Source organism: Polypterus senegalus, chromosome 17 (genome assembly GCF_016835505.1).
Source record: "Polypterus senegalus isolate Bchr_013 chromosome 17, ASM1683550v1, whole genome shotgun sequence".
NCBI classification, from domain to species: Eukaryota; Metazoa; Chordata; class Cladistia; order Polypteriformes; family Polypteridae; genus Polypterus; species Polypterus senegalus.
Window position 1 is genome coordinate 5991010 of NC_053170.1, and position 72089 is coordinate 6063098.

Sequence of the window (72089 nt, forward strand, 5' to 3'; positions counted from 1 at the left end):
TCTATCTATCTATCTATCTATCTATCTATCTATCTATCTATCTATCTATCTATTTAGATGGTGGTCTCATATCACAGAGCTTCAGCACCAAAGACAGTGTGGGCCTCTAATAATTCTATAATTGCTCTTTGGTCCTCTCTATCCTTGGCGTACTCCGCTATATCGCACCTTTTTTCTGTTTACTTTTTTTTAACCATGATATCGGCTGCTGCCTCGTTTTGCAGACGTCACTTTTGTCTCCATGTTACTTGGTATGAAGTTACATATTAGAACGGCCAGGAGGTCTTCAATGTGGCATCAATTCCATATGTTCCGAAGTTAATTAAACGATAAATAAATTGCATTCTGCAAAACTGGTCGTCATTGTCTCTGGTGGCACTGGGATACCTATCTATCTATCTATCTATCTATCTATCTATCTATCTATCTATCTATCTATCTATCTATCTATCTATCTATCTATCTGTCTATTATATAGTGCCTTTAACTCTATCTATCTATCTATCTATCTATCTATCTATCTATCTATCTATCTATGTATATAAAATCTGTGATTATCATATTGTAATAATGGCCAATAAAAGGGGTTTATATATATATATATATATATATATATATATATATATATATATATATATATATATATATATATATATATATATATATATATAAAATAATCATCTTTATGGCAAAGATATAGTATAATTAAACAAGACATTGCATTAACATTGCATTGTTTTCATTGTAAAGGACTTTATATTCTGTCATAATGAAGCTATATTATGATTGTGGCTACAAAAGGGGAAACTAAATAAAGTTCCTTTTGTTTGCTGCAAAAAGCCGTCTTATTGCAGTCGTGGAGTAATTTATAGAATGATAATAACTTTATTTATAGCGCACCTTCTTGTACATTTACATGCAACTCAAGGTGCTTTCCGCTGATTGATTAAAGATACTCCACATTTACTTGGATTATTGCCATTTATTAATACTATGATAATTTCTAATAGATAGATAGATAGATAGATATTTAATTAATTCCAAGAGGAAATTCACATAATAATAAGTCTAAGTATACTAAATATGAACTCAACCAGACACTTGAATGCTCAGTGAGATATGAGGTTTATGGACAGCACGGTGGCACATGTGCTTAATGTGAAGGATTCTCTGCTCCGGGTCACTGACGATGTGGGGTCTCGGAGTCTGTCCTGTCTGTCTTTACGTGACGTTTTATTCGGGTACTCAAAACCCCCATCCACTCAACAAACCAAAAAAAAAAAAATCCCCCCACTCAAATTATTGGGTTAGTTTGCCAAATCTGAATTGGCTCATCGTGGGTAGAATATAAGAAATGGGACAAGCGTGTTGTAAAACCAGTCACATGACAAAGTTATTTTCTGTAAGGCCAGGAGCGACTCGGCTCAACTGCGTCTGGTCAGAATTAAAATGCGGCTTTCGGGTTTGTAAGGCGATTAGCGAACAATTCAGCGGTGCAGACAGAATGCAGCCCGGGGGTCTCGACGCTGGCACAGACCTCGACCCAAATCACTTGGTTTTCAACGTAGCATACTACGGCAACCCCACCTGGTTTGAAGCAAAATCCCGATGGAGACCTGAGAGAAGTGGGGAGCACGCAGGAATTTATGGAAATCCTGACTATTACACCATGAAAAAAAAAATGGCCCCAGTCCCAAACCGCGTGGTGAACACCAAGAGGAGGAACACACGCAGAGCTGAATTCAACCGGCTTCTGTGGCCAAGGCACTGGTATGAAGCCCACCTCGCCCTTACCTTATTAAAATGCCTTGCTTTGTGTTAAAAATGACACCCATTCCTAGAAAACCTCCATAAACCTACTGGCTAAGCATCTGTCTGACCACTTCACACCTAACAACTAAGACATGACGATCTATCTATCTATCTATCTATCTATCTATCTATCTATCTATCTATCTATCTATCTATTATATAATGCCTTTCACATATCTATCTATCTATCTATCTATCTATCTATCTATCTATCTATCTATCTATCTATCTATCTATCTATCTATCTATCTATTATATAATGCCTTTCACATATCTATCTATCTATCTATCTATCTATCTATCTATCTATCTATCTATCTATCTATCTATCTATCTATCTATCTATCTATCTATTATATAGTGCCTTTCATTTTCATCTGTCTCTCATTTGGACAGCAGACAGCAAGCAGTTCACCCCGAATTACACCAATGGCATCACTTATTGTCTGATTCCTGCTTGACTTTCATATTTTCAGGCTCATTAATTAATGAATTTGAATCTCTTTAAATCTCAGACTCTTTCAGTAAAACAGCTGAGCGCAGCCCCCTCTGTGACAGACACTATATAATCAAATGTCCCTTTCTTTCACTCTCCAAACATTATATCCTCTCACTTATCCCAACCATATGAGTGTCTCTTTGTGCCACTTTACACCTTGTAGTGGTCTTCACACTGGAAAGCGAACCCCCAAACGCTGCGGATGGACTGTTTGCGGCCTCTTTAAGGGCTGACCACGCTGACGCTGTTGTTTCTGAGTCACGCTGGGCTGCTGCTCCTGTTGCCACCCGAGCAGGTAGCTATTGTGTAAAGCTGCAGATTGCGACAACGGCGTGACTCATGTCTTTAACAAGCTAGGCACTCACTCAGATGCTTGTTCCCCCATCAGACCTCCTTTGTTTTTCCGATGCCTCGTATTCATTCGAGTTGTCAGGCTGTGCAACACCCAAGTGTCTGGAGAATGCGCCCCATCCAGCCTGCAGGTGGCAGCAGGTCTTTCCCTTTAATGCCACGCTGGCCACTTAGCAACATCAGCAGCCACCCAGGAAGTCCAGTCGGGCTTTGGTCAGAACAAACAGAGCTTTATTTTTAAGGTAAAGTGGATTATGCATATTTTTCATGTGATTTTATCTGTTGTTTGTTTGATTTATTTGACTTGTCTAACATTGTGTGATCCTCAAAAGAAAGAACTGAAGATGCCACTGCGTTGGCCTGTTCCTGTAAGGTCAAAATTAGCTGTGTGTATGTTGGGACACCAGAAACCACTAGGTGGCGCTCTAGCCAGGTATCCGTAGTGCTGATTCAATGACTCAAGAAACTTCAAAGGTCCTTCCAGACAGAGGACCACTAAACACAGACGTCAACACACAGACGAAGAACTGGGGCACCAGCCAGTGCCAGCCCTGCCATGCATGTGTGTCTCGGGACCTCCTCCTGGGCTTTCTTACTGTATGTAGTGACCCGCTGTACCAAAAGGGGACTGTGCCACTAAAAATAGCTTCTCCTTCTCTCCCTGCAGCACTGAGAACCCGCCCCCTGAGGGCACCTGACTCCGCCCCATGATTGCACTCGACTCCGCCCTATCCATACCTGGGATATAAAGTCGCTGGATTCCCAGAAGGTGGCGCCTTTTGATTGAAGGAAGCAGCCGCTGGGTTTGAACTCTGATTGGATTGTTTTACTTTTATTTTGCTGAGAGTCCAAAGCCAGAGCTAGTTTACCCACATCGACGGGCACCGCTCTGTTTGTTTAATCTCTGTGACCCTGTTGGCACCCCAAATTATCATATGACTGTCTGTCATTCCTTCACAGAGCCACACCCCATAAAAAGCAATATACTGTTTACATATATATATATATATATATATATAGTGGCAAAGGCGCTATATAGGTGTCGACCCGACACAGACTGACAGCAGAGGCACGTATAAAAATAAACCAAAAGGTTATTCGTTTTTCTTCAGCTGTGATGCATGTCTTCCCCGTGTCCCACAGGCCCAACACAGTCCCAAAACACCACCAAAGAAAACACCATAAACACCCTAAAATCACTCCTCTTTCTTCACTCCTCCCTGGCAGCTTCTTCTCCTCCCATCTCTGGCGCCCGGAGTGGTGACTGTCAGCACCTTTTATAGCCCACCCGGAAGTGCTGCAGGGGCTCGTTGACCTACTTCTGGCTGCACCTCCAGGTGTGGCTGCATTCCCGCCCAGCGGTGGCCACGGAGCACTGCAGGAATGAGCTCCGGAGTTCCAAAATACCCAGTGGGGCTGCCACCAAGTGTTCCTGGGAGACATAGTGTGCATCCTATGACTGCTCCCCCAGATCCAGTGTCAAAGGGGCGTCCCGACCAGGCATGGGTCCCGGCCATCTGCCACAATATATATATGTTACAAAATAGCCTATTTCAGATTTTTCTTGGGACCTGAAAAGGTGGGGAATAAAACACATAAACCCCAGAAGGAGGTGAATATTTCAAACAGTCCAGGCTGGGAACTGAACCCAGAACCCCCAATTTGTGAATAACTGTGCCACCCAACTCTCCATGACCCAGCAGTCAATGAAGTCTCGTCACTCAGACGCTAAAGCTCGTCTAATTGTAATTCCACACAAAGTCAACGGTGGGCGCTGTTGCCTGATGCTTCTCCTCATTTCTCCCCTACAGATCAGAGGACCGGTAGTCCCAATGACATCACTTCCGTGTTATGGCCTATTGGCCCCGCCCCTTCTAGCCTGGCTTCCTCTTACTACTGCCATTTTCTTCACTACTGTCAGTTATACAGGGTTCGACCTCAAGTTGCCCCAAATGTTAATCTTGTCTTGTTTCCTGTCTCACCGTCTCCATATTACATTTTACTCTGAAAGCTACTTAAAAAGCACATTGTGATTCAAATGTACTGCGTCAGGCATCTGTCAGGGAAAGCTCTCTTGTAAGGCGAATATTTTATAGCACTCTGAGCGCCAGTATCTGCATTGTTCTTCTATTGTTGACAGTGTGGATTACTGCAAAGGGCTTCACCAAATAATCTGCCTTTATAAAATAATAATCTCTAATCTGCGTAATCAAAGTCAAAGTCAGAGTCAAAAGTGTCCAAGCCAGCCCTGGCAACACTGGGTACAATGCAAGTGAAAACACTGGATGGAGTGCCAACCAATCACCAGAACCACTTGTACACCCACACACACACATCTACAATGACGATTTAGTCATTACAAGCACATCTTTGGAGATTTGGAGCAAACATCCACATTGATCTGGGGAGAACATGCAGACTCCACACCAACTACAACAAAATGCAAATGTAAACCCACAATGCCAGATCCATAGGGCAGCAATGCCATACTTTCCTAATACGCGAGTACATGCAGCTGTAAAAAAGAGATACATCCTCTTTCAATTATCTGGTTTAACAAACGACGTCCGCTTTAATAAAAGGTGTGTGTGTGTGTTTGTGCATATTTGTGTCCGTCTGGCTGTTATGTCTCTATCGCATGCCATTTGAAACGGGCAGGGCTGGTGCCACCATTAAAGCGGGTTAGTTATTGAACATTTGGTTGGCGCACTAATAAGCTTGGCCTAGGTTGCAAAATAACCTAACACTGGCGCTGGGTATGGGATTCATAAAAGCCATACAAATGTTTGTGATGCACCATCTGTTAGAATGCCAAATACAGTGCATTTTACTACTAAAAACATTTGTGATTCTCCATTCATTTTAATTACAAAAGCGATGCATTTTATTACTTACTACACATGTTTGTGACGTGTCATCTGCTGAAATGACAAATGCAGTGCATTTTACTACTACAGATATCAGTGATGCGCCAACTGTTGAAATGACAAATGCAATGCTGTCACACATGTGTTACATAGGGGACAGTGTAATGGTTCTGGTGACTTTAATCAGCCACCGCTACAGAGGTTGGCATTCTGTAAAGCTGTAACATATCTGATGTCAGTTCCAGTGTCCGTCTGCCTGGACCCACCTGTTCCTACCAGAAGAATATTTAACTAGAGGTTTGGCCGCTTTGAGATCAGTTCACTTTGGAACTCCTGTCTGAAAGGGTCACTGGGTGGTACTGCAGCCATGGTGGTACTGGTGATGCGCCATCTGTTGGAATGAGAAATGCAATGCATTTCATTACTTCATGAATTACAAAATACATTGCAATAGATAGTGAGCCCTAAATGTATTACTTACATTTCAACACATCTCTGGCAGGTAGCACAGGTAGAATAACATACTGTATTTTACTTCCAAAAATAAAGCTCTCTTTCATATCTATCTATCTATGTATCGATCTATCTATTATACACTGCCTTTCATATCTATCTATCTATCCTTTATTTAATGCCTTTCATATCTATCTATCTATCATATAGTGCCGTTCATATCCATCCATCCATTTTCCAACCTGTAGAATCTGAACACAGGGTCACAGGGGTCTGCTGGAGCCAATCCCAGCCAACACAGGGGTCAGCAGGAACCAATCCCAGGCAGGGCGCCAGCCCACCGCAGGACACACACACACACCAAACACACACTAGGGACAATTTAGGATCGCCAATCCACCTAACCTGCATGTCTTTGAACTGTGGGAGGAAACCCATGTAGACACGGGGAGAACATGCAAACTCCACACAGGGAGGACCTGGGAAGCTAACCCGGGTATCCTAACTGCGAGACAGCAGCGCTGCCACTGTGCCACCGTGCCGCCTCCTTTCATATCTATCTATCTATCTATCTATCTATCTATCTATCTATCTATCTATCTATCTATCTATCTATCTATTATATAGTGCCTTTCATATCTATCTATCTATCTATCTATCTATCTATCTATCTATCTATCTATCTATCTATCTATCTATCTATCTATTATATAGTGCCTTTCATATCTATCTATCTATCTATCTATCTATCTATCTATCTATCTATCTATTATATAGTGCCTTTCATATCTATCTATCTATCTATCTATCTATCTATCTATCTATCTATCTATCTATCTATCTATCTATCTATCTATTATATAGTGCCTTTCTCTATCTATCTATCTATCTATCTATCTATCTATCTATCTATCTATCTATCTATCTATCTATCTATCTATCTATTTAGATGGTGGTCTCATATCACAGAGCTACAGCACCAAAGACAGTGTGGGCCTCTAATAATTCTATAATTGCTCTTTGGTCCTCTCTATCCTTGGCGTACTCCGCTATATCGCACCTTTTTTCTGTTTACTTTTTTTTAACCATGATATCGGCTGCTGCCTCGTTTTGCAGACGTCACTTTTGTCTCCATGTTACTTGGTATGAAGTTACATATTAGAACGGCCAGGAGGTCTTCAATGTGGCATCAATTCCATATGTTCCGAAGTTAATTAAACGATAAATAAATTGCATTCTGCAAAACTGGTCGTCATTGTCTCTGGTGGCACTGGGATACCTAAACCCTCTGTCTTTGGGACATCCAGCCCGAAGTCTTTTGTTTACCTGTGTGCAGTGTCATTGTCACTTTTGTAGGAGATCCTGCCCATGTTCTCCAGATGGCTGGTCAGCAGGCACAGTGGCCTGGTGGTTGAGGCTTTGGCCCAAAGACCCTGAGGTGACGGGTTCCAATCCTGACACTGTGTGACGCAGGGCACATCACATCACCTACAATGAGGGAAAAACAAAGAAATTGAACCAGATGTTATCTGCAGTGTTGTAAGTCACCTTGGATGAAGGAGTCTTAACAAAGATGACCACAGTCACTTCTGGCAGAATTTTTCAGACGCTCATAATGTCCTTGTGATGTTTTTATTTTACACACGGTGTGCCTGCCAGTAGTTTCCAATTACCTGAATGTCTGAATAATTGAAAGTTCATTGCACCTCCATACCACTAGAGGGCAGAAGTAAATCTATCTATCTATCTATCTATCTATCTATCTATCTATCTATCTATCTATCTATCTATCTATCTATCTATCTATCTATTATATAGTGCCTTTCATATCTATCTATCTATCTATCTATCTATCTATCTATCTATCTATCTATCTATCTATCTATCTATCTATCACCATTTCTCCTTTACAGGGCCAGTTTGTGTCACACGGCAATCTGCTTAGCAGGTATGTTACACTTTTCCTCAAGTCAAGCAAACTGTTCTCATGGCCTCTGGCTGTTGTAGCTCACAATGCAATGGCCATGGCACTCCTTTAAGTTATCCTAGATACCACAACACCTGAAGGTCAGCGGCGCCTCCATGTAAAGTCTCTACTTATGGCTCCACAATGAACCCACAGCCCATATCTAAAGGTAGGAATGTGGCGGCTCTCCTCCAATACAACTCGAGTCATTCTCCCCCACCGCCCCCCTCAGCAGGTACTTTCAGGTGCTCCGGATTGCTCGCTTTTAACATTGTCAGGTTGTTATTAGAAAGGAAAAGGAAGACCGGTGTGTTAGTGTGTGTGGGTGTGGGTTGAGGGGTGGGGGGGCTATTTTTCCTTCTTCTTCTTCTTCTGAGGGCTTTGAGATGTTCCTGGAGACGTCGCTCGCTATAATCATGTATTGCTTTGTAGAGCGCTTTGTCATTTTCCCGGCAGACGGCCACTATATATCGCCAATCACGACCAGCTTACAGAGCACGTGACGTGAGGGCGCACGAGAAAATCAAGATGCCGCCCTTTTTATGAAACAGATCACCACATGCGTATTTGGGGTTGAAGGCGGGCGGTTGTTTCGGGTTTCGGGGCGTAACAAGCTGTACCGAAGTGGATGGACAAGAATTCAATTTACTTTATTTTAAATTTGGCACTGTAGCGACGCGACGCGACTCGGTCAGAGGAAAACCTACAGCTAAAGATCCCGGGGGTGCTGAGTGGTCCCTCTTTGATGATGGGGCGCTTTTGATTTCGTCCACCGCTAGGAGGACAGCGAGGCTGTTTAAGGCGCACGATGCCACGAACTCTCCGAACCCCGTGTATTGACTGCTAGGCAGAAAGGCGCTATATTAAAACAAGCACTGGATCCTGCAACATTTTAGGAGTCTTGCAAGGCACTGCACACAACTGTGATAACCGCATTTACATGTTATGATGTCTGCCATGATGGTTCTTTAGTAGCAATTGATGGTTCTTTACTGGGTTGTGTGGTAGAACCATTGCTTGACCGAGCACCATTTCCTTCTGGGTTCTTTGCATATGAAATTGGTTCTTTTCGACATTAAAAACTTTCTAATATGTAAAAATAAATCTTAATCTATGGCTGGTTACCTAGCAGGACATAAGAGATTAAGAAAACTTGAAATTAGCCTGTGTTATTGTGTGGAGCGAGAGTCTTTTAAAAATTATATGCCATTTATATTTTACTGATGTGTTATTCACTGCGGTGGTCTGGCGCCCTACCCGGGGAGTTGTTCCTGCCTTGCGTCCTTTGCTGGCTGGGATTGGCTCCAACAGACCCCGTGACCCTGTGTTCGGACATAGCGGGTTGAATAATGACTGACTGACCGACTGACTGATGTGTTATTCATAATTATTTACACTACGGAGCCTGTTACTTATCTAAATATGTAATAAAAAAAATCTTTCTGGAACCTTCATGTGGATGGGTGAAATGGTTCCCCTGATGACACTCTCGGGCACTTTTATTTTAAAGGGTGAAGGCATTCACAGCCATCACATTTCTCTTTATTATCGTATAGTAGGAACGCGATGAATGAACTAAACACCGAATCTGCCCGCTTTATAACATAAAATTACATTTTTCACGGGGGAGCGGGTCGCATAAAATATATGTGAATGTACGCGTCAGGCACGCGCACGCGCACCAGTACACAAGACGAGGCCGTTTGCTTGATCTCTTATCGTGTAAAACGAAGACCAACAGTTCACGTCGTGCTCTTTGCGCAAATTCTTGACGCGCACAGCGTGTGGCAGGAGCGCTCGCAATGCCTGACGGGCACACTGGCAGATCACTTGACGGATGGCTTGACGTTCCCTCGCGAAGCCGGCGTTGGCAGTGGCGCCCCTCGCTAGCACTCCCAGGCACCGGCGCTCCACGGCTAAGCGTTTGAAGTGAGCGCACCCAGCGTCTTTCTTGACAGGTAAGTTTAAAATGAAGGGGGTAGAGAGAAAGAAAGGCGGATTAAAGGCACATTTATCGTCGTTTTTGATGTTGCGGAAACCTGAGAGGCTTTGGCGCATTAGCGATTTAGGCGGCGCTGCAGCTCTCATGGCGCTGCATTTCGAGCGCCGTCACCCCGGGCACAACAGGCTGTTTTTTTTTTTTTTTTGGAGAGCGGAGTCTAAGGTTGCTTTTGCACGCTAGAATGGGGCTGTCCTTTAGGTGGGTGTCATTGATTGTCTCCAGGAGACACAGGGACCGGTGACATTTGCTCTACTGGCTCCCACACCCTGCGCCTCAGAGACTTAACCCGCTCCCTGCTGGGCGGCCACTCCGTTCTTTCCTATCGAGTCTCCTCGGAAATTGGCGGGTGGCCAAAAGTGACACCTTTTGTTAGAAGGTGACAGCATCGACAGGACTGATCTTTAGTCTTCTGCCAGTGACAGTTTTGGATGTGGCTCTTGACACCGAGAGCTGACGCAAAGTCAAGGAGGATTCATAAATGAATATAAATTGGGTTTTTTTAAGGTGCGGACGAAAAGGCGTCAGCGAAGAAATGGAATCAAGTAAGCGATAGAAAGAGCGCAGCCATTGAATATCACTATAATATAAGACTTATACACTTCAAAAAATAAAAATAAAGAAGACTGTAAGATAAGCCAACTACCTGCAGGTTTAGTCGACTGGCAAAGCCAAGCTGGCTACCTGTGAGTATCGAAGTGCCCGCCAGTTAACTAGTCAGGGTTGGTTCAGGCCGCACACACCCACTTGCTTAATGACAAGACACTTGATTATACAGAATGTTATTTGATTTTAATAAATTCATCCATCCATTATCCAACCCGCCAGGGTCACGGGGGTCTGCTGGAGCCAATCCCTGCCAACATAGGGTGCAAGGCAGGAAACAAACCCCGGGCAGGGTGCCAGCCCCACTGCAGGGCACACACACACACACACACACACCAGGGACAATTTAGAATCGCCAATGCACCCAACCCACGCAGACATGGAGAGAACATGCAAACTCCACGCAGGGAAAGATAATGAAAAGAAACCCCTGAACTGGATGAGAAATCAAGAAAAGTGAAATTAAACCAAAATTCTTGTAGAGGTTCCGATTTCAAGTGGCTTTGTGCTGATCTTTCTGAACATCATGCCATCTTATAATGCAGTTTGAGAAAACTCTTCAGTTGACCGCTCTGCCTGATGGAGGTGACACTGAAGCAGCACAATCAGTCAGTCATCAGTGGTTTTGACCAAGTCTGGGGGATCCTTCCGGGACGCAAACCCAGGGCTTGTAGAATCATTCATTTCAATTGTATCATCCCAAGAGGCACATTCGGTCCATTTGCAGGTTTAATGGAGAGACTGTGATGTAACATTAAATACGCACCAATAAAGACCACAGCCAGGAAACAGACATTTAGTGCAAACAAATAAAATATAGCGGTGAGTGAACAGCTGGTCAATCCATTTGGGAATGTAGGTGGGCACCTAAAGTTACTTAATGTGGGGGGCACCATCATCTGAGGGGACACCATTTATGATGGTTATGGGATGCACACTCCAGATACCAAGAGCTGGCACCACCATTAAGGTGAATTAGGCATTCACCAAGGGTGCAGATCATAAGGAGTGGGGGACCCGGCTGCACTGGTTAGCTACTAAACAGTCGGTTGGCACACTAATAAGCTTTGTCTATGACACAAAATAACCTAGCAGCGGCACTGGGTAGAAGTATGTTCTGTTATGTTCTGTGTACCTTGTGGGCGGAACCCTTAAGAGGCGGGGCCACCTGCCAATCACCATCAAGATGCTGCCCTCAGCAACAACCCACAGTCCCTTGCGTTTCATTGAGGGCACTGGTGTTGGTGAGTTTTCTGGGATTTCTGATTAACTTTGTACTTTTGTGAATTTCTGGATTTTTGACCACTGTGCTCTGTTTTGTCGACTAATCCAGCATCTATTTTGGAGTCAGACCTTTGCCCGGATAAATGGGGAGGTTGGATCCGGCTGTAAAAATCACAGCAAAACGTCTGCTGGAGAAGTAAAAAAAAAAATAGTGAACCCTATATAAAAAGGGGAATAGATACAAAAGAGGAAGAAGGAGAGGAAGAAGAAGAAGAAGATGATGATGATGAAGAAGGCGATGTCGATGAAGAAGAAAACGAAGATAATAATGATGAATAAGATGTTGATGAAGAAGATGATAATGAAAAAGAAGATGATGATGAAGAAGAGGAAGATGATAATGATGAAGAAGGCGATGTTGATGAAGAAGAAAAAGAAGATAATAATGATGAATAAGATGTTGATGAAGAAGAAGATGATGATGATGAAGATGATAATGAAAAAGAAGAAGATGATAATGAAAAAGATGATGATGATGATGATGATGGTGAAGAAGATGATAATGAAAAAGAAGAAGATGATGATGATGATGAAGAAGATGATAATGAAAAAGAAGATAATGATGATGATGATGATAATGATAATGTAAAAGAAGATGATGATGAAGAAGAGGAAGAAGATGAAGAACTCATCACCAGCATGTACATTAAAGGGTGCTGTTTGTGCTACTGAAGGTGCACATGTTTCAAACTACCAATAAATGGGAAGAGTTTGTGTCAGGAAAAGCATCTGGCTGTAAAAATCACACTGAAACTTCTGTTGAAGATGTCTAGACAAAAATATAGTGACCCCCATATGAAAAGGGAAATAGTTACAGAAGTAGAAGATGATGATGATAATGAAAATGTTGATGAAGAAGAAGAAGATGATGATGATGATAATAAAGAGGAAGAAGAAGTAGATGATAATGAAGATGATGAAGACAATGATGATGAAGAAGATGTCATGTCTAGTATGTACACTAAGGGGTGCTGTTTGTGCTACTGAAGGTGTACATGTTTCAAATTCATCCGACCCCCTGAGAAATGGGGAAAGTTTGTGTTAGTAAAAACATCCAGCTGTAAAAATCACACTGAAACCTCTGTTGATGAAGAAGAACATGTTAACGATATAAAAGAAGTTGATGATGAAGATGGTGAAGAAGAGGAAAATGACGATGAAGAAGAGGAAGAAGATGAAGTCATCTCCAGCATGTACACTAAAGGGTGCTGTTTGTGCTACTGAAGGTGCACGTGCTTCAAACTACTGATAAATGGGAAGAGTTTGTGTCAGGAAAAGCACCTGGCTGAAAAAATCACACTGAAACTTCTGTTGGAGATGTCTAGTCCAAAATATAGTGAGCCCCATATGGAAAGGGAAATAGCTACAGAAGAAGAAGATGACGATGATGATGAAGAAAATGTTGATGAAGAAGAAGCAGATGATGATGATAATGAAGATGAAGAAGAAGTAGATGATAATGAAAATGATGAAGATGGTGAAGATGGTGATGAAGGAGAAGCCACGTCCAGTATGTACACTAAAGGGCACTGTTTGTGCTACTGAAGGGGCACATGTTTCAAATTGCCCTGGCCCCCTGAGAAATGGGGAGGGTTTGTGTCAGTAAAAACATCCAGCTGTAAAAATCACACCGAAACCCCTGTTGGAGAAGTCTAGTCAAAAAATTAGTGACCTCCATATGAAAAGGGAAATAGCTACAGAAGAAGAAGAAGGCTCGGTCATTTCCGCTATGTACACTAAGGGGCGCTGTTTACTTTAGCACCCACATTGTTGTCAAACTATGATGAATGAAAGTAAACCCGAGTGGAGACCCTCACCCCGGTCATCGAACTCTGATGACACTGAATGGGCGCCATTATCTGCTGGGCACCGTTTATGCAAGTAAAGGGGTACACGACCCTTAAAGTCCACATTTTATTCACAAAGGGATGTCATTTGTTCCACTGAAGGGACACAAACTCCAGACCCCCCTCTCCCCGCTTAGAACAATAAAGGGTGACAACTGTTAGTCCCACCAAGGGCTCCATACAGACTTCAAATGGCACTGAGTGAGCATGATACTAACTACGATTAACGGCTGATGCAAAAGTTGACTGTTCATCCTATGATTTAAATCTGTGGATGTTTATTAAAATTGAACTTATTTAGCAGATTAAGAGCATTTGCGACGATCCGGTTATTTTTCATCCTTGGAAGTGTGAACCTCTGACCTGATAGCAACAACTGGAATCAGGAATGTAGCAGATGAATCCTATCTGACAAAATGCCATCCGCTTTCCGTGATACTTACTTGTTAAGCAGATTGGACCATTGAGATCCTGAATTAGAATTGGTAACATTGCAAAATTGCAAATAGACCCACAATGCACTCGGGTCCCAGTCCAGGTGGGTTGTTTTTGTAGTGGGTGGTGCTGCAAGGTGCTGTAAAATAAATGCATAGCCTTCTTGGTGTGGACATGGCGTCAAGTGGCACAATCCTCAAGCTGTTGAGGACTTTTATGTGACCATAACATATTTCTTGCCCAATTTTGGCGTTCTGATTTATTTTTTTTAAAATGTTTCTCAGTTCATCGACAGAGCAGTATGCCAGTTGTTGTACAAAGACCACTTTGGGGCGGAGTATTCAAAACCAACCAATCAAATCAGCTCTTTTTACAACAGGAAGTACTGCATCCGACCAATCGGATACTCAGCACTTATGAAACAAACTGGGAACTGACCCGGCGCAATCTTTTAAAGCCCAGACTTCTCAGATGCCTTGCTTAATCCATCAATACGACTAAGTGCTGGGAGACTTAGAGAATCTCAATTTTCGGAGAAAAACGCATTTGGTTCAGAGAACAGCAAATGATTGGCCAGACACGGGGAGTCAGATGTTCTGTTTTGTCTGTGGAGGACGCAGAGATATAACTCAGCGGATGAATGGCAAAAAAAAAAAAGACCAAGTGTGCCAGGTAGGCCAGGACTTGCAGAAGATGCCATCTTTGAAACCATTGGGGCAAAAATAAAATGCGATCTGATCCGCAGAATAGGCCTTTCAAATTCACTTCAGCTGTCGTATGTGCGAGTAGCGTCACAGGTAGCACTGTGACATAGCAATACGCCGCAGCGACTGCTGTTTAAAATCCACGAGTAATAAAATACCAAAATATAGGAGTGGCTTTAATGGCCGGATTTCTTTAGTCTTATTCTTTAGAGATGTCCCAACAGTGTAAATGTGTTTGTATATAGAATCGGAAAAACGCAATTCCCCCCAGTCCCCAAAAAACCTTCCACTTCCTTAAACTGGGAGACCAGCATACCATCAGGGAGAATCTGGTCACCCCAGATATGGGGGTCCCAAGAAAACCGTGACTCTCTGCTGCTTGGTGTGCGGCCAACAGCGAGCCTGTCGTTTGGAACCTCTGGGATACGTCAGTTCAGAGAAATGGAAAGAAAAAGTGTTCGTGTGGGCTGTCACGGACCCCAGGAATGAAGCAGCTGGAGGGGGCCGCATGCAGAATACCTGAGTGGGGTTTAGGAAAGGCTGATCATTGATGGGGTGGCACGGTGGCGCAGTGGGTAGCGCTGTTGCCTCGCAGTAAGGAGACCCGGTTTCGTGGAGTTTGCATGTTCTCCCCGTGTCCTGCGGTTTCCTCTCACAGTCTAAAGACATGCAGGTTAGGTGCTGCTGCTGGATTATGTGAATTTCCCCTTGGGATTAATAAAGTATCTATCTATCTATCTATCTATCTATCTATCTATCTATCTATCTATCTATCTATCTATCTATCTATCTATCTATCTATCATATAGTGCCTTTCACATCTATCTATCTATCTATCTATCATATAGTGCCTATCTATCACGTATATAGTGCCTTATCTATCTATCTATCTATTGGCAATCCTAAATTGTCCCTAATGTGTGCTTGGTGTGTGGGTGTATGCGTCCTGCGGTGGGCTGGCGCCCTGCCCGGGATTTGTTCCTTATCTTGTGCCCAGTGTTGGCTGTGATTGGCTCCAGCGGACCCGCGTGACCCTGTAGTTAGGATTCAGCGGGTTAGAAAATGGATGGATGGATGGATGATTATCGAGGTAGCAGGTCCGACCGCAGAAGGAAATGTCGCGCACTGCACAGAGTGCCAAGTTCAGTCCTCCATCGCTCCCACTACTGGGACCGATATTGTGCATGAACGAGTTCCAAAGAGCGCCTTCATTGAACAAGATCATCTTTCTAAGAACGGTGAACGTTACGCATTTGCAAGCGAAGAACCCCAACGTGAGCGAGTTCAGTTTTCGCTGACATTCTCGATCTGGTTACGGTCCAGATTAAACGTGTTGCCTTACCCTGTAATGTAGGGGTGGAGCCGAATCCGAATACGGTATTCAGATGAGCACAAATAGTGGATTTTTACAAATATTTATTTCAATCACTTTTCTTTGCCACTTATTTGTATTCGGAAAAAATATCGTCAAATCAAATCGGCGCTGTCTGTGTCTGCCTGCCTGTGCTTAAACGGCACCCCCGCTGACTCGAGCACGCGGTGAAGCTCCGCTTTTAGGAAAACGTTGGACTTCGCGAGGCCACTTTAGCTTTTTCCCCGTTGGACACGCAATATGTGACGCGAATTTTGACCGGCAGTGTAATCGGTTAGTTTACTTATACCCGCTGGCTCCAAAGTCACCATTTGTGTCACACGGTTGGAAACAGAGCGGTCATTTATAAGGATACTTGCATCTGTTTAATTAATTCCTTTTTTGACCGGAAGGATATTAGCATATATGGTTATACGTGTTTATTGCTGGATATAACTCAATAAAGTGTATTAACATTTTAAAAAGTCTTCATTATTATTGTATTTTATTCAAGAACACTGTAATAGCCTGATATAAGGCATGCAAAATTGAAAAAAAGTAAACCCAGCGGTCATTTATTTTCACTCCTTAAAAAATACAAAACGAACTGAACATGAACGAGATCAAAACTGAAATGGTGAACTATGAACGTGAATTTATTCCTTTTAATCGGAGTGAACTGAACTTTGAGCTCGTTCTTGTGAGGTGTGAACTTGTGCAACACTGACTGGGACTTTACAATAAAGCAGAAAGACGAGACAAGATGAAGCATTGGGGTGTCTCCGTGATAAAAACCCCGTTTAAATGGAATAAAAACTGAAAATGGTAAAAAAAAAATAAAAAAAATAAAAAAATTGAGGGTGGACAGTCAGATTCAGCGTCTCTCAGATGTTTGTCCGCTACTGAATGCCTACTTCTGGGTTGTTGCGTCTATAAACGCCAGTGGAGGTGGAAGAAGCGAGTGTTGTGGGACTGGGGAGTAAGTTGCATCATTTGTCAGCTAGAAAGAGCAAGTGCGCCCTCTCGCTGTGTGGAGTATACATGACACCCTAGGAGGAGCCCTGCGAAGATCTCTAATCACGTGTGTCTGACTAGCGCGAGTGTATTGACATATAATACACTTCAATACATGTAAATGATTTAGATAGGAATAGAAGTCAAGCTGGTGACGTTTACAGATGATACCAAGACAGGTGGATTGGCAGATAATTTGGAATCCGTTAAATCATCACAGAAGGACTTGGGCAGCAGACAGGCTTGTTCAGATAATATTTAATGTCAGTTAATGTAAAGAATTACACGTATAGGGAGTAAAAATGTGAGGTTTGAGTACACAATGGGGGTCTGAAAATCGAGAGTCCACCTTATGAGAAGGATTTACGACTCTAAGCTATCGACTTCCAGACAGTGTTCAAAGGCCATTAAGAAGACTAACAGAGTGTCCGGTTATATAGCGCCTTGATGTGTGGAGTACAAGTCACAGCAGGTTCTGCTCAACCTTTATAACACATTGGTGAGGCCTCATCTGGAGTCCTGTGTGCAGTTTGGGTCTCCAGGCTACAAAAAAGGACACAACAGCACAAGAAATTTCACATAAACCTTAGGAAGTTTTTCTTTACTCTGAGAACCACAGACACGTGGACTAAGTGACCAAGTAGTGTGGTAGACAGGAGGACTTAAGGGACTTTCAAACTGTCACTTGATGTTATTTAGAAGAATTAAGTGGACAGGACTGGTGAGCTTTGTTGGGCTGAATGGCCTGTTCTTGTCCAGGTTTTCCAAATCTTCTAATTCTCTAATATACATATACAAGGGGAAGTCAAAAAGTAAAGGGACATTTGAGAAAAGGGGCATTTATTCTAATGATAGAAATGTGAAACATACCTTATTTTTCTACATAACCTCCCTGGACTTCAATGCACTTTTCCCAACGTTTCACAAGTTTTTTGATTCCGTCGGAAAATTTTTTTTTTCGGTTGCATCTGCAACCAATTTTGCAATCAACAACTATCACATTGTCCTCAGTGGTTGACGTTGATGGCCTGCCCGATCTTTCTTCGTCACATAAAGAAGTTCTTCCCTGTTTGAAGCACTCTATCCATTCGTAGATCTTGCTTCGCGATAAACAGTTGTCACCATACTGTGCTTGCATTCGATGAATAATGTCCGCAGGTTTAACACCTTCCGCAGACAAAGGTGCAGATCGACAATGGAGCTGTCATGTTTAACGGTCTGCTACACTCCAACGAATAACGCGGGAATAAGAGTTACACGTTGTACAGAAGTGTTGGCGACTGCACTCATTCAGCGCTGGATACGAGCAGTGTTACCAAACTCTGAAAAGAGAAATTAAAAAAATCCCTTTACTTTTTGACTTCCCTCATATATACTGTATGTATATATATATATGTATTAGTGTGTGTGTATACTGTATATATACTGTATGTATGATATATACTATATATAGTATATACAGTATAGTATATATATATGTATGATATACAGTATAGTATGTATATATGTATGATATATAGTATATACAGTATAATACAATACAATATAATGCAGTTTATTTTTGTATGGCCCAAAATCACACAGGAAGTGCCGCAATGGGCTTTAACAGGCCCTGCCTCTTGACAGCCCCCCAGCCTTGACTCTGAGAAGACAAAGAAAAACTCCCAAAAAAACCTTGGGAAAGGCAGTTCAAAGAAAGACCCCTTTCCAGGTAGGTTGGGCGTGCAGTGGGTGTCAAAAGTAGGGGATCAATACAATACAATACACAGAACAGAACAATTCCTTAATGCAACATAATAATAAAAATTTTAGAAGTACAGTTTAACAGTAGATGATATGACATAATTAGGTTTGGATATTTTTAGAGTCCTGGAGACCTCATCCATCTAGCTGCCTCCCCATTTGGCCATGCCACAGCTGAAACGTTGCTCTGATGAAAGGACCCCTCTTTCCCATGATTCTTGTGATCCTCCATCAGGGATGACTTTACCACAGGCAGGCAAACAACTTGGCAGTATAGTATATATATATGTATGATATATAGTATATATAGTATATACAGTATATATATGTATGATATATAGTATATATATACTGTATATTAATATTGTCACACACATGCGCTTACGAGGCAGCCAACAAGCCCACAAGTAGTGAGTGATACTACAAGGGTTGATTAAACGTATTAATGCCTCTCTCTCTCTCTACTTCTCTCTCTCTCTCCCTCTCTCTCTCTCTCTCTCTCTCTCTCTCTCTCTCTCTCTCTCTCTCTCTCTCTCTCTCTCTCTCTCTCTCTCTCTCTCTCTCTCTCTCTCTCTCTCTCTCTCTCTCTCTCTCTCTCTCTCTCTCTCTCTCTCTCTCTCTCTCTCTCTCTCTCTCTCTCTCTCTCTCTCTCTCTCTCTCTCTCTCTCTCTCTCTCTCTCTCTCTCTCCATCAACAGCACTAAAGCAGATCAACGGTAACTCACCGTCAATACTTCCGGTCACTCAAAATAGCTTCCACTTCTGGCTTTCCCAAGATGACTTCACTTCCAGCTCCTCTTTATGACGTCACTTTCTAGCTCTGCCACAATGACATCATTTCCAGTCTTGCCAGAACAACGCAACTTCCGGTCCTCAATGATGACGTCACTTCTGTCCATCTGCTTGTGATGTCATTTCCTGTCAACCTCATTTCCTGCCACCATTTTGTTATTAAAAACCCAATGTATGTCAAATGTTCTTATTTTGATCCTCTTTGCTATTTGTCATTTCATTTTGTCCAAAGACATTATACGGGGTCTTTCCCCAACTCTTTGCGAGACTTTTTGAGTCATTATTTTCACCACAATACATTGTACGTCTATATAACAAAACATGCACGTGTGTGTGTCCAGTCCCTCAGAACAATCTGATTGGTCAGGCCGGCTTTGGTGACCCCTCAAAAGAGGAAGTGCACGTGTGAGACACACAAGGAGCAGTAAAGGCATACGCTGAGAGATTCAACCTTCCACGACTGACAGTTGTCATAAGAATGAGTCCTAGACATCATAAAGGTTTGGGACAGCCACCCATCCATTGTTTCCTGGCTGCAAAATGTTCATTTGAAATAAGCACGATGTGCATAGAACAGAGTCCAAAACAGAACTGACTGGCCTTGAGACAAAATGGACGTTTTAAGCAAGAGTAGGGAATGCGACATTACTGGCACTGAAACCAGAAGCAACATCCTCGTGGCCGGAAGTGACCTCATCGTTTTGTGGTGGAGCAGGAAGTGACGTCTTCATGACCGGAAGTGATGTCATTGCTGGCGCCAGAAACCAGGAGTGGTGTTTTTTTTTTTGGCCGGAAGTTACATCATTGGTGGCACCAGAACTGGAAATGATGTCATGCAGTGGTGCCGGAATCAAGCAGGATTTCCTGGGAATGGTCTGCAAAAGACTGAGAGAGACAGTCAGCACAATCTGCCGCCCTCTGGTCTGGCATAGATTTACTATTATTTAGGCCCTTTATCTGTTTCCCATGCACACGTGTTTGACAAAGTTTAACACTGAACTGGAGGTGAGAAAAAATCATGACAGAGCGACAGAAACAGGCTTTACAGGAACGTGCTCGAGATAGGGGGCGCCAGTGATGAGGCGTTCACACACACGCCGACACCGAGGAAATGTGCCGAAGGGACACGTAAGGCAAGAGATAGCAAATATTTTTTAAAAGATTCTTTTGTCTTTGGCAGGTGCCATTGCTGGAATATAAGAAGACAAAAGAGAGAGAGTCAGCCTGACGATTTGGGGTACGCTGGGACAACACTATTTAATGGTGCAATAAAATTCAAAGGCAGAAAAGCACACGAGAGAGCAACAGCATCTGCTGTGATTAAAAAGGATGGAATTGAACGAGCTCTGTCTACATCAGCTATGGTCTGCCCACAAATTGACTCAGGGTGGAATATCTTACCTGTCTGGAGCCCTGAAGATGTCCCCTTAGTGTCATTAAGTGGGCTATTAACCCACTGAGGCACCACCTCCTGGGTTGTGAGTTGTCTCATGACTGACCCTGCACCTCTCCAGTGGATGGCGCTTTGTAGAGAGTTGAATCTGCATGTCCACCAGGTGCTTCTTGGACATTCAGCTTTATCGATTCAAGGTCCTCCATCATGGGGGTTCTCTCCACACTAATGCTGATGCTCTGTTCCACATTCATGACCTCACGGTTTGGGCATCCCAACCCAATGGATCTGAGCTGATGGACAGCTTATAGGCTCTAGGAATGGTAGTACCCTGCCACTCCAGGGGTTGGCGCTGTGTCCTAATGTCTCTTCTCTTCCTCCATTTACAGAACAGGAGACTGAATGGCTAAACCACCACAGATGTCATACGCTTGGACCTGCGTCTTCCTGCCAGATGTCCTCAAAGTCAGAAGATCCACGATCTTAGATTTTGTGTCCAAAGACATTAACGCTTGTTGAATGCGTTTTCTTTGTTTTCTTTTTTCTTTTTAAATAATTAAAATGGGGGTTCACTAAATGGTGCCCCAAACCCTGAAGCTGTTTGTTGTCTGTTTACTTACAGGACCTTCAATAGAAATAATGCCAGTCTTTAGCTGCACATCACACAAACCTTCAATAACACTTGAAGGGTTTAGGTGACAGCCAGGTGACACAGCCAGGTGACATGTCACTGTCAAGATACAGGCTGGCCAGTATTTTGTTATTCGGAAAAAGATCTTTCTACAGGCTACCGAAGGCGCGAACAAAGTCCAGTGGACCTGACGGCACTAATAGATGTCTTTCTTTCTTTAATTTTTAATTTTATCTAATATTATCTGTCACCATTTGGCATGCAAGGCACTATATAAACCTTTCTTTCTTTCTTTCTTTCTAATTTTATCTAATCTTATTTTTCACTGTTCGACATGCTAGGTACTATACAAACTTTTCTTTCTTTCTTTCTTTCTTTCTTTCTTTCTTTCTTTCTTTCTTTCATTTTTAATTTTATCTAATATTATCTGTCACCATTTGGCATGCAAGGCACTATATAAACCTTTCTTTCTTTCTTTCTTTCTTTCTTTCTTTCTTTCTAATTTTATCTAATCTTATTTTTCACCGTTTGACATGCAAGGCACTATATAAACTTTTCTTTCTTTCTTTCTTTCTTTCTTTGTAATTTTATCTGTCACCGTTTGAAATAATAATAATAATAATAATAATAATAATAATAATAATAATAATAATAATACATTTTATTTATACAAGGCCTTTCAGAGAACTCAAGGACACTGAACAACAATAAATAAATAAATAAATAAATAAAAAACACAATTATAAACAACTTAAAACATCAGAAAATCTAAAAATTAAAACCAAACAAAACCACTATAATTAGGAGGAAGAAAAAAGCCATTTTAAACAAATGTGTTTTAAGTTTACATTTGAAAGATGAATATGATTTGATATTTCGGAGATCCGCAGGTAATGAGTTCCAGTGCTTGGGAGCAGAACGGCTGAAAGCTCTGCTCCCCATGGTGGTTAGACGGGGAGGAACGGTCAGATGGGTGGAGGAAGAGGATCTAAGGTTACGGGATGGAATGGCAACATGTAGAAGGTCAGACAGATATGGAGGTGCGAGGTTATGGATGGCCTTAAAAGTTAGTAGCAGAATCTTAAAATCAATACGAAACTTGATCGGGAGCCAATGAAGCTGCTGCAAGACCGGAGTAATATGGTGAAAAGATGGGATTCCAGTGATGATACGTGCTGCAGAATTCTGGACTAACTGAAGCTTGTGAAGAGATTTATTAGGGAGACCAAAGAGGAGTGAATTGCAGTAGTCCAGCCGAGAAGTGACAAGACTATGAACAAGAATGGCAGTAGTATGAGGAGTGAGGGAGGGACGAATGCGATTAATATTACGTAAGTGGAAGTAAGCAGACCGGGTGATGTTATTAATGTGACATTGGAAAGATAGAGTACTGTCGAGGATGACACCCAGACTCTTGACCTGAGATGATGGGGAAACAACAGAGTTATCAATAATAAAAGAAAGATTATTGGTTTTGGATAATGATGATTTTGAACCAATGAGGAGAACCTCAGTTTTGTCACTGTTTAATTTAAGAAAATTTGAAGAGAACCAGGATTTAATTTCAGAAATGCAGTCAATAAGTGAGGGTGGTGGAAAAGAGGAGGTGGGTTTACCAGCAAGGTAGAGCTGGGTGTCATCAGCATAACAGTGAAAATTAATGTTATATTTGCGAAAAATATTGCCAAGGGAAGAAGGTAAATAATAAAAGAAGAGGCCCCAGGACAGAGCCTTGGGGCACACCAGAAGTAACAGCGTGGGTTGGGATGTGAAAGTTTTAAGCTGTATGAACTGAGTGCGGCCTGAAAGGTAAGATCTAAACCAATCAAGTGGAGTGTGAGTAATGCCAATCAAAGATAATCTATTAAGGAGAGTGGTATGACAAATAGTATCAAAGGCCGCACTCAGATCAAGAAGGATGAGAATAGTGATTAGACCAGAATCAGCAGCCATAAGGAGGTCATTAGTCATTTTAACAAGTGCTGTTTCTGTACTATGAAGGCGGCGAACTTCTCATATAGATTATTGTGAGACAAGTGAGCGTGAAGTTGGATAGCTACTAGTTTTTCAAGAATTTTGGAGATAAAGGGCAAGTTAGAAATGGGGAAAATTATTGAAATTAGTAGGATCACAACCAGGTTTTTTTAATATTGGGGTTATAGCAGCAGTTTTGAAAGATGAGGGAATAATACCAGTAGTAAGAGAAGAGTGAATGATGGCAGAAATAAGAGGGACTAGAGAGGGGAGGCAGGCTTTAACCAAAACTGTAGGCAGGGGGTCCAGCTGACAAGTAGATGACTTGGATTTGCAGATGAGATCTGAGATTTCAGAGGAAGTGGGAAGCTGGAAAGAAGAGAAAGAGTGAATAGGTGAGTGTAGTTCAGAAGAAATACAGAAAGGATCTGGACCAAGGTGCTGATGTATCTTTTGGATTTTCTCATTGAAAAAGACATAAGAGAATTACAGAAGGCAGTTGAGTGAAGGTGAGATGGTAAAGAGTCTGGAGGTTGTGTAACATTATTAAGTAAAGAAAACAAAGACTTGGTGTTACCTGTATTACTAGTAATTAACTGAGTGTAATAATTAGATTTGGTTTGAGCTATACAATCCTTGTAGTAGAGTAGATGATTTTTATACATCTCTTTGTGGACAAAGAGTCTGTTTTTAAACAACCTTTCAAGTTGCCTGCCTTTAGCTTTCAGAAGCCAAAGTTCAGGCGTAAACCAGGGGGCAGAAAAGGAAAAAGAAACAGATCTGTTTTTAGCGGAGCCAGAGAATTAAGAATACCATTAAGACAAGTGTCATAATATGAGACCAGTTCTATGGGAGAGGATAAATTATAAAAGTCCATTTGTGAATCAATTCTAGAAGACAGCAAATTCAAGTTGATATTCTTAATGTTACGAAAGGCTATGAGACGTGGAAGCTTAGGAACAGAAAAGGTAAGTTTAGCGTTGAATGAGAGGAGAAAGTGGTCGGTTATAGTGAGTTCATCTGCTGTAAGATCAAAAGGAACAACACCAGAGCAGCAGATCAGGTCCAAGATATGTCCTTTACAATGAGTAGGAACATCAGTGTGCTGCTGGTACACGAAACTCTCCAGGCAAGATGAAAAGTCTCTAGTGAGAGGGATATTGATATTGTCCAGATGTATATTAAAATCACCCAGCAGAATTATATTTGGAGTAATTACTGATAGATTGGTAAGGAAGGTAGCAAGATCGTTCAAAAAATTGTTGTTAGACTTAGGAGGATGGTAGACAGTTGCAATGATGGTTGGAACTGACCAGACAGTTGACACACAGTCGATTCAGAAGAGCTAACAGCAGGAGCAGGCAACGGCAGGACTTTCAACTTCTCACGGTAAATTATCACGACGCCTCCTCCATGGCCAGAGGCATGCAAGGCACTATATAAACCTTTCTTTCTTTCTTTCTTTCTTTCTTTCTTTCTTTCTTTCTTTCTTTCTTTCTAATTTTATGTAATTTTATCTGTCACTGTTCAACATGCAAGGCACTATATAAACTTTTCTTTCTTTCTTTCTTTCTTTCTTTCTTTCTTTCTTTCTTTCTTTCTTTCTTTCTAATTTTATGTAATTTTATCTGTCACCATTTGACATGCCTGACACTATATAAACCTTTCTTTCTTTCTTTCTTTCTTTCTTTCTTTCTTTCTTTCTAATTTTATGTAATTTTATCTGTCACTGTTTCATATGCAAGGCACTATATTAACTTTTCTTTCTTTCTTTCTTTCTTTCTTAATTTTATCCAATATTATCTGTCACCGTTTGACATGCAAGGCACTATATTAACTTTTCTTTCTTTCTTTCTTTCTTTCTTTCTTTCTTTCTTTCTTTCTTTCTTTCTTTCTTTCTTTCTTTCTTTCTTTCTCTCATGAGATACTACACCTCATTCAAGTTATCATTTTGGGGGTGTGGTGGTCTCCTCCTGCTGCCATTTTTGCATTCCTCCTAACTGTTAATCTGAAAGCCCGATGACACGTCTGTCAAGCGTTTTGAAAAACATCAAAGCTGCAAATGTCGCAGATTCCACTGATGCTTTAAAACATTATCTGTTTTGCATCCTCTGGGCGATTCTGTCATTTCTAACATCCTGTATGGAAAACAAGTGGCATTTAGTTTGTTTTTAAGAGACCCCCTTTCTCCCGCCTCCACCGCCCCCGTCCAAAAGCCTTCAGGCCGCGTCCATTCAGTTAGATTGGTTGTGCTTTCTTTTGTTTTGTGTGAAAACGCCGAGTAAACTTATTAAAACGGCTTTGCTCGATTGTTCTTGTGTTTGTCGAGCTGCCTTTAGGCAGAACTCAAGTATTTGAACTGAACTTTTAGTTTTTGTTTTTTTCTTTTTCCAGCCCACGCATTCCAAAAGAGAGTCACGAGGGACTGGGGACGAGACAGAACAGAAGAGATCTGACAAACGAGAGGAGGTCATTCAGTCCAGCGGGCTCGTTGGTTTAGCTACTGGCTAAGATGTCCCGGTTTCTCCTCCGGACCCTTCAACTCCACGTCTCGGTAGTTTGTTTGTTCCAGACTCCCACTGAAGTGCTTCTTGGCTTAAGTCTTTAATGCTCTTCCCTTTCATTTCAGTTGGTGTCCTCGTGTTTGCGGAATTCACAGTCAACTTGAAAGGATTCATCGATGCCTTTGAGGATTTTGAAGATCTGGATGAGGACCCCACACAGTTGACCAAGGAGATCGGATTCTCTGAGACAGTCGCAGTGCAACATCTCACGTGCAATGGAAAAACCAAGGAGGTGCCATTATTTCCAAAACGGACTTTTTGTGTAATTTGTGGAGTTACTACTGTCGGCCTTTCCTAATGTTATAAGGTGGTGATGGCCAACTATGTCTTCATTCCGGTCACAGCATGATGGAAGAAGTTGGTTTGTACTGTGAAAGACGAGACAAAGAGCCACAAAGAGATTTGGGGCAGCCACCCGTATTTGTATTCCTGGCTGCAAAAGAGTTGAATTGTGTACAGCCGTGTAGAGGTTGAGGTCCAAAACAGAACTGTCTTCATGAGACAAAGATGGAGAGGAGAGGAAGTGACATCATCAGGGCCAGAAGAGGAAGTGATGTCATTACGGCCGGAACCAAAAGTGACGTCACCAGGGCTGGAAGCGGAAGTGATGTCATCAGCGATGGAAACAGAAGTGATGCCATCAGGGCTGGAAGCAGAAGTGATGTCATCAGCGATGGAAACAGAAGTGGTGCCATCAGGGCTGGAAACGCCAGTGATGTCATCAGGGCCAGAGCCAGAAGTGATGTAATTAAGCCCAGAACCGGAAGTGACATCATCAGGGCCAGGCGGAATTTCCCGTAATCGGTCTGCAGTAGAAAGAGAGAATGGGTCTGCCACCCCCTGGTCTGACGTGGAATGACCCTCATTCAGGCCCTTTAGCTGCCTCTCATGCGCACGTGTGTGACACTACACCGTATTTTACCCACTGCAAGACAAAAAACCGAGCAACTCCACTAACCAATGAGGAAAGCCCGCCAACTAGTAAAGACGTCGGATTCCAATCACGTGACTTAAATGCTGTGACTGCAAGATTGAAATTCCAGGTGTTGTCAGTCATTTTCCAACCCAGGGGGGTCTGCTGGAGCCAATCCCAGCCAACACAGGGCACAAGGCAGGAACAAACCCCGGGCAAGGTGCCAGCTCACCGCAGGGCACACACACACCAAGCACACACCAGGGACAATTTTGAATCGGCAATGCACCTAACCTGCATGTCTTTGGCCTGTGGGAGGAAACCCACACAGACACGGGGAGAACATGCAAACTCCACGCAGGGAGGACCCGGGAAGCGAACCCAGGTCTCCTTACTGCCAGGCAGCAGCGCCACCACTGCGCCAGGCAGGTGTTGCTGATTTGTGAAAAAAATAAAATATTGTATACGTGAAGCTCAGATAAAAATGAAATCTAGAGATTGTTAATTACAGGGACGACATTATTGTCTCAATTTGCTGGTAATGTCAAAGATAGGTTTTTCCACAGTTGGGATGACATGTCCTGGGGTGCCCTCACTGCTCTCCTCTGCACAGCTTCAAGTGCTGCTATGTCTTTTTTTTGTCATTTTTGTAATGTGATGACCAATAAAAGGTGGCATTTTGCTTGGCTTTTCTCTACATTCGTTTTGGCTAACAGGGTACAACACCCCAGTACTAATGTGATGACCAGAACTGCACACCACACTCCAGATGCAGCCTGACTCATGTGTGACACGGTCTGAGCGTGGCGTCCCTTCATTTATACTTAACGATATTATACTCTTTGATCACTGCTGCTCAGTGCTTAGAGGACGAAAATGTTTTGTCCCTGTTCTTCTTCTTCTTCTTTCGGCTGCTCCCATTAGGGGTCGCCATAGCAGATCATCTTCTTCCATACCTTCCTGTCCTCATCATCTCGCTCTGTCACCCCCATCATCTGCATGTCCACTCTCACCACATCTATAAACCTTCTCTTAGGCCTTCCTCTTCTCCTCTTCCCTGGCAGCTCTATCCTTCGCACCCTTCTTGCAATACACCCAGCATTCTCTCCTCTCCATAGGTCCAAACCAATGCCATCTCACCTCTCTGACTTTGTCTCCCTCCCATCCCACACATCTGGGTGCAATGTAGAAGAGGCCACCACACTCCATTCAAGGAGCTGGAGCCAGGAGGTGGAGGACAGAGCTTGTGTGAAGGAGTGAAGGCAGCAGAAGAAAACGAGAAAAAGAAAGAGGTAGAGGAAGAAATGGAGTTTATTGGTGGTGATTTGTGGGCACAAGGAAAAAAGAAAATAAAAGTGTGTGCTCTTTGTGACTCTGTGTGTCTGTCCGTGTCAAAGGCTGATTTACCACAATGCAAAGAACCCGTCCCAGGATGAAATGGTGCTTGGTCAAGCAATGGCTCTCTGAGGAAAGAACCTCATAATAATCTTCTTCTTCTTCTTCTTTCAGTTGCTGCTCCCATTAGGGGTCGCCACAATGGATCATCTTCTTCCATATCTTCTTGTCCTCGTCATCTTGCTCTATCACACCCATCACCTGCATGTCCTCTCTCAACACATCGATAAACTTTCGCTTAGGCTTTCCTCCTCTCCTTCTTCCCTGTCAGCTCTATCCTTAGTACCCTTCTCCCAATATGCCCCTCGTCTCTCCTCTGCACATGTCCAAACCAACACCTTCTCGCCTCTCTGACTTTGTCTCCCCACCGTCCCACCTGAGCTGACCCTCTAATGTCCTCATTTCTAATCCTGTCCATCCTCGTCACACCCAACAACAACAACAACAACAACAACATTTATTTCTATAGCACATTTTCATACAAAAAAATGTAGCTCAAAGTGCTTTACATATTAAAGAATAGAAAAATGAAAGACACAATTATAAAACAAAATAAATCAACATTAACATCGAATAAGAGTAAGGTTCAATGGCCAGGGGGGACAGAAAAAACAAAAAAACTCCAGACGGCTGGAGAAAAAATAATAAAATAACCCAATACAAATCTTAGCATCTTTAACTCTGCCACATCCAGCTCTGTCTCCTGTGCCACCGTCTCCAGCCCATATAACAAAGCTGGCCTCACTACCGTCCTGTAGACCTTCCCTGTCACTCTTGCTGATACCCATCTGTCACAAATCACTCCTGTCATTCTTCTCCACCCACTCCACCCTGCCTGCACCCTCTTCTTCACTTCTCTTCCACCATCCCCATTACTCTGTACTGTTGATCCCAAGTATTTAAATCTCCTCCACCTTCACCACCTCTACTCCCCTCATCCTCACCATTCCACTGACCTCCCTCTCATTCACACACATGTATTCTGTCTGGGTGGTCCTATTGACCTTCGTTCTTCTCCTCTCACATCTCCTCCTCTCCAGGGTCTCCTCATCCTGCTCCCTCCTCTCACCACAGATCACAATGTCATCAGCAAACATCACAGTCCACGGGGACTCCTGCCTAATCTCATCTGTCAACCTGTCTATCACCATTGGAGATAAGAAAGAGCTCAGAGCCGATGCCTGATGTAATCCCACCTCCGTCACTCCCACCGCAGACCTCACCACGGTCACACGTCCCTCGTACATATCCTGTACCCCTCTCATATACTTCTCTGCCACTCCCGACTTCCTCATTCAATACCACAGCTCCTCTCTAAACCCCTAAATCCTTTTTCAAGGGTCCCTCCTTTACTGTGACATCTGTGATGGCCAGTGTGTTGTGCTGGGCTGCTCACGTCACTTCAACATGCTAATTAACCCTGAAACTGCCACATTCTTGAGGGGGGTTAATGCACCCCATGACACCAAATAATTTTTTTGCTGCACTTTTTAAGTAAACATCACAATTCACAAAGAAAATGTGAAATTTTAATGGAACATATTTTTTTTCTTCATGAAAAGAGCATACAATATAATGCAATTTATTTTTTGTATAGTAGCCCAAAATCCCACAAGAAGTGCCGCAATGGACTTTAACAGGCCCTGCCTCTTGACAGCCCCCCAGCCTTGACTCTCTAAGTAGACAAAGAAAAATTCCCAAAAAAATCCTTGTAGAGAAAAAATGGAAGAAACTTCAGGAAAGGCAATTCAAAGAGAGACCCCTTTTTAGGTAGGCTGGGCATGCAGTGGGTGTCAAAAAGAAAAAGGGGGTCAATACAATACAACACAATACAATACACAGAACAGAACAAATCCTCAATACAGTATAAAAGTAAAAAATGTATAAATATGGAGCAGACTTTAACAGTAGATGATATCCCATAATATGATTTGGATTTGTTTAGAATCCTGGAGACCTCAGCCATCAAGCTGCCTCCTTCAACTGGCCAGTCCACAGCTGAAATAGCGCTAATCCAATGACAGGACCCCTCTTTCCCACAATTCCTGCGATCCTCCATCAGAGATGACTTTACCTTAGGCAGGCAAAACAACTTGGCAGGTGGGCCGTGGTGCCAAGTGCCACATTTGAGTACCAAGAAGTGAAACAGAATAGCTGAGGGTTAGTAACAAATTACAACTGTCATGTTACTTGTGTTTTAGTGCTAAATGACTGACAACAGAGATGGAGTCTGTACAGTTGATCAGCAGCTCTAGTCAGGGTGTGCTAAACTGAAGTTGTGAGATTTGAGAGCTGAGACCGAAGGGGCATCTCTTATAGCAGCAGGCAGACCACTCCACAGTTTAGGGGGTCCTGTAACTAAAAGCTCGACCTCCCACTGTTATTTTATTAATCCTTGGAATCACAAGCAGACCGGCATCTTGAGATCTTAATGTGCGCTCAGGTTTGTAAGTCATGATAAGTTCAGACAAGTAAGCCGGTCCTCGGCCATTTAAGGCTTTATATGTTTAAAGGGGGATTTTTAAAATCTGCCCTAAACTTAACCGGGAGCCAGTGTAAGGATTTAAGAACTGGAGTGATGTGTTCGTATTTTGTAGTTCTTGTAATAATTCTTGAAGCAGCCTTTTGGATTAACTGGAGGCTGAATAAAGAACAGTTTGAACATCCAGTGAACACCGCATTGCAGTAGTCAATCCTACTAGAAATAAATGCAGGAATTCATTTCTCAGAATCCTGTTTATTTAGAAAGCGCCTTAATTTCCCAGCATTTTTAAGATGGAAGAAACCTGATTTGGACAACTTTGTGATGTGCGCTTTAAATGACCTGCTAGAGTCAAAGATAACGCCGAGATTGCGGGCTGATTCAGTAAAATTAATGGAGATTCCAGCTGAGTTAAATGATGACAGAATATCGTTGTGATCAGCGTCACTCCCTCCAGTAATTAACATCTCTGTTTTATCGATGTGTTTAAAGACAAGTAGTTCTCATCCATCCACTCCTTTAATTCACTAACACAACTAATTGTGTTCACTTCCCGGGTCCTCCCTGTGTGGAGTTTGCATGTCTTCCCCGTGTCTGCGTGGGTTTCCTCCCACAGTCCAAAGACGTGCAGGTTAGGTGCATTGGAGATCCTGCAATTGTCCCTAGTCTGTGCTTAGTGTGTGTGTGTGTGTGTGTCCTGAGGTGGGGTGGCGCCCTGCCAGGAGTTTATTTCCTGCCTTGCACCCTGTGTTGGCTGTTATTGGCTCCAGCAGACCCCTGTGACCCTGTAGTTAAGATATAGCAGTTTGGATAATGGATGGATGGAGGGTGATGTGTGCAGGAGACATGTAGTTCAGACACAGGAAGCAGAAGGTGAAGGTGCGAGGAACCTCATCAGAACTGGCCGATGTTAAGAGTGGTGACCAGCAGAGGGCAGTGATCAGGCTGCTGTTATTTTTAATATCTATAAATGATTTAGATTGAAATATAAGTAACAAGCTGGTTAAGTTTGCAGATGATACCAAGATAGGTGGATTAGCAGATAATTTGGAATCTGTTATATCATCACAGAAGGACTTGGATAGCAGGCAGGCTTGGGCTGATTTGTGGCAGATGAAATTTAATGTCAGTAAACGTAAAGAATTACACACAGGAAGTAAAAATGTTAGGTTTGAATACACAATGGGAGGTCGGAAAATCGAGAGTCCACCTTATGAGTAGGATTTAAGAGTCGTAGTGGACTCTAAGCTATCGACTTCCAGACAGTGTTCAGAAGCCATCAAGAAGGCTAACAGACTGTCAAGTTATATAGCGCCTTGACGTGTGGAGTACAAGTCCCAGGAGGTTCTGCTCAAGCTTTATAACACACTGGTGAGACCTCATCTGGAGTCCTGTGTGCAGTTTGGGTCTCCATTGAGACGGACCTGGGAGTCTTAATGTCCTGGTCACTGTCTATGTGTAGGCAGAGGACACAAGTCATCAAAACATCTAATAGAATGTTAGCTTATATAGCGCCATGATGAGTGGAGTACAAGTCAAGGGAGTTTATTATTAAGTAAATAAAAAGTATTACATATAGGAGCTAAAAATGTTAGATTTGAATATACAGTGGGAGGTCTGAAAATCGAGAGTCCACCTTATGAGAAGAATTTAGAAGTCGTAGTGGACTCGATGCTATCACCTGCCAGACGGTGTTCAGAAGCCATCAAGAAGGCAAACAGACTGTCAGGTTATATAGCGCCTTGACGTGTGCAGTACAAGTCACAGGAGGTTCTGCTCAAGCTTTATAACACACTGGTGAGGCCTTCATCTGGAGTCCTGGGTGCAGTTTGGGTCTCCAGGCTACAAAAAGGACAGAGCAGCACAAGAGAAGGTCCAGAGAAGAGCGACTGGGCTGATTGAGGGCTACAGGGGATGAGTTATGATGGGAGATTCAAAGAGCTGAGCCTTTAGAGCAGGGGTCTCGAACTCCAGTCCTGGAGGGACGAAATGGCTGCAGGTTTTCATTCTAACCACCTTCTTAATTAGTGACCTGTTTTGGTGCTAATTAACTTTTGCCTTAGTTTTAATTAACTCTGCTCAGACCCCTTAGCTCTTTCTTTTTCCTTAATTAGCGGCCAAACAATAATGTGACACAAAAGAAACAAACAGGTGACCAGCTAACCACATTATCTGAACATAAAGAAAGGTGATGGTCTCGGTAAGGTTGATCTCTCAGGTCAATAATCAGAAACAGAAAATCAACAGTTTAGGAAATGTCTGCTGTGGCAGGATGAGAGCGGCAGCAAGCCGTGGAATTAAATAACAGAATTGACTTCTCATTAAGGAACTGGTTGGAGTGAAATTGGTTGGAGTTTGAAGCCCCAGTTTACCGGGTCATCTGCCGGCTCATTTCACGTCTCATTTCTGTTTGGCTGCCATTTAATGAAGAAAAGAATCAATTGAGAGGACTGAATCCTTAAAAACAAGGCTATTAAAATGAAGGGAAAAAGAGTTAATTAGCAGTGAAAACTGGTGAACTGTTAGAATGAAAACCTGCAGCCACTGTGGCCCTCCAGGCCTGGAGTTCGACACCCGTGCTTTAGAGTTTAACCAAAGAAGATGAAGAGGAGACCTGACTGAAGTGTTTAAAATGATGAAGTGAATCAGTCCAGTGGAGACGAGACGGTGACTTTAAAATGAGTTCATCAAGAACACGGGGACACAGTTGGAAACTTGTGAAAGGGAAATTTCACAGAAATATTAGGAAGTTTTTCTTTACACAGAGAACGATAGACACTTGGAATGAGAGACCAAGTAGTCTGGTAGACAGTAAGACGTTAGGGAAGACTGGCGAGCTTTGTTGGGCAGAATGGCCTGTTCTCGTCTCGAATTTTCTAATTAAAGACAACATCGGAGAAACTTCATTTGATCTAAAAGAAAGGTATAACTGGGTGTCATCTGCATACGAGTGAATATTAACGTGATGTTTCCTAATGAGAGATCCCAATGGAAGCCTGTAAAGTGAGAACAGTGACGGTCTGAGTACTGAGCGCTGTGGGACACCATATTGAACTTCTGTGTATAATGATCACAATTAGTGTGGTGTTGATCATGTTACACACTGCTAATGAACGGTAAAAACTATAAAAAAAAATTACTGGAACAATAAGTAGAAGGTGCGACTGACACCATTGATGAAATTCAATAAATCAACTGCACTTGAACTGGCTGCACACAGAGGCCAACGCTGATGCTGGCAGGCTCGTCTAGTGCAGCGGCTCAATCCCAGGGACAGTGATGCTGATTCACTAGGGGGCGCCAGTAGTCACCAGCTGGCTGCTCAACAAATGTAAGGCACGGACTGATCAGCTCCGGCGTGCTGGCAGACTGCATTGGGAAATGACTTTAGTCGGTTACGGAGTTCAACGAATGTACGTTATCACATATACTAAGCTCCAGCATGCTGGCAAATTGCACTGGGAACCGACTATAGCTGGTTCTGGTGGTTTAAGGGTTAAATGGGCAGGCTCAGTTAAGGGACCCACTCTGGACCCCCTACAGGTGGGAGAGGAGGAGAGAATTAAAGTAAAACTGAGGGCCGTTATGGACAACGCCACACATCCTCTCTGTGACATAGCAACACTGAAGACTTGCAGACAAACTAATCAATCAGCAGACGTTTGTCAAGAAAAGCGACTGGGGGTCCGTAATGCCAACAGCAATACGCCAGTATATAGCGCCTCCCTGGGACTGGGACTGTCAAGTCAGAAGGTTGCTTTCATTTTATTTGATTTTCTTCCTTTTTTAGTCATTCTGATTTGTTTTCCGAGTGTGCTGGGTGTGCATATGTGTGTATTAATATTTATATATTGTCACACACGTGCGCATGGGTGGCAGGGCTCGAATGAGGGTAATTCAGTGCCAGACCAGGGGGTGGCGAGTTGTGGGCAGACATGAGGCAGGAGATGGAGACCAAAAACATCTCAAAGGCTTTATCAATCCCAAGGAGCTCAGTAAAGTCCATCATAAAGAAGTGTTTGGTGCTACTAGGACCTTCACTGGATCATCCAAACTGGATGGAAGAGCAAGGAGGAAACTGGTAAGAGAGGTGACCGAGACGCCAATGGCCACTCTGAGGAAGTTACAGGATTTGATGTCAAAGAGTGGTCATTAATGGTGTGCAGGTGACAACAATTTGACAAGTGCTCCACAACTGTGACTTGTTCAGGAGAGTTGATAGGAAAAAGCAACAAGAAAGGCCACATTAAGGCTCGTTTGAGCTTTGCCAGAATGCACCTTGAAGATTCTGATGCCAAGTGGAAAAGGTCTTATCTTCAGATGAGACCAAAATCGAAACTATTTGGCCTCAACACCAAACGGTACAGCAATGCAGCTCACCATCCACAACACACCATACCTACAGTACAGCATGGAGGGGGCAGCATCCTGTTATGGGGGGCCTGGAGCTCTCGTTAGGGGAGAAGAAAAAATGGATGGGGAAAATACTGTCAAATTCTGGTGGAAAACCTGCTACCCTCTGCCAGAAAGTTGAAGATGGGCAGAATGTTCACCTTTCAACACAACAACGACCTGAAGCACACAGCAAAATGGACCACACAGCGGCTGAAGGAGACAAAAGTGAATGTCCTGGTGTGGCCAGTCAGAGCCCAGACCGAAATCACACTGAAAATCTGTGGAAAGATCTGAAGATAGCAGACCACCAACACTCACCAGCCAATGTGACCGACAGTTAAACTGTAAAGGAGAGTGGGGGGCAAATATTGAGTGGGCTCAGTCTAGGTGGGCAAAGCTGATAGAGAAGAATCAACAGACTCAAGGCTGTCAGTAAAACAAAAGGGGGGTCAACAAAATGACATGGGGGGGGGGTGATCCTTTATTAGTCTCAGTGGGTCTTGTTTTTGATGTTTTATTATTTTTCTGAACTGTAGCTGTGATTTCTTTCACTTGGATGTTATCGGTGGTATTGAGTAAGTAAAGCTGGGAAGAAATATTGGTTTGTGTGTTTACATTGAAGGCTGAAAAGCAAAAAAAATGGGAATATTTCAAAAGGGGGGAATCTTTTCTATTCCCACTATCTATCTATCTATCTATCTATCTATCTATCTATCTATCTATCTATCTATCTATCTATCTATCTATCTATCTATCTATCTATCGTGCCTTTCACATATCTATCTATCTATCTATCTATCTATCTATCTATCTATCTATCATATAGTGACTTTCATCTATCTATCTATCTATCTATCTATCTATCTATCTATCTATCTATCTATCTATCTATCTATCTATCTATAGTGCCTTTCACATATCTATCTATCTATCTATCTATCTATCTATCTATCTATCTATCTATCTATCTATCTATCTATATATATAAATATATATATATATATATATATATATATATATATATATATATATATATATATATATATATATATATATATATATATATATATATATATGCTAGGAGTGTGTGCCCCCCTGGCTGCCTATGGTGGTCCAACTCCCCTTCCCAGGATAGCTCACTTTGCTCACAGTTGGTTAACAGGCAGTGCCAGTGTTAGGTTATTTTATGCCCTACACCAAGCTTACTATTACGCCAACTGAACGTTTGGTAGCTTACCCATGTGGCTGGATGACACCCCCCATGCCCCCTTATGATCTGTGCCCTACATGAATGTCTAATTTGCCTTAATGTTGGCACTGGCCCTGTCCACTGGTACATTCCAAACCATCGAAACTCTGGCCCTGAGATTTATTTAAAGATATTACAAAAGCTAAAACAATTAGAAATTGTCGTCTATGCCAGATGAATGGCATTCTCCTTGCTGAAGTAACTTAATACACAGGTGGAATACGACTCCTCCTGTGTGATCACCCGTCATGATTTTGCTGGCCATTGAATGTTTATGCCGATTTGCACTTCGTAAGTGTGTGCCGTTACATGGAGTTTATCTGTTGACTGCTAACACACCAGTGAACCATAGAAGATGTTTGGTCTGACGTACTGTATGTGTGATAATTTAGTTGTATTGACATGAGAGTATCATTGCCTTGTTCTCCTAATGAAGATGAGAAAAAATGATACATCGATGTATTCCATATGATGCACAGTTTTGAAGAAAAACAAACGTTGTATGGAAACGTCACAGGGAAGCGTTGCACAATTTTGTTAATCTTTTTACTTCTGTAGAGTGTGTATATACAGTATATGTGTAGAGACCAGGTACAGGAAGGGCAGAACATGACAAGATAATTTAGGGAGCCAATTGGGTTGTCATGTTTAATTAAAGATGACTCCCTGGCTTTGGGCTAAAGAAAAGAGAATAAACAAAGGTTTCAGAATTTCTTCAGCTGTTTGAGGGAGGTCTGAGTTAGTGGTGTGTCTCTCTGGAAAAGTGACTCCTTATCCCTGGAGTCCGGTGGCTTTGGTCTGGTGGGACTGGAAGGATCAGGGCTTGTGCTCTCACTGGGCAACTTCTCTGTGCTGCAGGGAGAGAAGAAGAAGAAGAAGAAGAAGAAGAAGAAGAAGAAGAAGAAGAAGAAGAAGAAGACAGACTTAGCAGCAGCGGCCCCTTCTGGTCTGGCTGGTCATACGTGGGTGCAAATGTGGACATTTTGAGTTTTTGACCAGTGCCTTTAATTGTCTGTGTAAAGTTCACATGTTCATCTCTTGCTGTTCCTATGGGTCATCTCACACATCTCCAAGAATTGTATGTTGAAAGGATTGGTGATTCGGTACTAAGAAGTGAGTCCTGAACTGGACTGACACCCTGCATGTGTAAAGTTGATTTCTACATTAGAGGTAACCAAGAAAACTGGATCTCAAGTTGGCTAACAGGCAGGAGATGAAGGGCACAGGTAAGAGGAGAATGTGGTCTTCAGTGGAGTCCCTCAGGGGTCTCTCCTGGAACTGTTACTTCTTATGATTCTGGAGTACTGAGGATACGTAAGACACTAAACTTGGAGGAATGGTAGAAAAAAAAGTTCAAAAAGATGCGGAGAAGTTGCAGAAGTTCAGAACATTTGGAAAATACAGTGAGACATAGAAAAGTGTAAAGTGCTACCCACTGGAGTAAAGGAACAGGAATTATAAATCCAAGATGGGAGACACTGTACTATGGGATAGATAGATAGATAGATAGATAGATAGATAGATAGATAGATAGATAGATAGATAGATAGATAGATATGTGAAAGGCACTATATAATAGATAGATAGATAGATAGATAGATAGATAGATAGATAGATAGATAGATAGATAGATAGATAGATAGATAGATAGATAGATAGATAGATAGATAGATAGGCAGTTCGGAGGCATGCCGGGGTGTAGCAGAGTGCACTGACTCTTTTTCTCCCTTGCCTGTAGACCATTCCCGGGGGATTTCACCTGGCTCTCCTGACATCACTTCCGGGAATGAGCCAATGGAAGTCGGCCACACCAGCTCCAGTCCCTCTGATGTCACCTCCGGCTACGAACCAATGGTGGAAGACCACGTGCCAGATCCATATGACCTCACTTCCTGTCTCCCCCTTTAAAACCTGCCCCTTTTCCTTTGTTTCCTCAGTCTTGTACTGGACTCCGTTGAATGCACTTCAGTGCTGATTATTTTGAGAAAACGACCTTTTGCAGCCAGGATACTATATTATACGGGTGACTGCCCCAACTCTTTATCTGTCCATGTCTCGTTCTTGTGACAATAGATAGATAGATAGATAGATAGATAGATAGATAGATAGATAGATAGATAGATATGTGAAAGGCTCTGTATAATAGATAGATAGATAGATAGATAGATTTGTTAAAGGCACTTTATAATAGATAGATAGATAGATAGATATGTGAAAGGCACTATATGATAGATAGATAGATAGATAGATAGATAGATAGATAGATAGATAGATAGATGTTTAAAGGTATTGTATATATTTATTTGATATTTGATAAATCTTTATGTATATATGCTATACTGTGGTGGCCTGGCTCCCTGCCCGGGGTATGTTTCCTGCCTGGTGCCCTGTGTTGGCTGGGATTGGCTCCAGCAGGCCCCCGTGACCCTGTAGTTTGGATATAGCGGGTTGGTTAATGGATGGGTGCATATGTGCTATATTTGATTTTTGGGTATCCATGCACTTCCCAGGTCTTTTACCCCCATCAGATGGACCACATTGAACTCCATGGTGTCAGGTGAAAGTCAAAGGTGTCTTTTTTCTTTTTTTCTGTTTTCTTTTTTCTTTTTCTTCTTTGTTTTCAGGCATCGCTTTCTCCCAATGTGACTTAGAGATGACAAGTACCAGCTCTTATTGTTTATCCGGTCTGGCAGGTTAAGTGACTTCATTCATGTTGGAATTGAATGAAGACTTTATGTCTCGGAGTCACTTGAGTTTGTCACTGGGGGCTATGGTAGTTTTTATTTACTTATTTTTTTTTGGGGGGGGGTTACTAAAAAACAAAATGTCCATGTTTGGATGGGTTGGTTTAAATGCAGGTTAGTCCCATTGCTGTGATAGCCCTGAGTGTGTATGTAGTGGTCTCACAGCTAAGGCACCTCAATGAAGCTGCGACAGAGAAGATGAAGAGCCATGTGGACCTCAAGGAGCTGCTGCTTTGTGTTAATGGCGCCTGGCAACTTCTCACTCTCGTGTCTGTTAGATCTTCTCCTCTTCACCCTCGTGTGTTTGTTGACTTTGGGTTCTGATCCAGCTGGTCTCACAGTCCAGGGTGCCGGAGTAGACGATAAGTCAGGTGGTTAATTTGTGATTTCCCAGACTGCTTGTGTCCTCAGGACAGTGGGAGCCACGATGAGAAAGTGAGCTGTGAGGCTTTCATGTTCTTCACTGTGGGTTATGAAAACACCTGATCCTAAACGCCAAATTCCAGGCTGCTCCTTTTTCTCCCCCAGGGTAGACTTCTGCTTTGATTTGTTTTCTTTTTTTTTTCATTGAGCTGCTGCTTCTTGGCTACCTGACAGTCTCCATTTCACTGGAAGCCCTGGCACATGGGCACGAAGCCTGGCTCATGGCCGTGATCTGAAAGTTTAGCTCACTGCCTGGGAATGCAGTCCGACCGGCTGTAACACTTCACCACAGACCTTATTCTGCTGCTCCAGGTTTCATCCAGCTGAGATGCCCTCACTTTGGTTCTCCGTCTTAGTTCATTGGCACCAGAAGAGCTACAGCAGAAACACCTGAGGCGGGCGACTGCTTCGGGCTTGGTGTGGCTCACCAGAGTGCCACGTAGCAGATTCTCCAACCTGCGGTCAGAAGTAGAAGAACAACCTCCGAGAATCACAGAGAGTTTGGGACAGGGAGATTCTAATGATGTGTTTACTCACGTAATAATGAAGTGATGGAAACAAAACAAATATGGTGCCAACCTTGATGGACGTGTAAACGATCCAATCACATTTGGTGTAGCTTTCTTCGGCACACCATATTGGCAAAGGCATCTGCTAGCATTGTAGGGGTGGTGGCAGCAATTTCCTGTTCAGTGTTTCGCTGTAATTGTTTCTGGTGTCTGAGGTTTGCTCGAGGAAGAAATTACGGAGGTGGCAGGACCGGGGAAAGAGGTGGCCATAGTCTCTTCGAAATGACCTGATCGCCAATAAAATGATTCAAGTTGTGCCCTGCTGCGAGCTGACGTGTGACAGGTTGCCCCATCTTGCTGGAAATAACCGTCACTGATCTCACGGTCGTCAAGTCAGAAAGAGTGCCACGCCTCCCTCGTGCGTACATTTATCCAGGAATACCGCGATCGTCATTATTAAGACAGTAATGCATCGTAACTCGGGGTCTCTGCCCATTAGAATCCCCCTGTAGACTGATCACAAGCAGAACACCCAGATCTACCTGCCCACCCAGTCCAGTTATCACACACCATCGTCCTTACTAAAATGAATGTGGTGTGCCCACCCACATGTCCTCCCCCCACATCAGACCTCACTCATCGGAGTCCATGGCTTTCATAACTTGACTTCGAGCTTCCAAAAATCCAGGCTTAGTAGAGTCAACGCCTTCCTTCTTCTGCAAGTCATCCATGCAATTCATTCAAAACTTCTGCTCTCTAGTAGCTTCCAGAAACACCGACCCTTGATCCTCAAAATTTTTTTTTTTTTTAGAGTAAGGTGTCCTTAAGGACCACCTGCACCCGTGGTCTTTTACAATGGGCGAGAAGTTCTCATCTGGGCCATCTGTGGCACACTCTGCTCCTGCCTGTCACCTTCAGGGATCTGGGCTGGCGTCAAGGCTAAAGGAACATGCGGGGTGGCACCATTGTTGGAAAACACGCCATAGTGGGCAGAGGGAGTGAAGCCTGCTGAAATTCACCAAAGGGCGTTGGCTTACGCAGATCGGGAAGCTGTTTGGGTAGCCATCTTGCATAGGCTTTACAGTCCCCAGGGCATTCCAGAATGTGCAGATCCATAACTGATATCCAAATGTGCCGCAACACAACATAATCTGTCGGTCTCCTCTGAGGAAGGAATTTAAAGACTTGGGTTCAACAGTCCAAAACAATGGAGAGAGCGTCAGAGCAGGGCCGCTCTTAGCAGTTTGAGGGCCCTACGTGGTTCAGAAATGGAATGGGGTTTGGGGTGGTGGTCCGGGGAGGTGGAGCACCCCCCAGAGCTCAGGAAGGTGTTCCAATAAAATGTTCGGAAAAGGCCTTAGATGACCATAAGGCCTACATGTACGCTTGTGTGTATGCAGAGTGGTAAAATAGTGATTTTGTTCTGGATGTGGTAAAGGCCGGGATATTTCATGATTTTATGGGGATCTCTATGAATGAATCCGAAACGAATTTCTAAAAGGAACGTTTGCTAAAGTCCATTTGGCAAAGTTACGACGGTGTGACAATATTATTAGGGATTTAGGTGAAGACTGCAATTTGGATAATAAATTACCATTGTTAATAAGACAAAGAGGTGCACTGAACTGAATTACTGCTTTCCGCACTTTCATCCTGGCAAAATCCTTTATGAGTTCCGAATAATCAAGGGTTTGGCCAACATCTTGTTCAGTTGGTATTAATGCCAAACCATTCAGTCGCTCTTGGGTCATGCTGGTCCTCAAATCATCCTTAATTAGCTTGAGCTTGGAAAAGGCTCCGCTCAGCAGACGCCACCGTTACAGGGATGGCCAAAGCAATGCGTATCGCTACCGCGACGTTCAGGAAAGAATCTTGCAAGCTTTTCTCATTTACGAATTGCAAACTTCGCAGAGCAGAAGCTTTTGGTGGTGGCTCTGCGCTGGTATCCCGAAAGTTGCTGGTTCGAATCCCCGTCACTGCCAAAAGAGATCCTACTCTGCTGGACCCTTGAGCAAGGCCCTTAACCTTCAATTGCTCCAGGGGCCCTGCACTGTACAATGGCTGACCCTGCGCTCCAAGGGTCAAAAAAATATCACGATATGAGGGACAGGCACAGATGGCTGTAGTGCCAGGGGCATGACAGGGGCCCCATACCCACAGCCCGACAAAAAAAAAAAATGCAAGTCGGGGCGTAGTTCGTGTATGCCTACGAACATCCCTGGTCAGAGAGGTGAAGGAGAGAGCGCAGGCAGGGTGGACTGGGTGGAGAAGAGTGGCAGGAGGGATTTGCGATAGACGAGTACCTGCAAGAGAGAAACAGAAGGTCTATAAAACGGTGGTGAGACCAGCCATGTTGTGTGTTCTGGAGATGGTGACAATGACAAGAAGACCGGAGGCAGAGCTGGAGGTGGCCGAGTTGAGGATGCTACGATTTTCGCTCCGAGTGATGACGGTAGACAGGATTAGGGACGAGGATATTAAGAGGGTCAATACAAGTATGACAGTTGGGTGACCAAGTGGGAGACGCGAGATTGAGACGGTTTGGGCACGTGAAGAGTAGAGATGAGAGGTACATCAGGAAAAGAATGTCAAGGATGGGCTCATCAGGCCAAAGAGGAGGTTTATGGATGTGGTGAGGGAGGACATGAAGGCAGTCGGTGGGGCAGAATAATGATGTCAAAGACAGGGTTAAATGGAGATGAATGATCCGCTGTGGTGACCCCTAAATGGGAGCAGCAGAATGACAAACACGAAGAAGAAGAAGAACTGCAATAGATTGAAGCTGGCAAAACACAACACATTTGCAATGGCTTATGGGAAGTTTGATGACACACAGTGCAGCACGCTCTGCCGTTAGACTCTAGTGGAAGCCAAGGTCAGATGAACATGGATGAGTTTTGCCATTGTTGGACAACATGGCATAGAGGGAGTGCACCCTGCTGAAATTCAACAAAGGGCGTTGGCTTGTGCAGATCGGGTAGGGGTAGCCATCTTGCATAGGCTTTACGGTAATCCCAAGTCATTCCAAACCTTGCAGATCTATAGATCTGATATGCTAATGTGCAGCGACACAATGTAATCTCTCGGTCTTCTCTGATCGAGATTCATCGGTTACACTTGCTCTTCCCGCCTTAAACTTTTTCGCTGAATCATAAAGTTTTCGTTGCATCCTGCTGTTTTCACTTCCCTACGGAGCCAACATCAGGAGGTTTCACTCCATCCATCGTTCAACAGTGGTGCCACCCCGCATGTTCATTAGACCTTGGCTTTTACTAAATTAACAGGAGAGCGATGCGCAGTGTGTGTTCGAACTACCCATAATCCATCACGAACGAGCGCTTATATCCATTATGGTAACCACAGAATTTTTCAAATTGCCGTTACTGTTTGATTTTCCCCTCATATTATAGCCTCACGGATTCTGTTTTGTCAGTTATGACCTGAGTGGTGAAGTTCTGGGAGAGCTGGGGGGACCCTCATTAAGTTCCCCATTAACACTGTCACACACGTGCACATGGGTGGCAGCTAGAGGGCTTAACTAATAGTAGTACCATGCCAGACCAGGGGGTGGCGAGCTGCACTAACTTTCACTCTCCATCCTCTGCAGACTATCCTAGGGAAATCCCACTAGGTACTGGCGCCATGGATGAAGTCACTTTCATTCCCAAAGAAGCCACTTCTGGTACTGGTGCCATGAATGACATCACTTCTGGTAATGGTGCCAAGGATGACATCACTTTCAGTCTCAAAGATGCCACTTCTGGTACCGGTGCAATGGATGATGTCACTTCCAGTACTGGTGCCATGGATGATGTCATTTCCGGTAATGATGCCATGGATGACATCACTTTCAGTCCCAAAGACACCACTTCCGGTACTAGCGCGATGATTGACGTCTCTTTTGGTGCTGACGCCATGGATGACATCACTTCCAGTAATAGTGCCATGGATGACATCACTTTCAATCTCAAAGATGCTACTTCTGGTATTGGCACCATGGATGACGTCACTTCCGGTAATAGTGCCATGGATGACATCATTTTCAGTCCCAAACATGCTACTTCTGGTACTGGCCCCATGGATGATGTCACTTCCAGTAATAGTGCCATGGATGACATCACTTTCAGTCCCAAACATGCTACTTCTGGTACTGGTGCCATGGATGATGTCACTTCCGGTAATAGTGCCATGGATGACATCACTTTCAGTCCCAAAGATACCACTTCCATTACTGGCACCATGGATGACGTCTCTTTTGGTACTCGCACCATGGATGACGGCCTCCTCTGGTACCGACGCCAAGGATGATGTCACTTCTAGTAATAGTGCCATGGATGACATCACTTTCGCTCCCAAAGACGCCACTTCTGGTACTGGTACCATGGATGATGTCACTACCAGTACTTGCACCATTGATGACGGCACTTCTGGTACTGGTGCCATGGATGATGTCACTTTTGGTCCTGAAGACACCATTTCCGGTTCCAGCACTCTGGCTGCTATCAGTTCCGGGCTCGACGACATCACCTCCGGTTCTGGGCCAGATGACGCCACTTCCGGTCACAGCCTTTGAAACCGTCATTCTACCTAACGTGAATCAGTTCTGTTATGGACTCCAATTTGTAAACGACCATTTGCAGCCAAGGCGTAATATACGGGTGGCTGCCCCAAACCTTTGTGATGTCTGTGGACTGTTATTGTGACACACACACACAATAGGGGTACACCTGTAAACGGGGCTCTGTCCCTTTCCAGCTAATTCTGTGCCCACTCTTTAATTTACCCCTACGTGTCACTCAGTGGCATGCCAAGCCTCACTGTCGGTTCACAAGGAGCTGTTTTTTCAGAAGCAGCCAGAACTGCTTCCCACCAGTGTCGAAGACTAATCGCTCTCGTGGATCCTGGCAAAGCTCCCAAACTGGAGTCCAGACGGTCGTCGGAATGACTCACGTGCCGCCAAAATCCCTCGAGGTTCTTCCTTATCATTTTTAGCCATCTAATAACTCCAAGAAGGTGGAATCCACCAGCAGCACCATCTCCGCCCCAGTTCATGGACGTGGCGCAGGAAGTTATTAACTGCCGAGATCAAAGGCACTGGACAGGATAAACATTCCACCCTCCGACTGGCTCCGCAGGCAGCAACCCCGGCTTCCTCCCTAATGGAGCTCCTTCATCAGAATCCACACATTGCTGGCACATGAGGTTGGCCCGGGGGGCTGTCCGCTTCTCTATCTCTCCGTCTGCGTGTTTCCAGCATGAGTGTACAAAAAGTGAGCCTTTCTCTGAGGTGCCAGGGAGTATAAAATAGAGAGAGCCCCTTCAAAAATCAAGAACAACACATGCGGGGCTACCACTGTCCCCAACAGGTCACCGCTCTCCACATCTTATTGGCACCCAGCAGGCTTTGATCATCAATCAACTTTACCAAAGGCATTCTGGCACAGATGTGAAGTGATGCACTTTGAACATGACGTGTGGGGCTGGGAAAGGGCTGGCTGGCACTGGCTGGAGGGAATCTCAGACTTATCATCGATACACAATCTCGCTTTACTTCTAACCACAACACAGCCGACATGTTCAAATGAGGAATCCCGCTATTAGGGGGGACACTCGGGGTCAAGGCATAGCCACACTCTGTAAGTCTAACAGGGTTAGGGTTATGAAAGGGTGGGTGCAGTGCTTATAAAACTGGGGTGCTTCATGTGGTTGGTTAGGGCTGTCCAACTGATCATCTACAAATGATGCCACCTCAAAGCAGCCGATGTATTCAAATGAGTCCCCACACATTTGCACTGTACCTCTTATTGGAATAAAATCCTTTGCATTTGCCATTTCAACAGATGGCGTGTCATAAACATTTGTAGCAATAAAATGCATCACTACAAGTGTTTGTGATGTTCCATTTGTTGGAATGACAAATGCAATGCATATGTGTCTATTATATGTCACTTGCTATGGAATTCATAAACGCAGTAATGCATATGTCATTTGGTAAGGCATTCATAAACACTGTGTTAATATTTGTGGTGCAATGCAAATGTCCCTGTTATATGTCATTTTGAATGGGATTCATAAACACAGTGTTAATATTTGTGATGTGCCGTCTGTTGGAATGAAAACAATGTATATGTCTGTGTTCTGTGCCATTTTGAATGGGATTCATAAACATAGTGTTATATTTGTGATGGGCCATCTGTTGGAATGGCAAAAGCAATGCATATGTATCTGTTATATGTTATTTGGTATGACATTCATGAACCCAGTGTTAATGGAAGTGCCATCTGTTGGAATGAAATTTTGAATGGGATTCACAAATACGGTGTTAAAATTTGTGATGTGCCATCTGTTGGAATGACAAATGCAATGCACATGTCTCTGTTATATGTCATTTGGTATGGCATTCATGAACCCAGTGTTAATGTTTCTGTAGCGCCATCTGTTGGAGTGACACATTAAATGTATTTCATTACTACAAATATTTGTGCTGTGCCATTTGTTGTGAGAATGTGTGTGAGAATAGGGTGTAGTGCTTAAATATTCATCCATGCATTTTCCACTGTTTATCCAGGACTGGGTTGCAGCAGCAACTGTCTTAGCAGTGAGGCCCACATGTCCCTTTCCCCAGCCAAATCATATTGGGCAGATGACTTCAGGCCATGTGGGAGATGTAATTCTCTCTGTGATCTTGGAGTCTTTCCTGAAGTCTCCTCCCGGTTTGTAATGCCCATAAAACCTCCACAGTTAGGCATCCAGGTGGCATTCGTATAAAATAGCCAAACCACCTCAGTTGGCTCCTGTTGGTGGGGAGGGTCAATTTTTCTACTCTACTCCGAGCCCCTCTCAGATGTGTTTGTTGTGTTTCTCACCCAATTTCTAAGGGAGAGCCCAACCACCTTGTGAAGAAACCTCATTTCTGCCCCTGGCAGTCATGGTCTCATTTGGTGGTCTTTACTGATGCGCCACTGCATCGATGGCTTATCATCTACATGCAGTCCTAAACTCTCACAGGACATCCACAGCCTGCTAGACTAAAGATGGCATGTATACTTTGTGGGTGGCACGCTTGTCAGGCTTGGACCACCAGCATCAAAGTTCTTAAATTTAAGGTGGTATTAATGCCATTCCTACCACGGGGTGTCAGCCACTGGATCATGGAGGTGACAGTAGAGGCACTTGATCATAAAAGCTGCCCACTGTGCCCAAAATGCCCCCTGGGAGTTCTGGTGTGCAGTGTCACTAACAGCTTCATTAATAAGGGGCGCTCAGTAAGAGCCCTCCATATGGGCAGTCCCACCTACAGTGTGCGGTTGTGGCAGAGATTCGGTTCTTACAAGTAAGCGGCTTTGTTTAAATTCCCAGTGGGTGGGCATTGTGTTGGCAAGAGGACGTGGGAAACTAAAACTCAGGGAGGAGGAAATCCATTCCCAGACGTCAGCGTGTGCCTTCTTGTAGTCCCAGCTTGACTGTTTAGCATGAGATCTGAAATCCTCATGAAATGTGAAAAACAAACAAAACAAAAAGACAAAAAACCGACTGTCTGAGCCTGTGACGTGAGAAACCTCCGGCTGTGACTAAGGACACTCAGGAGTGACACATTTAAGTCTTTTATTTTGCTGTCCCAAAAAAATTATAAAGGCATCTCTGAAGTCATTTAGAGCCCCAATTCTACAAATGTTGGGACAGTAGAGACAATGCTAATAAAAACAATAAAGGAGACATTCATAAATTATATTCAGCCTGCACTCCACTGAGAACACTCCGTCAGCACAGCGTTTGATGTTCACTGTGAGGACTTCATTGGGTTTCTGGAAATCAACACACGAGTCCAATCTGATAAAACACACTCTGATACAACATCGAAGGTTCACACTGTGTCACATGACCAGATCGTTTAATGACATTTAATAAGTGTGTGGGCACCGATGGCCCAAGTTGGTTAAGATAGATTGATAGATAGATAGATAGATAGATAGATAGATGTGAAAGGCACTATATAACAGATAGATAGATAGATAGATAGATAGATAGATAGATAGATAGATAGATAGATAGATAGATAGATAGATAGATAGATAGATATGAAAGGCACTATATAACAGATAGATAGATAGATAGATAGATAGATAGATAGATAGATAGATAGATAGATAGATAGATAGATAGATAGATAGATAGATAGATAGATAGCCTGCTTCAAATCATCCCATAGATTTCTGATGATGTTCAAGTCAGAAGACTGTGACGGCCATTCCAGATCATTGTACTTCTCCCTTTGTAGATTTCCAACTGTGTTCTGTTTCATTGTCTTGTTGGAATATCCAACCCTTGCTTAAGTAACTTCAACTTTGTGACTGATGCTTGAACATTATCCTGAGGAATTTGTTGATATTGGGTTGAATTCCTCCGACCCTCAACTTTAACAAGGGCCCCAGTCCCTGAACTGGCCACACGGCCCCACAGCATGATGGGACCTCCACCAAATTTGACAGGAGGTAGCAGGTGTTTTTCTTGGAATGCGATGTTCTTCTTCTGCCATGCAAAGCACTTTTTGTTCTGACCAAATAACTCCATTTTTTTTCTCATCAGTCCAAAGCACTTTGTTTCAAAATGAATATCCGGCTTGTCTGAATGAGCATTTAATACAACAAGCGACTCTGTTTGTGACGTGAGTGCAGAAAGGGCTTCTGTCTCATCACCCTGCCATATTGATGTTCTTTGTGTAAATTGCGCTGAATTGTAGAACGATGTACAGATACACCATCTGCAGCGAGATGTTCTTGAGGTCTTTGGAGGTGATCTGTGGTTGTCTGTCACCATTCTCACAATCCTGCCTCTTCATATGCCACTCCTGTATTTTTCTTGGCCTGCCAGACCTGCTGAGTTGGTTTAACAGTAACTGTGCCTGTGGCCTTCCATTTCCTGATTCCATCCCTTACAGTTGAAACTAACAGTTTAAATCTCTGAGATGGCTTTTTGTAGCCTTCCTCTAAACCAGGAGACTCAACAATCTTTGTTTTCAGATCTTTGAGAGTTGCTTTGAGGATCCCATGCTGTCTGTCACTCTTGAAAGGAGAGTCAAAGGGAAGGAAGCACAACTTGTAATTGACCACCTTAAATACCTTTGACCACTCATGATTGGACACTCCTGTCTGTGAAGTTCAAGGCTTAATGAGCTCATCCAGCCAATCAGCATTGAGCAGTGACAGGCATTCAAATCAGCCACATGACAAGGGGACCCACATTTTTGCACAGCCAGTTTTTCACATTTGATTTAATTTCATACAACTAAATACTGCATCACTAAAAATCTTTGTTCGGAAAACACCGCAGTATTCCGATGTTCCTAGGAAATGAACGACATGCCACTGTTATCTTTACTGTTGAAAGGAGAGTCGTTTATTACGCAGGTTGAGAGGGGTTCACAAACTTCTCTGCCACTCCCGACTTCCTCATACAATACCACAGCTCCTCTCAGTCACCCTGTCATTTGCTTTCTCCAGGTCCACAAAGACACAATGCAACTCCTTCTGGCCTCCTCTCTACTTCTCCATCAACATCCTCAGAGCAAACGTCACATCTGTGGTGCTCTTTCTTGGCATGAAACCATCCTGCTGCTCACTAATCCTCACTTCTTATCTAAGCTTCCACTACTCTTTCTCATAATTTCATGCTGTGTGCCATGGAAGAAGTCACTTTCCATTTCTGGTGCCAGTAGTGACATCTCATCCGATCCCAGTGCCATGGATGATGCCACTTCCATTTCCAGCGTCAATGGTAATGTCACTTCTGGGTCCTGGTGCCATGGACGACATCACTTTCCGTTTCCGGCACCAATGATGATGCCACTTCCTGGTCCTGGTGCCATGGAAGAAGTCACTTTCCATTTCTGGTGCCAGTAGTGACATCACATCCGATCCCAGAGCCATGGATGACGCCAGTTCCATTTCCAGCGCCAATGGTAATGTCACTTCTGGGTCCTGGTGCCATGGACGACATCACTTTCTGTTTCCGGCGCCAGTGATGATGTCACTTTCTGGTCCCAGTGCCATGGAAGATGCCACTTTCCGTTTTCGGCACCAGTGATGATGTCACTTTCCAGTCCCAGTGCCATGGAAGAAGTCACTTTCCATTTCCGGTGCCAGTAGTGACGTCATTTCCCGGTGCCAGCAGCAAGGATGATGCCACTTCCGGCATAAAGGACATCACTTCCAGTTTCTGGTGCCAGTGATGAAGTCACTTCTGGTCCACAAGACGTCACTTCCAGTTCCGGGCCCAATGACATCATGCGATCCCAGGCTTTAAAGCCACCATCTTTTGTCTGTTATAATCACTTCTATTTTGAACTCGAACCTGTGATCATCTCGACCGATTTTTAAATATATATATAAATATATGGGTGGCTGCCCCAAACCTTTTTATATGTCTGTGGTCTGCTTTTGTGAAACCAGATAAAGAAATCAAAAATGAAAAGCCAAATGTCACCCCCCCCCCCACGCCCCCTCAAGGGTCAACAAACCACATGACAGAATCACAAAGAAAGGGAGACCGGGTTATGGGCGGGATAGGGTTGGGGGGCTACACAGACCTCTTCAAGGAAGACCCTTAACGTCAATGAATAAGGAAAGGGGACCAGGAAGATAAACAGAGGAAACTTGAGTACCACCGAGAGACCCCATCTTATAATTCTTAATGAATGCTAAGGACAAGGATGTAACAAAAGTGACGTGCGCTCCAAATATCGAGGGTGGCCCCCTCCACCATACTGGCTAATGGTCTCCAGGCAGTGAATTCTCAGGATGTGGTGAAGGTGGCCCTCGATGACACTCTGGCTCCTTCTTAGGGGGACATCTTTTACCCTCCATGTTCCTGCTCTGTAGATCAATACCGAGTTGACGTTTGGCGGATCGGCCAGCTGTTTTTGGAGTTCCAGACAGTCCTTAGCTGGGTGAATGCTGTTCTGGCCTAATTGATCTATGCCTTGATGCCCACTTCTGTCCTGCCCATCTTATCCACCATACGACCCCAAGGTTTCGATTTCTTCAAGTGGTTCATCGACCAACGTTATGGACTCTTTACATTCAGTGTGGATCTTCAGTAGCTTGTCTCTCGTTGATATTAAGCTCCAATTGTCCTGAGAGTCTGAACAGATCTGAAGCTTCTGCGGAATCCCCCAATGACGCAACGGCCACCGTCACATTTCTACTAACCAGGCCACCAGACACCTCCTGATGGTCCTGATGGTTCCGTTCTCTGTTCACAAAACCTGCTTGCTCCTCATCCTTTCCAGGATGATGCTGTTAAAGATGTCACCAGGGATGGGGAGAAGTGTGACGCCTTGGTAGACGTCCCATTGACTGAGGTCTCTCGGTGGTCATTTTAGAACAGGATGGTGACAGAGCTAAGAAATGACAAATGACTTGAGTCATGTGCAGAGGGACGGGATGGTCTGGGGAGGAAAAAATAATATTAAAAGCGTAAATCATAGGCAAGTCATTTTTAATCTGAAACACAACCCAAGGCCCACCCCACCTCGTCCCACCCACCATTTAAATGTAAAGCAAAAAGGCTGAAGGCAAGGCCCATTAAGGACGGTTCCTGTAGCGGCATTTCAGGCCTCTGTTCTGTTTATCAGTCATTAGCTCCTCACATGCGGTTGCAATCAGTTCGGGGTCAACGCAGGGAACGAGACAAAATCGCTCCGATACAGTAGAGTGATTGCAAAGGCAGCGACTTTTGGGAGGGGGTCGGGGGTCCCTACCCTCCACAAACCACCACCCCACCCCCCCAGGTCTCTAAAAAAACCGCAGCATCGACAGTGGGAATAACCGCCAGACAACCTCAACAAAACACAGCCGATAAAAATCTGCTCTGCAAATTGCAGGGTTGCCTGTAGACGGGCACAGGCCATCAGCAGAAAGTTAACTCCCTGAGACTCGAGGGTCCTGAGGACTTACTATGGGGGCGGTGGGGTGGGGGTAAGCTTCGAGTTGAAAAAATTCGGATATAAGAAACAAACAATTGGATGTACAGCCGTATCTTAGCACTGAGGGCCGGTATTATTAAAGTAGAATCAGGCTGTTCTTGTAAAGCACTTGTGACACACTAAGAGGCACACAAACATTCTCAGAGTGACCAAATGAGGGTCAAGGAGGCACAGGGACAGGCAGAAAATGGTCCTGGACGGGGCTCCGGTCCATCACAGAGCACACTCAGAGTCACCAAACATCTGGGTGGGAGTAAACTTGACTCAAACAAAGGGAGAACGTGCAAATTACGAGGGGAGTTAAATGAACGCCTCACAAGTGCACTGTGTCATTGTCACGTACGTGTGCTTACAACATCGTTAGCAATGGCACCAGGAGGGAGCGTTCAGCAGGTAGAAGCCTGGAGCAGATGAGATACCTGATGTCATAGTAGCAGTGTAAAGATGGCCACTCCACTGGGAATGAAGAGGAGGAGCATTCTGTCATCCGTGAAACCTATCGAAATTCATCAGCGAATGAAGGTTCAGTATGGTGATACATGTCTGTCACCCCAGCCGATGTTTGAGTGGAGTAGATAGTTCTAAAACAGCATGAGTTGTGTGACACTCTCCTCATCTGGGTCAAACACACAAAGTAGTGTCAGAGTAGTAATACAATGCGGTTTTCATTCCAACAGATGGTGCATCACAAACATTTGTAGTAATAAAATTCATTGTGTTTTTCATTCCAACAGATGGTGGATCATAGACATTTGTAGTATTAAAATGTATTGCATTTTTCATTCAAAAATATGGCACCTTACAAATATTTGTTGTAATAAAATGAATTGCAGTTGTTGTTCCAACAGATGGCACATCACAAACATTTGTAATAAATGTATGCATTGTATTTCTCATTCCAAAAGTGGACTCATCACAAACATTTATAGTAATAAAATGCATTGTATTTTTTATTTCAATTGATGGCACATCACAAACATTAACACTGCTTTACAACTGCCATAGTAAATGGCATAAAACATATATATATATATATATATTGTCACACACGCGCGCATGGGAGGCAGCTAAAGGGCTCGAGTGAAGGCAGTTCTGAGCCATGCCGGGATGTGGCAGAGCGCACTAACTCTCTTTCTCACTTCCCTGTAGACCTAACCCGGGAGGTTCCACCTGTCTCTCTGGACGTCACTTCTGGGACCGAGCCAATGGAGACAGACCTTGCCAGCTCCGGCCCCCCTGATGTCACATCCGGGACTAAACCAATGAACAATGAACACGTGTCCGACCCTTATGACCTCACTTCCTGTCTCCCCCTTTAAAAGCCTTCCCTTTTCCCTTCTGTGTCAGTCTTGTTTTGGACTCTGTTGTAAGCACTTCAGTGCTGGTATTTGAAAGAAAACGAAGTTGCAGCCAGGATACCAAATTACATGGGTGGCTGCCCCAAACCTTTTTCTGTCTTTGACTCGTTTTGTGACAGTGGCGAGTCGGCAGGATGGAGAAGTCCCAGAAGAGAAGGGGACAGGACCTGCAAAACACCCAGGTGGGAGCGTGCGGGGCCGAGTATTCAGGCGGGAGGGTGCCCCGTGGTTCGGCGAGACCCGGTGCGGGCTCCGCTCCCAGCACGCAGAACTAGGCCGCCTAGAGAGGCCAGGGAGTGTGCGGGTGGGGCTCACCGAATTGGGCTGCCCTGGAGGGGGAGACAAGGGGACTCAGTATGCTCTCTTGGGGAGAGTGCCTGCCCCCAGTGAAACCACAGCCCCTTTACCACCTTGGGGTGCCCCAGACTGGCAGGTGAGTAAAATAACGAAGTGGAGGTTGGACCCTGAGAGGCCGACCAGTAAACAAGCCTGGTCCTTATGGGCAAAAGTATGGCAGTGGCTACGGCCCTTGGAAAACAAGCCCCACCAGGTCATTGAGCAGGTAGCGTGCTATCTGCTCCTGAAAGCACTTCCCCAGGGCTTCACCCAGCCGGTCTGGGGCGTGCAGTTTAAGAACATGTCTGAGCTCATAGAGCTTCTGGAAACACAGAGGGCGGCCTCACACTCTGGGAGAGCAGAACCGCCCTTCTGCCAAACTCAGCCGGGTATGTCCCAAGACCTAGCCCCTCCCTGTATAACCCGGAGCTTGCATCGGCGTCGCGGCTGGCACGCAAAACCGCTTGGAGGCGAGGAGGAATGCAGGTGGAGGGGAGGAGGGCTTGGTGTGCTCTGACAAACCCCTTGGACGGTCCCGCAGACAGCCGTGGTGATCGTTAACGGGGTTTAAAACTTCCGCTCTGCTCGATTCCGGCAGCAACATTTCCATTGTTGCCCGCCGCTTTGTGCTACCGGACAATGGCTAAAATTCAAGACCAGTATAACCTGTGTCCACGGGAAACCCGCTGGTACAGCACCGCCGCTGTGTCATTAGCTACGGAGGATCAGTCCAGAAAGTAACCGTGGCAATCCTTCCTGATCCTCCGCACCCGGTGATACTAGGGCGGGACTGGTCTGACATTAAAAGCGGTGAGACACATACCACTCCGGGGTTAAGTTGGGCCTCGTTATGGACGGAGATGAACCGTCTCAAGCTGCCTCCACGCCGTGTAATCAGCCGGCAGAGAGGTGAAGCAGCCGTCCTGGCTGGCGTGGCAACTCCGGCCGTCGAGGCTGACACGTCATCCACCAACGCCGCGCGGGCGGGAGGAAACCACGCCCATTGAGGTCGGCGCTGACCCTCTCTCCGTGTTGCGGTTTCAATTTAAAAGCGCCGGCTTCTTTCAAAGGGAGCAATGGAATGACGACTCCCTGAAGTTTGTAAAAATGCAGTGGTCCTTGTCAATGGCCAGCGCACTAGTCAGTCGATGCCACAGGGCCCCTACTTTGTGTTAGATAATGACCTCCTTTACCGTGTAGCAATGCATGACGGGCAGGAGACGAGGCTGCTGCTAGTGCCGCGTACCTTCCGGCGGCAGGTCTGCGAGCTAGCACACGCCCACCTCCTAGGTGGCCACCTGGGCACCGAAAAAACTCTGGAGCGGATCAAGCTCCGGTTTTACTGGCCAGGAATTAATGAGGAGGTTCGCCGCTTTGCGCTTCCTGCCCGGAGTGTCAACTGCGACAGATTCCTAGGAGGGACCGTGCTCCTCTTGTTCCTATTCCCTTGATTGGCGTTCCCTTCCACAGAATCGGGTCGACCTGGTGGGACCTCTAGAGCCCTCAGCCCGAGGACACAAGTACATTTTAGTCCTCGTGGATTATGCTACACGATACCCCGAAGCTGTTCCGTTGCGCTCAGCTACCTCTAAAGCCATCGCACGGGAATTACTAGGGGTATTGGCGTGGGGATCCCCAAAGAAGTCTTGACAGACCAGGGGACCCCTTCACCTCGGAGACGTTCAAGGAGACTGCCAGATTACTGAAAATAAAGCATTAAAAACCTCGGTGTATCATCCTCAAACCGACGGATTAGTAGAGAGGTTTAATCAAACTCTCAAGCAAATGCTACGTAAGGTGGTCAGCGAGGATGGAAGGAACTGGGATCAGCTCCTCCCCCTCGTCCTTTTTGCCTATCGGGAAGTCCCACAAGCCTCCACGGGGTTCTCCCCCTTTGAACTACTGTATGGGCGACAACCTCGGGGCATATTGGATATTTTGAAAGAAGGCTGGGAAGAAGAGGCTCTTCCCACCACTAACATACTGGAGTATATCGCGCAGTTACGCGATAGATTTGGAAAGATTCGGCCTGTCCTTAAAAGTCACATGGAGGAGGCTCAAGCAGCACAGGATCGCTACTACAACCGGCACGTCTCTTCGGGAGTTCCACCCGGGAGATAGGGTCATGGTCCTAGTGCCTAACTACCACTCTAAGTTGCTTGCCCACTGGCAGGGCCCCTCTGAAGTTAAGGAGAGGAAGGGACTGGTCGACTATTTGGTGAGTCAACCCAATGCGTCGGCCAAAGGAGCGGTATATCATGTGAACCTGCTGAAACCGTGGAAGGACAGGGACCCGATCCCTCCTCCGGCCAGCCCGCTCACTCTTCGCTCACACACACGACCTTAACTTTGGCGCAGACTTGAGACCCAGGCAGCGGCAGGAGCTGGAAACAGTTATCCGGACCGCTCGAGAGGTAGTCAGTGAACACCCGGAAGGACCTCTCTGATTGAGCACAACATTGTGACAGAGCCGGGGTTGTTGTCCGAGAACGCCATACCGTCTTCCCGAGGCAAAAAAGGCTGAAGTGGAACTGGAGATCAAGCGCATGCTGGAACTAGGTGTAATTGAGGAGAGTTATAGTCCCTGGTCCAGCCCCATTGTGCTCGTCGGTAAGCCTGGCGGAGTTGGAGGTTCTGCAATGACTTCCGTCGCTTAACCAAGTCTCCCAATTTGATGCCTATCCAATGCCACGCGTGGACGACCTCCTCGAGAGGCTTGGACAGGCTCAATACCTGACCACACTTGACATGACAAAGGGTACTGGCAGGTTCCTTTAACGGACTCCGAAGGAAAAACGCGTTTAGTACCCCTAGCGGACACTGGCAGTATCGTGTCCTTCCATTTGGGTTACGGGGCTCCAGCAACCTTTCAGCGTCTGGTGGACAAAGTGCTTCGGCCTCATAACTCATACAGTGCTGCCTACCTAGATGACGTGGTCATCTATTCCAGCACATGGAAGGAACACCTACAGCATGTCCAAGCGGTATTACGGACACTTGGTGAGGCCGGGCTCCGGATTAATCCCAAGAAATGTTTCTTTGGATTAAGCGAGGCCAAATATTTAGGCTACCTGGTGGGTCGGGGTACCGTAAGGCCACAGTGCTCCAAAATTGATGCCATTCTGAAATGGCCCGTCCATGAACCAAGCGGCAGGTCCAAGCCTTTCGGTTAGCGGGTACTACCGCCGGTTTGTACCCGGTTTTCGGAGAAAGGCGCCTTGACTGATTTAACAAAGAAGAGGGCCCGAACATTGTGGTATGGACTGCAAAAACAGACGCTGCATTTGGTGACTTGAAGAAGGCCCTTACGTCCGCACCTATTTTGATGGCACCTAACTTTTCTTTGCCTTTCATCCTCCAGGCGGACGCCGGACACAGGCCTGGGAGCCGTGCTGAGCCAAAGTGTCGATGGTGTGAACACCCGTCATGTTCCTGAGCGGAAACTGTTGGACCGGGAGACCAGGTATGCGGCGGTGGAGAGGGAGGCTCTGGCGATTAAATGGGCGATCACTCAGCTGAGGTACTACCTGTTGGGCGTGAGTTCACCCTTGTCACGGACCATGCACCTCTACAGTGGATGGCCCTGCACAAGGAGTCGAATCCGCGGGTCACCCGGTGGTTTCTTGACCTGCAGCCGTACAAGTTTTCGCCGTTCATCGTCGGGGTGCTCTCCATGCCAACGCCGATGCTCTCTCTCGGGTTTACGACCTCTCGGTTAAGGTCGCCCGACCCGACGGGTCTGGGCTGAGGGGGCCTTGTCACACACGCGCGCATGGGAGGCAGCTAAAGGGCTCGAGTGAAGGCAGTTCTGAGCCATGCCGGGATGTGGCAGAGCGCACTAACTCTCTTTCTCACTTCCCTGTAGACCTAACCCGGGAGGTTCCACCTGTCTCTCTGGACGTCACTTCTGGGACCGAGCCAATGGAGACAGACCTTGCCAGCTCCGGCCCCCCTGATGTCACATCCGGGACTAAACCAATGAACAATGAACACGTGTCCGACCCTTATGACCTCACTTCCTGTCTCCCCCTTTAAAAGCCTTCCCTTTTCCCTTCTGTGTCAGTCTTGTTTTGGACTCTGTTGTAAGCACTTCAGTGCTGGTATTTGAAAGAAAACGAAGTTGCAGCCAGGATACCAAATTACATGGGTGGCTGCCCCAAACCTTTTCTGTCTTTGACTCGTTTTGTGACATATATATATATATATATATATATATATATATATATATATATATATATATATATATATATATATATATAGTACAGTGGTGTGAAAACTATTTGTCCCTTCCTGATTTCTTATTCTTTTGCATGTTTGTCACACAAAATGTTTCTGATCATCAAACACATTTAACCATTAGTCAAATATAACACAAGTAAACACAAAATGCAGTTTTTAAATGATGGTTTTTATTTCTTAGGGAGAAAAAAAATCCAAACCTACATGGCCCTGTGTGAAAAAGTAATTGCCCCTGAACCTAATAACTGGTTGGGCCACCCTTAGCAGCAATAACTGCAATCAAGCTGCATGTATAACTTGCAATGAGTCTCTTACAGCTCTGGAGGAATTTTGGCCCACTCATCTTTGGAGAATTGTTGTAATTCAGCTTTATTTGAGGGTTTTCTAGCATGAAGCGCCTTTTTAAGGTCATGCCATAGCATCTCAATTGATTCAGGTCAGGACTTTGACTAGGCCACTCCAAAGTCTTCATTTTGTTTTTCTTCAGCCATTCAGAGGTGGATTTGCTGGTGTGTTTTGGGTCATTGTCCTGTTGCAGCACCCAAGATCGCTTCAGATTGAGTTGACGAACAGATGGCCGGACATTCTCCTTCAGGATTTTTGGTAGACAGTAGAATTCATGGTTCCATCTATCACAGCAAGCCTTCCAGGTCCTGAAGCAGCAAAACAACCCCAGACCATCACACTACCACCACCATATTTTACTGTTGGTATGATGTTCTTTTTCTGAAATGCTGTGTTCCTTTTACAGATGTAACGGACATTTGCCTTCCAAAAGTTCAACTTTTGTCTCATCAGTCCACAAGGTATTTTCCCAAAAGTCTTGGCAATCATTGAGATGTTTCTTAGCAAAATTGAGACGAGCCCTAATGTTCTTTTGCTTAACAGTGGTTTGCGTCTTGGAAATCTGCCATGCAGGCCGTTTTGCCCAGTCTCTTTCTTATGGTGGAGTCGTGAACACTGACCTTAATTGAGGCAAGTGAGGCCTGCAGTTCTTTAGACGTTGTCCTGGGGTCTTTTGTGACCTCTCGGATGAGTCGTCTCTGCGCTCTTGGGGTAATTTTGGTAGGCCGGCCACTCCTGGGAAGGTTCACCACTGTTCAAAGTTTTTGCCATTTGTGGATAATGGCTCTCACTGTGGTTCGCTGGAGTCCCAAAGCTTTAGAAATGGCTTTATAACCTTTACCAGACTGATAGATCTCAATTACTTCTGTTCTCATTTGTTCCTGAATTTCTTGGATCTTGGCATGATGTCTAGCTTTAGAGGTGCTTTGGTCTACTTCTCTGTGTCAGGCAGCTCCTATTGAAATGATTTCTTGATTGAAACAGGTGTGGCAGTAATCAGGCCTGGGGGTGGCTACGGAAATTGAACTCAGGTGTGATACACCACAGTTAGGTGATTTTTGAACAAGGGGGCAATTACTTTTTCACACAGGGCCATGTAGGCTTGGATTTTTTTTCTCCCTAAATAATAAAAACCATCATTTAAAAACTGCATTTTGTGTTTACTTGTGTTATATTTGACTAATGGTTGAATGTGTTTGATGATCAGAAACATTTTGTGTGACAAACATGCAGAAGAATAAGAAATCAGGAAGGGGGCAAATAGTTTTTCACACCACTGTGTGTATATATATATATATATATATATATATATATATATATATATATATATATATATATATACTGTGGTGGGTTGGCACCCTGCCCAGGCTTGGTTCCTGCCTTGTGCCCTGTATTGGCTGGGATTGGCTCCAGCGACCCCCGTGACCCTGTATTCGATTCAGCGGGTTAGAAAATGGATGGATGGGATATATATATATATATATATATATATATATATATATATATATATATATTATTCCAACCAATGGTACATCACAAACATTAATACAGCTTTAATGAATCCTATTCCAAATGGCATATAAGAGTGACATATGCATCATGTTTGTCATTCCAACAGATGGTGTATCACAAACATTAGTACTGCTTTTACAACTTCCATACCAAATGGCTTATAACAGAGACATGCGCATTCATTTGTCATTCCAACAGATGGCCCATTACAAAATGGCATATAACAAAGAGATATGCATTGTGTTTCTCATTCTGACAGATGGCTCATCACAAACACTTGTAGTCAGTCAGTCAGTCATCATCCAACCCATTATATCCTAACACAGGGTCACAGGGGTCTGCTGGAGCCAATCCCAGCCAACACAGGATGCAAGGCAGGAAGAAATCCCCGGGCAGGGCACCAGCCCACCGCAGGACACACGCACACACACTTACACACCAAGCACATTTAGGATCGCCAATGCACCTAACCTGCATGTCTTTGGACTGTTGGAGGAAACCCACGCAGACACGGGGAGGACATGCAAACTCCACGCAGAGAGGACCCAGGAAGCAAACCCAGGTCTCCGTACTGCGATGCAGCAGCACTACCACTGTGCCACCATGCTGCCCAAACACATGTAGTAATAAAATTAATTTGTCATTCAAAAATATGGTGCATCACATACATTTGTTGTAATAAAAAGCATTGCATTTGTTATTCCAATGGATGGCATACCAAACATATGTCTAATAATACAATGTATTATCAGAAATATTTGTGATGCCTCATCTGATGGAATAACAAATGCAATGCATATATCTCTGTTATATGCAATTTGGTATGAAATTCATAAAAGCAGATGCACCATCTGTTGGAGTGACAGAGACACAGCAACTGGACAGAAATAAAGATCCACAGATGTGCAGACACTTATCCTTTTATCTAGATGGAATATCCATCCATCCAGCCATCCATCCATTCATTTACAAAACCATCTCTCCCAGAGCTTTGCCATGGAGCCCACACTAAAAAGCATTGGTTGTCAGGCAGGAACAATCGCTGGGCAGGATGCTAGACCAAGACAGCGTGAACACACACCAACTAATTTAGCATCGCTGATTCACTAAACATGCATGTCGTTGGACTGTGGGAGAAAACTGAAGCACCAGGAGAAAGCCACACAGATATGGGGAGAACATCAAAAACTCAATGGAGGGTGCAAACCCAGGTCTTCTTGTTGCAAGGCAGTAGTGCTACCTCTAAACCATAGTGCTACCATTATTATTATTATTATTGCTAATATTATAATTTGTTTATATAGTTGTGGGAATCCAGAACCTTTACCAGTTATGTCAAACACAAAGCACAAGCCAACTCCAGACTGGGTTACACAAGTAATTGGAGTAAATGGCACCTAGCCACTGGGAGAACATGCATGCTGTCCACAAACAATGACAGACCTAGGGATTGCCCCTGTGCCCAGACCTGTGATGCAGCAGTTTTAATCATCACGGCAATCTTCTATCCACATAAAAAATGAAAGACAAAATAACAGAGGTGCACTATTCCACCAGAGGTGGCGCAGTCGGGCGTTCACTAAGCACATGTTGTCTGGCTCCAGTATTTGGCCATCCAGCAATGCCGTCTTGTTTTAAGGGCAGACCTCCCCTCCCCTTCTCCTGTGGCTCACTGGACTCTCCTGATGTTTTCTGTGGGAAATTCCTTCTGCTTGACACTCAGGATGCAGATTCCTTTTCTGTGAGTGCAGAGGAACTCGTCCCATAAGGGGCGGCTCACGCTTGCCTTTCCCTGCAGTGTGCTGCGCCCCCCGAGGCCAAGCAGGCAACTTCAAACAGGCCCCCGTACAGCGTTTTGGCAAAAGCAGCCAAGAACCCCAAGCTGTGAGGCTGCCTTTAAAATCGGCAGGCAGGTATTTGAGTGCTGCAGCCGACCTGTGACTCAGGATGTTTCACTAAATGCCAGCGTGATGGCAGCCTGATGTTGGCATCATGAGAAGGCATGCACTGGGGCCAAATTTCATCAAAGGGAAATATGCATTTTTTACAGTAGGCCTAGTTCAATAAATCATACAAAAGTGGTTTATTAATATTCATTGAAAATGAATGCCTAGCCCATAGCTTTAATTTAATTTTTCCTAATAAAAATAATTTAAAAGTCATCATTCTTACAAAAGACATTCAACTAAAACTATTTTGTTTAGTGTGTTCTATATCTCACAGTCTTAACGTCCATAACAGCCACACTTACTAGAGCCCACCTTCGCAATTAGTTTAAATGGGCTTCAGTAATTCAAATATTCAGAGAACACCGAGTTCTGAAATGACATGTAAACCCTCATTCTGACAAGAGAGAGATTGGGTTATGGGACCCCAAGAAACCGGATTAGCAGTGGCAGAGTTCTCTGTGAATAATCAGATGATGCAGCCATTTAGAGAAACTACGCATCTCTCACTGTTTCTCTATCTATCTATCTATCTATTATATAGTGCCTTTCACATCTATCAATCTGTCTATAATGCCTTTCACTCTATCATATAGTGCCTTTACCATATCTATTATATAATGCCTTTCTGCCTTTCACTCTATCTTTAATGCCTTTCATCTATTATATAATGCCTTTCCCATCTAATCTATCTATCTATCTATTATATAATGCCCTTCATCTATCAATTTATTATATAGTGCCTTTCTCTATCTATCTATTTATCTATAATGCCTTTCACTCTATCATATAGTGCCTTTCCCATCTATCTATCTATTATATAGTGCCTTTCACTCTATCTATAATTCCTTTAATCTATTATATAATGCCTTTCACTCTATCATATAGTGCCTTTACCATATCTATTATATAATGCCTTTCTGCCTTTCACTCTATCTTTAATGCCTTTCATCTATTATATAATGCCTTTCCCATCTAATCTATCTATTATATAATGCCCTTCATCTATCAATTTATTATATAGTGCCTTTCTCTATCTATCTATTTATCTATAATGCCTTTCACTCTATCATATAGTGCCTTTCCCATTTATCTATCTCTCTATTATATAGTGCCTTTCTCATCTATCTATCTATCTATTATATAGTGCCTTTCACTCTATCTATGTGGCCATGCACTGTAAACCCTTAACCAGGTTACTGTTGAGTATTTTGTAGTCTGTGCAAGTCCCTTACGCTACGTCAGCCTGCACACGTGTTTGATTCTTGACAGTCGACTTTGCAGAGTTACATTTTCCATTGATTTGCTTGGCAGACAAGTTTATCCAAAGTGACTAACAAAACGAAAATATAAGAAAAAAATCAACATAATAACTAACATAAAATGGGTCCACATCATCCGGGGGGGACTGTTTGGGAATGAAAAATCAGAAAAGAGATCTCCTTCATATCTCTTGGGCTTCTCCTGGACAACAATGAGGTCAGAAAGAAATCAAACAGAGATGATTTGTTTTGTCTCTTTCTTCTCAGATTTTTTTCTCCTGTGGGAAAAACAATTAATAAATAATCCCCCCATATTCTCACAAGGGTCTCTTCTTGATTTTCAGCCGAGAATACGGCAAAGTCACACACATGGGTTCAAAATTTCCAAGAAGTTTTTGATGTTTCTTTTTGCAGTGTGAACGTATCTGCATTGTGTGTCCAGCCATATATACAACACAGTAAGTAAAATGTACTCGGTGTCACACGCGTGTGATTAGAAGGCAGCTAAAGGGCTTGAGTAAGTGTAATACTACATCAGACCAGGTGGTGGCGGAGTGCGCGGACTGTCTCTCTCAGCTCCCTGCAGACAATTCCCGGGAAATCCCGCCAGGTTCTGGCGCCTCTGATGATGTCACTTCCTGCCGCCTGAACATGTCACTTCCGGTCTCCAGTGATGTCATCACAGGTGCCGGAACCAGAAGTTTCATCACCAGAGGCACCGGAACCAGACTTTGTGAAAATTCATATTTGTGTCATTCCCTAAACGTTTGACCACGACTGTACGCATAGACAGATCTGACAAAATACACCCCTGCTTTTCAAACCCAATTCTCCATTTTGACTCCCCATATCTCAGTTGTGTCTCAGGTCTATTTGACGAGAAACATCGGTGACAAAGCGGATTGAAACATAAATGAGAATCTCGGCGAAGTCTCATGAGCCATAAAAGAGCAGTAAAATGTTCTCATGGCACGGGTGACATAACAAGGGGACAAAACTGACTGTCACAAATTAAAAGGTCAGAACCAAATATAGGCGACTTACACTTCTTATGTTACAAGAAGCTAACAAAGGCGTCATCAGTTAGAGAGGAATTCACCACACAAGAGCGTCTTCAGACTCTTCTTCGACCGATTGAGGGAGCTCATCCCACCAGCTGACAGCTACTCATCAAATAATAATAATAATAATACATATTATTTATATAGCGCCTTTCCAGTGCTCAAGGTGCTTCACAGAGTCTTAGTAAAAAACAGCAGGGTACATGTAACACTGGATACAAATGTTTTCCTGAATAGAACAATGAAACAGAAAACAAAGCATTGCATAGAATAAAGGACAATAAACCAGAGTAAAATACTAAATTCAATACTAAAAGAAAAACCAAACAAATACAGTGGTGTGAAAAACTATTTGCCCCCTTCCTGATTTCTTATTCTTTTGCATGTTTGTCACACAAAATGTTTCTGATCATCAAACACATTTAACCATTAGTCAAATATAACACAAGTAAACACAAAATGCAGTTTTTAAATGATGGTTTTATTATTTAGGGAGAAAAAATCCAAACCTACATGGCCCTGTGTGAAAAAGTAATTGCCCCCTGAACCTAATAACTGGTTGGGCCACCCTTAGCAGCAATAACTTCAATCAAGCGTTTGCGATAACTTGCAATGAGTCTTTTCCAGCGCTCTGGAGGAATTTTGGCCCACTCATCTTTGCAGAATTGTTGTAATTCAGCTTTATTTGAGGGTTTTCTAGCATGAAGCGCCTTTTTAAGGTCATGCCATAGCATCTCAATTGGATTCAGGTCAGGACTTTGACTAGGCCACTCCAAAGTCTTCATTTTGTGTTTCTTCAGCCATTCAGAGGTGGATTTGCTGGTGTGTTTTGGGTCATTGTCCTGTTGCAGCACCCAAGATCGCTTCAGCTTGAGTTGACGAACAGATGGCCGGACATTCTCCTTCAGGATTTTTTGGTAGACACTAGAATTTATGGTTCCATCTATCACAGCAAGCCTTCCAGGTCCTGAAGCAGCAAAACAACCCAGACCATCAAACTACCACCACCATATTTTACTGTTGGTATGATGTTCTTTTTCTGAAATGCTGTGTTCCTTTTACGCCAGATGTAACGGGACATTTGCCTTCCAAAAAGTTCAACTTTTGTCTCATCAGTCCACAAGTTATTTTCCCAAAAGTCTTGGCAATCATTGAGATGTTTCTTAGCAGAATTGAGACGAGCCCTAATGTTCTTTTTGCTTAACGGTGGTTTGCGCTTGGAAATCTGCCATGCAGGCCGTTTTTGCCCAGTCTCTTTCTTATGGTGGAGTCGTGAACACTGACCTTAATTGAGGCAAGTGAGGCCTGCAGTTCTTTAGACGTTGTCCTGGGGTCTTTGTGACCTCTCGGATGAGTCGTCTCTGCGCTCTTGGGGTAATTTTGGTCGGCCGGCCACTCCTGGGAAGGTTCACCACTGTTCCATGTTTTTGCCATTTGTGGATAATGGCTCTCACTGTGGTTCGCTGGAGTCCCAAAGCTTTAGAAATGGCTTTATAACCTTTACCAGACTGATAGATCTCAATTACTTCTGTTCTCATTTGTTCCTGAATTTCTTTGGATCTTGGCATGATGTCTAGCTTTTGAGGTGCTTTTGGTCTACTTCTCTGTGTCAGGCAGCTCCTATTTAAGGGATTTCTTGATTGAAACAGGTGTGGCAGTAATCAGGCCTGGGGGTGGCTGCGGAAATTGAACTCAGGCGTGATACACCACAGGTAGGTGTTTTTTGAACAAGGGGGCAATTACTTTTTCACACAGGGCCATGTAGGTTTGGATTTTTTTTTCTCCCTAAATAATAAAAACCATCATTTAAAAACTGCATTTTGTGTTTACTTGTGTTATATTTGACTAATGGTTGAATGTGTTTGATGATCAGAAACATTTTGTGTGACAAACATGCAAAAGAATAAGAAATCAGGAAGGGGGCAAATAGTTTTTCACACCACTGTAACCTCATTTGTGATAAAACGGACACACAAACTACCCTGAGCACCCGGACAGAGAGGTAAACTGAAAGGAAGGGCAGAATGTTAAGTTAAAAGCCTTCCTGGAGTCGGCTGAAAAAGTCTGGCTGCTAAGGACCATGGAGTGCTGGTTAGTGGGGGGCACAACAAGATGGCCAGAATCAGAGGACCTTAGTAGGCAAACGGGAGCAGAGTGATGGAGAAGGTCCGGCGCAAGGCTTTGTCGGTTGTTAGTAGAATTTGATATTCAATCCTGCAAGACACAGGGAGCCAGTGAAGACGGAGCAGGATGGGTGAGATGGGCTCGCTGCTGCTGGTCCGTGTCAGGATTCTTACAGATTAGAAGGGGCGCCTGCCAGCAGCGAGTTACAATAATCGATGTGGGATGTGATAAAAGCAGGGACAAGTGAAACGGAGAGGAAGGAGCGAACACGGGATACGTGACGGAGGTGAAGGTAAGAAAGTTTCTTAATGTGGTTTATGAGGGCGGAATACGAAAGGGAGGAATCACAAAATGACACCGAGATTCTTTGCAGTAAAGGCAGGTCTGATGAGATCACCGCCAAGATGGACGGGGAAGGAGCTCATTTTATTAAGTAGTGCTTTATTGCCAATTTGCAGGAGTTCAGTTTTGTCGCAATTTTAATTTTAAAGAGTTCTGCTCCATCCAGGTTTTAATTTCACTGAGGCAGGTTGTGAGTTGAGAAAGCTCTGATGAAGTTCCACTTTGAACATTCAAGTAGAGTTGAGTATCATCTGCATACAAAATGATAGCCCCGTCCATAGCTACGAATAATATGGCCGAGGGGAAGCATATAAATACAGAAGAGAAGAGGGCCGAGCACAGAGGCCTGTGGAGCTCCTTGTGCGACTGGCGCCGAGCTCGATCTGCTGTTGCCAAGACTAACAAACTCTTGCCTATCAGTCAGACAGGACTTGAAGCACTGGAGGGCAGTGCCAGAGATACCCAGCATGTTCTCCATTCTGGACAGTAGAATGTCATGTCTGACCCGAGTGTCAAGTTCTTCACCGAGGTCTAACAGAATTAATATGCTGGTTTTTCCAGAGTCTGCTGCCATAAGCAGATCATTGGTTACTCGTAGCAGAGCAGTTTCACAGCGGTGCTGCGCCCTGAAAACAGGCTGAAAGGGTTCCATCAGATTATTAGAAGTTAAGTAATTGGTGAGCTGGGAGGCTAGACTCGGAGATTTGAGAATCACCAGACGCTCTTCATCAGCGGGCCTGACTTACCGGCTGCTCCATAGGCAAGCGTCATGGATTTGAACTTAATATGCTCTGCTACAGGTGGGCCGATGTGGAGATCGGAAGAGAGGAGTGATGTGTGCCCACAGCGTTTTGAATCATCCGCAGCCGTTGAGTGGCACCTGCCAGTACTGTTGCCAGCACACAGTGCAGTAGTCCCGACGTGACAAGTGTCTGCGTACGCCTCCTCTGTCACACAAGGTCTGGTGGTGCCCAAGACAGAAGAGCCCGAGTTTCACAGGTTGCTGGATGAACAACTGATGAAATCTTAAATCTTGGACACTTAGGGGGGCTTGGGGGGTAGTGGGGGTGTGAGGCCCCCACACAGCAGACGTCCGAGATGTCCAGTGGTCAGATCTTTTTTCCAGCCTCTCCAGCTCCACCTCTTAGTTTAATTTCAGTCTGCCAAGCAATGTCTGTAATTATTCAGAGGGCTCTTGGGGAAAAAAAAGACAATTATGTCTAAATGGGGTCCGTCAGGATGAGAAAAAAAAAAAAAATTAATAATAAACCGTTTAAAAAGTTGATTGAAGTTCTAAGAGGAGTCACGGATGGTGAGACGACACACGGCGTCCTAAAGCAACAGCCAGTTTGATTACTCAGGTGGCATTTAATGGAGACACGAGTCACTGATCAGAAAAGTGCGTCTGCTGAAGGACTCCGCTTCTAAATAGTAACCTTTGGGACCCCCGACCCGTTTAATTAAGTGCAGGGGGTTTTGTTTTCCTAAAAAAATGATAGCTTCATATTCAACGCTTTCAGGTTTATCTATCAGTTATATAGTGCCTTTCAGATCAATCTGTTTCTAATACAGGACCTTTCACATTTATCTATCTATTATATAGTGCCTTTCACTTCTATCTATCTATTTGTTAGACAGATACTTTATTAATCCCAAAGGGAAATTCCCAGACTCCAGCAGCAGCATACTGATAAAGAACAATATTAAATTAAAGAGTGATAACATCCATCCATCCATTTTCCAACCCACTGAATCTGAACACAGGGTCACGGGGGTCTGCTGGAACCAAGCCAAGCCAACACAGGGCACAAGGCAAGAACCAATCCCGGGCAGGGTGCCAACACACCCACACACCAGGCACACACTGGGGCCAATTTAGAATCCCCAATCCACCTAACCTGCATGTCTTTGGACTGTGGGAGGAAACCGGAGCGCCCGGAGGAAACCCACGCAGACACGGGGAGAACATGCGAACTCCAAACTGGGAGGACCCGGGAAGCAAACCCTTAAGGGTCTCCTAACTGCGAGGCAGCAGCGCTACCACTGCACCACCATGCCACCCTAGAGTGATAACAATGCAGGTATAACAGACAATAACTTTGTATAATGTTAACGTTTACCCCCCCGGGTGGAACTGAAGAGTCGCATAGTGTGGGGTCTCCTCAGTCTGTCACTGAAGCTGTGCCTCTGTCTGGAGATGATCCTGTTCAGTGGATTCTCCATGATTGACAGGAATCTGCTCAGCGCCCGTCGCTCTGCCACAGATGTGAAACTGTCCAGCTCTGTGCCTACAATAGAGCCTGCCTTCCTCACCAGTTTGTCCAGGCGTGAGGCGTCCCTCTTCTTTATGCTGCCTCCCCAGCACACCACCACGTAGAAGAGGCCGCCACAACCGTCTGATAGAACATCTGCAGCATCTTATTGCAGATGTTGAAGGACGCCAGCCTTCTAATGAAGTATAGTCGGCTCTGTCCTCTCTTACACAGAGCATCAGTATTGGCAGTCCCATCCAATTTATCATCCAGCTGCACTCCCAGGTATTTATAGGTCTGCACCCTCTGCACAGTCACCTCTGATGATCACGGGGTCCATGAGGGGCCTGGGCCTCCTAAAATCCACCACCAGCTCCTTGGTTTTGCTGGTGTTCAGGTGTAGGTGGTTTGAGCCTTGATTAGGTTCCTATACTCCTCCTCCTGCCCACTCCTGATGCAGCCCACCATAGCAGTGTCATCAGTGAACTTTTGCACGTGGCAGGACTCCGAGTCGTATTGTGTTGTTGACTGAACAGGACCAGAGAAAGTCCAGTCCACTGCGGCTCTCCTGTGCTGCTGACCACAATGTCAGACCTGCAGTTCCCGAGACGCGCATACTGAGGTCTGTCTGTAAGATAGTCCATGATCCATGGCACCAGGTGTGAATCTACTGTCATCTCTGTCAGCTTGTCCCTAAGGAGCAGAGGTTGGGTAATGTTGACTCCCTTTCATTTCTATCTATCTCTCTATTTATTATAAAGTGCCTTTCATGCCTATCTATCTATTATATAGTGCCTGTCATTTCTATCTATCTGTCTCTTTATCATATACTCCCTTTCATTTCTGTCTATCTATATATCTAGCTATTAATCACATAGTGCCTTTCACTTCTATTTATTATATAGTGCCTTTTAGATTTATATATCTCTCTTTTATGTTGTGCCTTCACTTTTATCAATCACCCAATTATATAGTGCCTTTCAGATCTGTCTGTTTTATACTATCTTTCAATTCTTTCCATCTACAGTATCTGTTATATAGTGCCTTTCCAATCCCTCTCTCTTTTTTATAGTGGGCTTCAATCTTATCTATCAGTCAAATAGTGCCTTTTAGTTCTATCTGCTTTATAGTTCCTTTGCTAGCTATCTATTATATAGTGCCTTTCACATCTATTTCTCTGTTCTATACAGCTTTGAGAGTGTCCAAACACACCCCCCCCACACACACACACACACACTCCCCCCCCACACACACACACACTCTCTCCATTTCCTTCCCTTCATTCATCCATAATCTAACCCCCTTATCAGATCTGGAAGATGGGCACCTCTGTCTGCTTTGGCAGCTGTGGGCGCTCAGTGAGAATCGGCTTTCTAAGTCAGCGGTTCTCAAACTGTGGGGCGCGCTGAAGCCGTACAAGGAGGGGTCTCATAAATTAACAAGACATCAACATTAATTTTTTACATTTGTATTTCAAATTTAAATTTGCAAGCATATAAATCTCAACGAATGCATTATAACTAAAATTAAAAGAAAACATTTCTAAGGCATAGATCTAATGACTAACTGACGAGCGGCGCCGCTGCTGCTGCTTTTATAGTCGCGTATTTTCAGTCCAGAAAGTTCGAGACGTATCGGAATCTGTCACGAACATGCGGGTGATAATGCGGCGCGACTGCACCGCCTTGGCAGCGTAGCCAATATTGAGCTAAATAATTTACTGTGTATTGGGTTATATTTTCATGATACAACTAACAGCGGTATAATATTTGTCGGACGAAAATAAGTTCGTATCGCGCAGACTGACTTCATTGGTGTCCTCCTTTACGAGATTTTTAAATATTAAAACATATTTAATCGTTTCTTTACATAAAAAAATAATTAAATAAGAATAAATAATTTATTCTTTGTTTTTGGGATTAGAATTACTACCAAAAACCACACAAGGCATTTTAACAGTTATTAAAGCACTTTAAAAAAAAAAAAATTGCAAATATTTCATCCAAGTTAGCCGAACATGCAAATCTTATGGAAGGAAAAATGATACCGCGACACCACACGAGTATCATACCTGTGTTAGTTGTATCGTGGGTTATTCTCATCTATTTTATATTATGCAGGGGGCGCAGAATCATTCCAGGTAGAAAAGGGGGAGCGCGAAATACGAAAGTTTGAGAACCGCTGGTCTAGGTGATGCCAGCTGACGTGCCATGGCTCACATGTGCACCGTATCACTGATGGCACACAGAAGGCCGGTGGATGATGTGCTCTCTAAAAGCCAGCAGGTCTGTGGTGCCCCCCTGCCATTTTATTGACGGGTGGATTGTCAACCAGCTGAGCACCTGGCATGGGGTGTAGAGTGCAGGTGATTATTAACGCCCCTCCCCTCTAAGATTTTGACCACTCCCCCTTTTTTAAATATTATTTTTAAAAATTTTGTGGCCTTTTAATTTTCAATGACTGTGAAAGGAAAAAAAAAAAAAAAAAAGAGAAAAAGTTGTGCAAATTTCAGTTTAGAAAAATACACCCGCGCTTCCGCCTGAAGATGAGAGCTTAGTAAATGAAGGCCTCACAGTCCATTTTGGGGTTAAAGGTGACCGGCGGGCACTACACGCACTGCGTAGTTGGTGTCAGAGGTCCTGCATAGAATAACAAGCTGGTGGACATTTGGGGGCTTATTTTTAGACTACAGATGTTGGCTGAGCTATTTAAAGAAGCAGACAAAGGTGACTTAATTAGAGCTGCGGGGGGGCGGGCGGCCCACCGGTGTCACCCCCTTTGTACTCCCTCCATATGCTCGCCCTCACCCCCTCCCTCAGATCACCTGCAATTGCTGCCACATGCGAGCAGATTAGAAGCACTTGGCACTCAAAGGGCAGCCAACATCCTTCATGTGTGCCACCCAGAAGAGCCAGCTGTGGGCCGCGGAGTCCGT

General features: G+C 44.1%; 1 long non-coding RNA gene across 1 annotated transcript; it reads left to right on the forward strand.

Annotated features, from left to right (window-relative positions):
• The first annotated feature begins 9636 nt into the window (after window positions 1–9636).
• On the forward strand, window positions 9637–21711 carry LOC120517841. Its single transcript, XR_005631114.1, has 2 exons — window positions 9637–9906; window positions 21505–21711. It is a non-coding gene; the product is annotated as an uncharacterized LOC120517841 (long non-coding RNA).
• Window positions 21712–72089: the final 50378 nt, after the last annotated feature.